At 44.4% G+C, this 71,366-nt stretch overlaps 2 protein-coding genes and 2 non-coding genes across 4 annotated transcripts; all 4 read right to left on the bottom strand.

Moving 5' to 3' along the window:
* Window positions 1-11,975: 11,975 nt before the first annotated feature.
* On the bottom strand, window positions 11,976-27,706 carry Eddm3b (epididymal protein 3B). The gene is made up of 3 exons (XM_048355714.1): window positions 27,650-27,706; window positions 13,537-13,636; window positions 11,976-12,838 (listed from the first exon to the last, which is right to left on the bottom strand). The coding sequence occupies exon 3, from the start codon at window positions 12,818-12,820 to the stop codon at window positions 12,380-12,382; it is 441 nt and encodes a 146-aa protein (XP_048211671.1). The 5' UTR covers window positions 12,821-12,838; window positions 13,537-13,636; window positions 27,650-27,706; the 3' UTR covers window positions 11,976-12,379.
* Window positions 27,707-40,063: 12,357 nt separating this feature from the next.
* On the bottom strand, window positions 40,064-53,110 carry LOC125358534 (ribonuclease 4). Its single transcript, XM_048355716.1, has 2 exons — window positions 52,947-53,110; window positions 40,064-41,317 (listed from the first exon to the last, which is right to left on the bottom strand). The coding sequence occupies exon 2, from the start codon at window positions 41,309-41,311 to the stop codon at window positions 40,868-40,870; it is 444 nt and encodes a 147-aa protein (XP_048211673.1). The 5' UTR covers window positions 41,312-41,317; window positions 52,947-53,110; the 3' UTR covers window positions 40,064-40,867.
* A 387-nt stretch (window positions 53,111-53,497) lies between these two features.
* Window positions 53,498-53,569, bottom strand: Trnap-ugg. The gene has a single exon. It is a non-coding gene; the product is annotated as a tRNA-Pro (tRNA).
* Window positions 53,570-55,685: 2,116 nt separating this feature from the next.
* On the bottom strand, window positions 55,686-55,758 carry Trnat-ugu. Its single transcript has one exon. It is a non-coding gene; the product is annotated as a tRNA-Thr (tRNA).
* Window positions 55,759-71,366: the final 15,608 nt, after the last annotated feature.

The raw sequence follows: 71,366 nt of genomic DNA, 5'->3' as shown, positions 1-71,366 counted from the left end.
TATTTGTAACTTAAGATAGTTAAGAAAGCAGCACTAGTGCACTGTCAAAAAAAAAAGTCTTACTATTACATCACAGTATACACATAAAATTCAGTACATGAATCATTAAACTGATACCTAAAACAATTGTGACAAAAGTACATTCAGCAGTGTACATCAGGACTACAAGCACAAAAATCCAGACTTAGCTTTTCTCTCTTTTTTTTTTAATACATCCAAATTGCAAAATACAAATAAACCTTTTAATCCTCGTCTAAGGTTTTCCAGTATTAATAATCCATCCTAAGGGGCAGTTTCAGAAATTCCAATCAAATCATTCATTTTTACCACCAGGTTTCTAATGTTCACCTGAAAACAAAAGAGACAAAAGAAAGGCCTCCATTGGCCTGTCCAACAGAATGGCCTATCTCCATCCTACTCCTCAGAACTTGATGAACTGTCTTGGTACCGGCTTGTCCTCTTCCACCATGAATGGACGCCCCCTTATGGCTGTCTCATCACGTGGATTCCCTCCAGGGCCTGTGCCACCACGTGGGCTGGCTAAGCTGCACCATTCCAGATCACCCCTCACTCCTGTGGATAGGCATACAGGCCCGTCCTAGGTTTCTAGGTTTTTCCTGTCTTTTCCTATTGGTCTCTGACTGAGAAACCCAAGCAGTTTTTTTTTTTTTAACAGTGATAAACCTTTACATCCAAAGTTCTGACACTTAGCCCTGATTTTTTTTTAATTAAAGAAACATTTTTTAACTATAGTTCCTCTTTAAAACAATGCAATGATCCTTTAAAGCATTTGGTAACGCCCAAACTTGATGACCATTTGGATTTAAACTTAAACTCACTCAATTTTACATCATACTACAGTCTTGAACATGTTCACACTCACACATGCACACACACATATTCAAAAGATCTTAAATCGTGCAAAATAAACATCGGCCGTACATTTTCCAGTGGCAAGAGGTATTTTTGCCAGTTTTACTCTTGCAAAACCCAAATTTTAAGACAAAACTTTTTTTTTTTTTTTTTGCCAGTTGTGGGCCTTGGACTCAGGGCCTGAGCACTGTCCCTGGCTTCTTCCCGCTCAAGGCTAGCACTCTGCCACTTGAGCCACAGCGCCGCTTCTGGCCATTTTCTGTATATGTGGTGCTGGGGAATCGAACCTAGGGCCTCGTGTATCCGAGGCAGGCACTCTTGCCACTAGGCTATATCCGCAGCCCAAGACAAAACTTTTAACAAATGATTTTTGCATTTTCCATCCTCATTTTCCAGGGCTTGATAGTTTTAACAAAACATTTTAGCACACCAAATAATTTTCTGCTGAAGAAGGTTGGGTGGGGGTCCCCCAGAGCTCTTTTTGCGGACACTCACACTCAGATTGTGAGCTGTCGCCTGTACATTTTTCTAATGAGCTAAACATAAATCCACGGGGGATAGAGGGAGTCTGTCCCATTTCGTCCATCACAGTCAGGAGATACAGAAAACAGAGAAGAACAGTCCAGACCAGTCCTGTAACAATACAGGCAATTTTCCCTTTTCTGCAACACAATCTTTTCTAGTATCTGATTGGATTTACTTTTACTTTCTTTCCTAATTCACCACTGGACCTAGTCTCCTCAGTAATTCAATCTTGTCCTAAGCCCTTCTGCTTTTAATTTCACTTTCTCTTTTACATCAAACAATTAACCACATCATTCAGACAACTCAGAGCATTTGACATAGACCAGCCGAACATACAACAGTGGCAAGAGTGAAAACAGTTTGATAGATCTGGAGAAGCAATGCTGCTAAGAAAAGGAAGGGAGGTGCTGGTATTACAGGCATGAGCTACCCTACCTTGCTCCCCTGAACCTTCAATAAAAGCAATGAGGTAATTATGAAAATAGGACACCAGAATATGCTATCCTAAATTGCTTCTTTGTCATAAATATTATTTGAAATCTTTGCTTTGCATTTTTTTGAGAACTTTGCTTTTATTCTTTCTTTATTCTAATACCCTCATAACTCAGTTTTCCAACACATGAACAGGCAGGCTGCTCCCTACTTACCCTTAATGCAGCAAGTCCTGCCCTTCTGCCCAGACTGATTGTGAGCTCAGGCTCACAATCCCTCCGTATTGGCTAGCTTGAGGAAAGTGAAATGTATTTACATTAAGGTGAACATTAAAAGATTTTGAAATAATATTAACATTATATAAGCAATCTCCAAAACATACCTGTTAGCCGGATCTCCTACATCTGAAGAGACACTCCATCTCTAGCCTTGTTATAAGTATGGCCCGTCCCTTGAAGTAGCGGACACAGGGCCATTTGGAGCAGGCAGCTGCAATCCCTACAGGCAGCTTCCCTTAAGACAACGTCCCTATTTGGCTAGCTATAACCATAAAAGGCAACAACTAGCCCCCTTAAAATAATCTCTGCCCTACAGCTACAACCATAAATCTTTGCCCTTACCCGGTCCCAGAATTGCATGTTATCTTTAGTCCCTAGCTGTTACTGCAGAATATAGCCCATCCTTAGTGGAAATCTCCACCCCAATGCCCCCTAAGTCCTATAAAGATAGTCCCTAGTACAAAGATAGGCACTGTCCCTACATGAGAGTTACTGCCTGTCAGCTTGCATCTATTAATGTTTGCTCTATGTGACTTGGTGTCTGGGTGGTCTTCTGGGCTGAGGCTGACATTGGTGCCATGACTTGTGTTGGGGCATCGGCTTGGCAGGTCCTGAGAGACCGCCCCTTTCTCCTGCCCTGGAGCTGTGTGGCTGTTAGCCACTCCTACCCCCTTCCGGGTCCAAACCAGCCCCACCTCTCATCTCAGAGCACGCATGTGTGTGCATCAAAATGGCGCTGGCCAGAGCCCAGGGGGCGGTCCTGTGGGCTGTGATCTCCGCCTCTGGGGGAAGTTCCGTGACATCACTGTGATGGACAGCTCATCAGCCTATCGCTAGTATCCAGTTAGTCCCTCCCCTTCCTGCCGCCATTACTGTCATATAAACCCCTCCCCTGAGTAAAAGGACGGGAGTTCCAGAAGCTTACCCCAAGACACCTGCGTGTTCTGTATCCTTCATTTCAGGGGCAGGAGGGGGGCGTTCTTGCGTCTACACACCACCAAGGTTTGCACATTGGGCCGCACTCCAGCTTTCTGCCCGGCGGGATGGGGCGGAACATGCACGAGGGTGAAAGGGTTTCCAACAACTTGGATCTAGGTTCCCCCAATAGACCTTGCTCTTCCCCTGGGAATTCAAGCTGCCCTGGGGACCTTGTGCTGGTCTCAGGTCCACTCAGAGGACTGTTGAGGTGAGTTCCCCTTAAGTGATCTCTCTCTGCATACACCAGCAGGTGATATGCCCTTCTTCCCAGGTGAATGACCATTCCCTGATGGGGCTTGGAGTTTTCTTTGTGGAGATTCAGTCTCCAACTGGGAAAACTTAAGCGCCAAGCTCCAGGCCCTTCCTCAGGCCTAGGTTGACAGCTGGTCAAAGTAGTCCAAGGGACCTAGCAGTTGTATGGTGATGACCCCTCTTGCTATCTCTCTGTTAGTGTTGGTTGACCAGACACCTGGGGATGCCCATGGATCTCCAGCATCAGTCATGCTGGTCGCTCATCATGGGAGGGTCCCAGTTTCAAATTCCTTAGGATTTCCTCCCAGGTGGCCTCTCAATGGCACTTTTGATCCCAATATTTTACAGGACTTATGTCATTTCTGTGAGCATTCAGGCAAGTGGAAAGAAGACCCCTACATTTAGATTTTCTCTGTTCTTCCCACTAAGCTGGATCTTTGCTCCTCATGTTCACCTGAACAACTTGTGCTAACCACTAAATTTCCAGACTCTTTTTGACCTGACAGACAACCCTCTGCCATATTGTTTGCTGGTGAGAGCACCTCCTCTTCTCCCCTCCTGCTTGGGCAGAAGAGGCTCTTCCTCTTCCCATTTCCTCTTCCTCTTCCCATTTCTGCTCCCATGGCCCCTCCTCTCCTTCCACTCCTGCCCCAGGGGCTCCCCTTAGTCCACCTGCTACTCAATCTGGCACTTTCCAAAGCCAGGGCCCTCCTCCCTTGGCTCCGTCCTTCCCTTTCAGACCCAGGATTCTGCTGCCCCCTACCCCCTCCCATACAAGGTGGCTGGGGTGGAGGGATCATACATGTCCATGTCCTCTTTTCACTTCCTGACCTATCCCAGATTGAGAAATATCTGGGTCTTTTGCTTCTAATCCCTCCACCTATATTAAGGAATTACTGTATGTGATTCAATCTTATGGTGTGACCTGGCATGATGTTTATACAATTTTAACTAATACCCTCTTACCAGAGGAACATCGAGGGGCCTAAGAAAATGCCCAGGTTTATGCAGATGAAGTCCACAGACCATGCTGTCCACTCCCTGGAGGCTGCAGCCCTCCCCCACCAGGAACCTCACTGGGACTGTAACTTTCAGGCAGGCTGGTTCAGTCATGGCCAGTTTATTACCTGTATCCTTATGGGGCTCAGGCGGATGACACGTAAAACTATCAATTATGACAAATTGAAGTAATTCAGGACAAACAAATTTATCTGCCTTTTTGGTATGGCTTAATCGGGCCCTTTTACAGTTTACCAACCTGTATCCTAATCCGCTGATAGAAAAATGTACTAATGACTCATTTTTTCAATCAGGCCACTCATAACATCTGAGCCAAGCTAAATCATTTAGAGAGGAGACCCTTGACCCCACCCCCACCCCCACCCCCACCCCTAGACCCAAGTTTGGAGGTTGCCTTTAAGGCTTATAATGGCAGAGAGGAAAAGGCTAAAAAAGGTAAAGTACCAGATAGTGGCCAAGATCCACCAGCCTCAGGCCTCACAACTAGTCCCTTCCTGATGGGAACCACCCACATCCTGTTATGATTATGGTTGGGAGGGGGCACTGGAGGGGTCTCTAGTCTGTGCTACCAGTGTGGCCAGTATGGCCATGCAGCTACAGCTTGCCGCAACCCTGGAAGCCAACCAGGCCATGCCCCTGGTGCCATGGGTGGGGGCACTGGGCCGTGGACTGTCCATCATCCTCTCAAGGACAGCAACCGTCCAGTACAGCCCCACTGCCCTCCTTTGACCTTCTGGGACTTGCAGCTGAAGACTGAGAAGGCCCTGAACTTCTGACCCAGATCACTCATACCACCACATAGGAGCCCTGAGTAACAGTCACAGTTGCATGTAGGCCTATTTCATCTCTGGTGGTTACAGGTGCCACATATTTGGTGCTTACTGAGTTGTGAAGCCTGACCTGCCTAGCCAAGACCTCCATAGTTGGGGTGGAGGGAAAACTGTATAGGCCCCAACAGCCCCCCTCTGCTATTTGTCTTTTTTCTATGGTGACCTTATCTTTTTATTGTCATCCTCACTGTTCTGTCCTGCTACCTTCTGATCAAATTTGGTGCCTCCATTACTTTGTGCCCTTCCCAGCTGTTGCACTGTGACAATAATTCAGTCTCCCCTGCATTTTCTTTGTTGATGGCTTTGGTGGGTCAACCTGGTGACTCCACAGATTTTCCTTTTCCTCCCTCCAAAGTCGACCCTTCAGTTTGGGGCATCCAGAGCCCTTCTCTTGCTCCCATTCATATTTCCTTAAGGGAGCCCCAGCATTTTCCCTCACAACCCCAGTACCCCCTCTCTCACCACAGCCTTCTGGGATTAGAGCCATTTGTTAAAGATCTGTTGAGGAAGGGGCTATTACACTAAAGGGATATTTCCCCTTATAACATTTCCATTCTGTCAGTGACTAAGCCCAATGGATTGTTTCATTTCGTTCAGGACCTTTGTCTTATAAATGCAGCTGTTGTACTTTCATTTCCTATTGTGCCTAATCCATATATTCACCTTTCCACAATTCCTGCATCAGTTACTTTCTATTCCGGGTTGAACTTAAAATATGCCTTTTTATTATTCCTTTGTCTCCTTCCTCTCAGGACCTCTTTGCCTTCATGTAGACTGACCTCATTACCCAAACCTCAACATAGCTTACGTGGACTGTGTGGTTTCAGGGCTTCAGGGACAGTCCTCATCTGTTTGGCCAAACTTTGGTGTGGGACTTGCAGGACCTAGACTTGTAGCTGTCCACCCTTATGCAGTATGTAGATGACATTCTCCTTTGCAGTTCCATCAAGTCGTTGTGTCACACCCATATGGTGACACTTCCTCATTTCCTTGCCTCTCAGTGGTACTGAGTTTCACCCTACAAGGCACAGGCCATCCAACAGTCTGTGATTTATTTGGCAGTTAAATTTACCTCTACTCACTAAGTGATTACCACCCCATGAAAACATTTAACTGCTAATTACCTTGATCCTTCCACTAAATCTGAGCTTCCTTCCTTTTTGGATCTGGCCAGCTACCTTAGGTCCTGGATCCCACTTACTCACTCCTATCCCTTTCCCTGTATAAGGTGGCTAAAGGGCCATCCGGGGAGACCCTTTTATCTCTTTCCTTATTTCTCCCTTCAAAAGACTTCAACAGGCCCTATTATAGGCCCCCACCCTTAGACTGCCAGACCTTTTACACCCATTGGGAGTCTTATGCCAACAGGATGGACCTTTATTTAATTTGTCAAAACACCTAGACACTGCCAGGAACAGGCCCCTTTCCTTCACGCTCTGGCTGCTTCCTCTGTTTTGATACAGGCATCAAAGAAGCTGACCTTGGGCACAGCCCTCACCATTCTTTCTCACCATCACCTTTCTAAGCTTATAAGAGGCTACACACAATGCCTCCCTCTCAAATTCTTTCCCTTTAGGCATCACTGATAGAGGACCCTACCTTAACCTTCCAACCCTGCCCCCTGCAAAACCCATCCACCCTATTGCCAATTGGACATAGAGCCTCATGTATACATTCATGTGTGGAGACTCTGGAGGATTTGCTTCCCCACCTGGCCCACATTATGGGGGGACCACCTCAAGCTTTCCATTTTAGCTGGTTCACTGATGGCAGCTCTTTTCTTTGGGAAGGTTTGTGAGTGCCTGGATATGCTGTTATATCTATCTCTGGTGTTGAGTCCAGCACCTTGCCCCTCCATACCAGTGACCAACAGGCTGCACTCTTGACCCTAACCCAGGCAATCCACTGAGCTGCAGGTCATTCTCTGTTGGTGTACATGGCCTCTAAGTATGCCTTCCATACAGTCCTTTCTCATGCAGCCATCTGGAAAGAATGAGGCCTTTTCACAACTAAGGGAACTTAGTTATAAATGGCCTCTGTATCACTAAGCTTCTGGAGCCCTCTTTTCTTACCTCGGCTACTGGCATAGTTTGCTGCAAAGCTCACTGGTAGGTCAGATGATTCAGTTATAACTAAGGTAAATAGCCTGGCCATTGCGACTGCCAAACAGACTGCGATATCCTCAAAGGACCACACACTAACACTGCTCATGAGTAGCCCATCCCTCCCCTCCATGCAGGATATTCTTAAGTACTTATATCACCTTTTCCACCTTCATGTAGGTGCTTTCAGATAGTTCCTTAAACAAAGCCTCCCTTTAACCCCAGCCAATATGCAATTCCTTACACAGCTTTCACAGACCTGTGAGGCATGCCAAAAGACCAATCCTCAAACAAGTGTGTGGCCATCTCCCTTTCCAACCCATCAGGCTCAAAGTAACCTCCCCAGTTTGGACTGGGAAATTGATTTTACTCACATGCCAACAGTTTATAAGTACAAGTACCTGCTGGTTCTTGTGGACACCTTTACAAGAAGGGCAGAGGCATTTCCCACCATCAATAAGCAAGCCTCTTCCATGTCCATTTTCTACTATAGGAAATAATTCCCCACTTTGGCCCACCAGCCTCTATTCAAACAGACAGTGGTCCAGAGTTTGTTTCCTCTGTAACCCAGCTCTTAACTAAGTCTCTAATTATATGCTGGGACTTCCACATTCCCTACCACCCTCAGTCATCAGGAAAAGTGGAATATGCCAATAATTCCCTTAAACAAATTCACACTAAATTGCACCTTGAACTACACCTGGACTGGTTAAAACTTTTACCTCTGGCTCTTTTTCACTTGCAGGTTTTACCAAAAAAGCCTTGATGCTTAGCCCTTTGAAGTTATATATTGCTGCCCACCTTTGCCTCCTCTGTTCCAGGCCTTGGCTTCTCCCTTGCCTCCCCCAATGCTGTCTTCCCTTCTTCAGCACCTGAGTGCCTTTCTCTGGAAATATGCTGATCAATACAGCCACATGTCTTCCTTATTATCTCCCACGCACATCATAAAAGCTGGACTTGGTATACATTTCTGAAACTTATCTTCCATGGATGCTGGGCTTCACTAAGTTTTCTGCTAAGTGGGAAGGCTCTTATCAGGTCACTCTCTCTACACCCACAGCTGTGCAGGTTCAGGGTCATCCTCACTGGATTCAGCTCCGCCACACCAAACACCACCTGCCTGATCAACCTTCATACACCTCTGAGCCCAGTGGACTCCTGTCTCTATGTATAAAGAAGCTTGGACCAAGCCTTTTCTAAGTCATTGAGGAACTGGAGGGATAATAACATCTGGATGACAGCCACATCTTGGTTGGTCTCATTAGGGATAGGCCTAGGAGCAGCACCCCCACTAGATTGGCCTCTGGTTCATCAGATACTGCTGAGCCTAGGATACCCTCCACCTTTCCTTCTATCTTTTCCTATGTTTTCTGCAATGATTCCAAGACTCTTCACCCTCTTCCTGCTGGTATCCCCTTTCAAGTCTCCTCTCCAGAATCCTCTGCATATGCCTACTGTTTTTCTACGATTTCTGTTCTATCCAACCAGGTTCTAACATCCACTTGGGGCCTACTGGAGGCTATAACTCTTCAGTCATCCTCAACTTTGGCCTTAAAAAAGGCATGTGTCTCCAACTACCACAACCTAAGGGATCATATGCACACCCCACCTACATCTGCTTGCTTCATAACCAATAAAAAAAAATCCTGTCATGATAATGCGTGGTTTGGCTGCTCTTCCTGGTCCTGTAATTATCATTGGTACAGTCCTGGGCTTCCTCTAAGTGACTTCAGCCTGGGTAATAAAAAACTTAAAAACCTATGGTAACCAATACATGCAAAACAATAATAAGAAGAGGAGCAATAAGGGGCATTAGGATCTCTGTTTTCAGGTGGTATGATGACCCTTTCCCTGTTAATACCAACCTGCTGTCATAATCATCTCTCCCACAGATAAGAAGTGGGAAACAGGGCTAGGAATGTGACTTAGCAGTAGCATACTTGCCTTACATGCACAAAGCCCTGGGTTTGAATCCTCAGCACCACATATATAGAAAAAGCCAGAAGTGGTGCTGTAGCTCAAGTGGTAGAGTGCTAGCCTTGAGCAAAAAGAAGCCAGAAGCAAAAAGTTGTTTCTTCCATCAAAAAGTCAACAAGTCAACTCCAAGATTCTATATCATCCTACCTGCCTTTGACCTGGGCCAGTTTACTTAATCAATTTCTATTGATGTTTCAGGCCCTTAACATTTCCATCAAGAATTGCTTTCTGTGTGCCAACTGGAAATGGTACTTGTTGGCTCTGGTACCTTTAAATATTTCTGCCACCCCCTCCTCAGGTTTCTGTGATCCTAAGATAAAGCTAGAGAAATCTTACTTCACACTCCAGTACACAGGGAGTCAGATACTGTACTTTGCCTCCAAGATGGAAAAGATATCCTTCATTTCCTTGTTATGCTCAACTAAGTTTTTGGTTAAGTAAGCCATCACAGCCTCCAATAGAATGCTGTTTTGGTGTGAATCTTCTTTATCATTATGTGTAGAGCCCAACACACCCTCCCCCTGCCTTTTAGTAACTCCAGTCTCCTAGTACACACTATACACTTTCACTGGACTTCAAGTCCTGGCTGATAAAGACATCTCTAGGATCCCAAGCTGACAAGAGGTGAGCCTTCTTCCTTCCCTTTTTTTATGGGAATAAGCTTGATAACCAAGGTAGCATCCATAGGAATAGCTTCAGGGGGTCAGTATTACTCCATAACTTCCAACAACTAAGTACATGAAGCCTTACAGTCCTCAGCCAAAGAGAGAACAGAGGTCCTTAATTTGCTACAAACTCAGTTAAACTCTCTAGCTGACATGGCTCTCCAAAACATAAGGGCTCTGGATTTACTGAAGGCCGAAAAAGGGGGTACTTGCCTTTTGGGGGGAGAAAGTGTGGCTACTATGTTAACGTGACTGGCAGAGTAGAGCAAAACATCAAAGCTCTAAAAATGTTAGCTGTGAGCTTAGGGCCCAACTGGGACTCTCAGGTTTTTGACAGACTCTTCTGGGGCCCAACTACCACCTAGCTTATACTTTTTCTGGGCCACCAAGAGCATTTTTTTTTGCCTTTTATTGGTTGTGCCTTGCTTTTTAGATATTTACAGAGCATTCTCACAGAGAGAATGAGGACCTTTACCAATCAGACTGTCAATCAGATGCTTCTCAGATGGTACCCAGCCGAACATTGACCCGGGAAGCCCTATCTTGATTATTCTTCCCCCTTTCAGCAGGAAGCAGCTTCAAAAGATAGACCCTTGCCCCTGCTCCCAGCCTGGTACCTGTGCCTATTAAATGAAAAAGGGAGGACTGTTAGCAGGATCTCTTCCATCCCCAGCCTTGTCATAAAGTATGGCCCTTGAAGTTAGCTGACACAGGGCCACTCAAAGTAGGCACCTGCAATCCCCAATGACAGCTTCCCTTAAGACAATGTCTCCATTTGGCCAGCTAAAACCATAAAAGGCAACAACTAGCCCCCTTAAAGTAATCTCCTGCCCTATACTACAACTATAAATCTTTGTACTCACCTGTTGCATGTTTTCTGTAGTCTCTAGCTATGACTGCAGAGTACCCCATCCCTAGTGGGAGTCTCCACTCCCAGAACCCTCCCCAAGTCCTGTATATGACTTGGTGTCCTAGTGGTCTTCTGGGCTGAGGTTTTCAACGCCCAAACCCTCTACTATTTCTTGAAGTATCTGAGTTGTGCCTTAACTCATAGTGTTAAGATAAAACCTTACACTTCAAAAATCCTTCCTTATCTCAAAGCAGTTCCTCTTTCCCTTCTTTACTTGCTGATGTCAACTTAGCAGAATAATCAACAATAGTTAAGCCACTCAGCTGAAGCAAGAACTTTTAAGCAACTTTGATTTTTAAAAAGAAAGAAAGGAAAGTTTTTCTCATAAAAACCAGCTTAGCTGAAAAGTATAAAGTGTCTTATGTAATTAGCCAACTAAAAGCCAGAAGTAGAGGTGTAGCTCAAGTGGTAGAGTGCTAGTTTTGAGGGAAAAAGCTAAGGGATGGTACCTAGGCACTGCATTCAAGCTCTACTACAGGCACACACAAAAAAAACAAAAACTGACTGACAATAGACAGATGAGCAGGAATGTATTTACCTGTAAACATATGGGAGACATAGGGGGCTCAAAGAAGGGAAATAAGTGCTCCCCAAAAGTAACTAAAAGGTGGACCCAAAATATAAACAAGCAGAATAATAAACAAGATCCAGGAACTTAGAAAGTTTAACAATATGAAGAGTAATTGAGAGCAAAGATAAGCTTCTATCTTTTCCTATTTTTAGGTCAGACCCCTCTGCTGTTACCATATGCCAAAGAGCTAAGAGTCTCTCCCCTAGAGCACTCTTTTAGCATGTGTCTTCTCCTTTCTATTTGTCTGCATACCCCCTTGTCTGCTTCTTTGCTTGTTTGCCTACTCCATAAAGCTCTGCTAAGTTTTCTTACCATTGTGACTTGTCCAGAAATTCCTATTTGATAATCAGTCAAGGACCCTAAGTGAAGAGTCCCTACTTTAAAAGAGAAACTTCACAAATCTTTACCTACATCCAGTGACAAAAGCACTTAGCATAACAAAACACTATACTTTAGGGTATTACTTTCATATCAACAAAGCCAGTAGTAGAGGAGTTGTGGCTCAAGTTGTAGAGTACCAGCCTTGGAAAAAATAGCTAAGGGAGAGCACCCATTCCCTGAGCTCAATCCCATGTACTGGAACAACAACAACAACACAGGCAGAAGTGAATTAAATAAATGAGGACAGAGTAGTATTCTATGCAAAGAACACTGTAGAGCAAATTTGTACTTTCAAAAAATCTATGTAATACAAAACAAAATAATTGGAAAACATTGATATACAAATGCAAAGCAAGGAGTGATAGTGACTACATAGGCTGGGGCCACCTCTTGAGAACTACTAAATACTCTCCCAAAATCTGGGACACAGTGGGGTAGTGCATACCTGTAATTGCAGCTACTCAGGGGACATAGATAAGAGGATTTTGATTCAAGGGCAGCTGGAGAAAAAAATGCAAGAACCAATCTGAAAAATAATAAACAAGGAAATCACAACAACAAAGCCCTGGGACTGAGATAGTCTTTCTAGTAGTAGATAGGATCTATAGTCTTCGTGTCTTCTATGCTCTTCACATACCCATCCATATTACAATGGAACTGAACATAGCTGTAGCTCCTGATCTCTCTGTAGCTATTTGTGAAACTGTTCCAGTGGCATTTGAGCACTTTGATGGGAGTCTGGGCCCATATATAGGCATTTCTGTAAAGCTTTTTCCAGTTGACACTATTGCATACTTGCTTGATTTTGTGCCAGGAAGCATAAATGAAGAGGTGAGAGGTCGAGTGTTTCAGAGCTTTCTCCCTCATAAGTACATCACATCTGTACATATGAAATTGTTGGCTTGGGTTTAGATAGTGCTCTGCCATAAACTCCTTCCTGGAAATGTCATGTCCATGAACAGGTAGCCTGAATTGGAGGCAGAGGAGAGCCAGAAGACTGCCCCAGACCTTCAGAGAAGATGCCATGGCAGCCACCAGGGTCACCTGTAGCTGCACAGGGAAGAGAGAAGAAAGTACAATGAAATATTACTGCAGGTGAAGCTCCACTTTATTAATTCATTAACTGATTAATCAACTGATTTAGTACTTGATATGGTGCTTGAATTCAGAGTGGATGCTGTACCTTAGCTTTTCACTCAGGACTGGCACTCTATCACTTGAGCCCAACTCTGCTTCTGGCTCTTTGGTGATTAATTTGAGTTAAGAGTCCAACAGACTTTCTGCCTAGGCTAGCTTTGAACTATGATTCTCAGCTTTCTGAATACCACCCCAGTGCCTGGCTAGAGCTCTACTTTAAAATACCTTGCCCCACCAGTTAAAGTATCTGTGCTTAATTTTACTGAGTGGTTCACAGGCTATATCATGATTACTCTCATAAAATAACAAAGTTTACAGGAAATAAAAAATATCTGGCAGAATATGTGAGCCAAGAATGAAATTGGAGGAAAAAAGTAAGAGAAAAGCATTTTGAAAATGACCTTAATCACCTGTGTACCCTCTCTTTCTATTTAAATTTAGGAACCCAGCTAGCTCTAGTGAGCAACCAAACTCTCAGAAGATTCTGTGTTCAAAGGAACACAAAATGTGTCATTTTTTATTCTTTACCATCTGAAATGTCAGTCTCCACTGAGTGATTTTGGGCCTTGAAATCCAGTATCCCATCATGGACTCCTCTAACTCACCTGGTTCAGATCAAGTATTCACGTTGCTGGCTGCAGTGGTCTTGGTATGGGGATCTGGAGAGCAGAGTCTATATCCTTCTTTCCTTTGTTTCTGAGAAGTCTGCAGCAGTTGAGAAAGAAACAGCACTCATGGTGATGTGGGCGTGGTGAGAGAGCAGAGTCAGAGAGACATTTTTTTGTGTGAGCCTACCCTTTCATGTGGAACACTAAGTTCATTCTGAGACTAGACTCAGGCAAAGGCTACAAACATCAAAGAATGAGTCCTGGCACAAAGGAATTTGCAAAGCATGGCAGATACGTGACCTTAGAGTTAGCTGTAGTTTCAGGAGACAGTCAGAGATCTGGTCCCTAAACTTATTTCAATGAGAATAGAAAGGGTATCTAGCCCAAAGTACAAATTATGTATAAACTGAGATACTAATCCAGACACTGGTGGCTTTTGTTTGCAATCATAGATACTCAGGAGGCTAAGATCTGACAATTGTGGTTCAAAGCTAGTCCAAGCAGAATAGCCTATGAGACTCTTATTTCAAATTAGACACTAAATATATAGAAGTGAAATTGTGGCTCAAGTGGTAGAGTGCTAACTTTGAGCAAAAGTGTTCATGGACAATGCTCAGACCCTGAATTTAAGCCTCAGGATTGGAAAAAGGAAATGAAGGAAAGGAAGGAAGGGAGGAGGGGAAGAAGGAAGGCAGAGTAGAAGTAAGGAAGGAAGGAAAGAAAGAAGAGAAGAAGAAAAAGACAGCGAAAGATCACACACACACACACACACACACACACACACAGAACTGAAATACTAACTCAGAGTCTAACTCAGTGCTCAACCTAGCTTTTTGCTTTTATTTTGCTTTTGAGACACACAGGGTCTCACTAATTTTAGCTTGACTGGCTTCAAACTCATAATTCTCCTGCTTCCATCTCCTGAGTAGCTGGGGATCAGTGTTTCAAGGAGCAAGCTTAAGGGGTTGAGGAAATAGCTCAGTAGTAGAGTACTGACCAAGTATGTACAAGGCTTTGGATTTGATCCTTAGCCTGGAAAAATTGAATAAAATAGCAAGCTAAGAAAGTGAACCATGGTTTCTCAAACATCATATCCTATAATATATTAATTATAGTATAGTGTAGAGCATCAGCAAGTATTTTGGGGAATTATAAGAAGAGTACAAGGGAAAGTAGATCTTAATAAAGTGCTCTGCTAGTATCTTCTTTTTTTATGGATATGGGTGAGTGTGGAGTTTGAACTCAGGGTTAGGTTGCTCTTTTTTAGCTTTTTAGCTCAAGGTTGGTTCTCTGCCATTTAAGCCACACCTCCACTTTTGGATTTTTGTTGGCTAATTGAAGATAAGAATCTAATGGGTCTTTTCTGCCTAGGCTGACTTTGAACCTTAATCCTCAGATCTCAGTTTCCTCGGTGGTTAAGATTATAGTCATGTGGCACTGTGATGCAACTATGATTGTTCTATCACAAACATTTTTACTATCAACACTTACTGTGTCAGATAAGTGATGTTTTACTTTAGATGTGGAAAAACATTTACTATGAATACCAGGAGTATATCCATGAATTTTATGATGATGTAAGGAGGACTGAGGTCATAATTAACCAGGGTGTGTGTGTGTGTGTGTGTGTGTGTGTGTGTGTGTGTGTGTGTGTGTGTAGTTATGCCAGTACTGGGGCTTGAACTTAAAGGGCCTTCTATTCTTGTTTGGCTTTTTTGCTTAGAGCTGCCACTTTACCACTTAGGTCACTTACAGATTTTTGGTGTTTAATTGGAGATAAGAACCTCATGAAGCCAGGTGCCAATGTCTCATGACCGCAATCCTAGCTACTCAGGAGGCTGAGATCTGAGGATCCCAGTTCAAAGCCAGCCTGAGCAGCAGAGTCCCATGAGACTCTTATCTTCAATTAACCACCAGAAAACCAGAAGTGGGGCTGTGGATCAAAGTGGTAGAGCACTAACTGGCCTTGAGTGAAAAAGCTCAAGGAGAGTACCCAGACCCAGAGTTTGTTGTAAGATGAATCCAGTCAGTGACATACAGAGAAGGCACATTATGAGAGGTTGAATTGGGAGTCTTTATTAAAAGGCGGGCATCTGCAAACAGACTATTGTCAAAAAGACCCTGCAGCCCATCAAATACATTTAACACTGTCAGAAAATGGAGCCATGGGAGCAGGAGAAGAAAAAAAGCAGAAAAACAATTCCAACAAACCAGATAAACCCCAATGGAGAGCTGAAATGAGAAGCCATGTTGACCAGAGGAGAGACAGGAGACAGAACACAGCACACGAGGACTAGCATAATAGCATCTGAGCTTGTCTGACCCTAAAATAGGGTCAGGTCAGGGGGCAGGGTCACAGGAAGCTTGAGAGTTCCTGACCCAAGACTGGCAAGTCCAGTAACCTATTGTCCAAGTCCCCACCCCTGCCTCTAGGAATTCAGGAGTGCACATTGTAGTGTGGAAACTGAGTAACAGTAATTGTAACTGGCCAAGTGTTGGGGGATGTTGTTTTCACAGACATCCTGGGGCCTAGCCAGGAGATGGGGGAGCTGCCCACCCAGCTCCAAGGCCTAGAGATGAGACAAGCCATCTCCTGAATTGCCAATGCCTTCCTCAATGGATAGATCCAGGAGGACCCTGCTTTGGGGACCATGTAGATATTCTGTTTAGCCCCAGGAGAGCTCTGCTTCTTGTGCTGTGTTAATGTCGAATGCTTTGCTGAGGCTTGGTCTCACCCCCACATGGACCTTTGTCTTTAAAAGTTTGGTGCAAGCTCTGTTCAGGGCCGCAGGTTTTTGTAATTGGCCTGCTTGCAGAATTCTAGCATCCCAATAAAGACTTCAAAATTCAAGCTTTTAAGATGTGGCTTCTCTATTTTCTTGTGACTGGTTATATATCTGATTTAAGCTATATTTTGCTACATAACACCATCACCTGGAAGGTGGTAGTTCCCCTTCCTCCATCAAGAAGACAGGATGGTGCCAGTTAAACCCAATTCCCTACCCACCACGTGGCCAAGATGGCGCTGGTCCCCATTTCAAGTCCCATAACCACCACCACCAACAACAAAAAGAATCTCATGGATCTTTCTGCCTGGGCTGATCTCAGATCTCCTCAGAGCTCAGCTTCCAGAGTAGCTAGAATTGCAGGCATGAGCCCCCAGCACCAATTAATTAACCACACCATATTTTGATAAGACTGCTTGCTTTTTGCCCCTGTCCAAAATTTGTCTTCTATCTAAACCTAACACTTATGCCTGTACCCTGAAGATGAGCTGAAGTGCTTTCTGTGTCTTTGTTAGCTGTAGGTGCCTGTACAGGAAGGCTAATGAAAGCTTTATCTGACCTTCACCACTGCCTATCTATTGGGCATGTTGGGGCATGTGGCTATGCCTAACACACAAAATCTCTGCAATTGGTCTCATGGCCTAAAACTCTGATTTCTATTTGAAGTAGGGATGCTGACTTTAACTGGTACCATCTTGGCCACATGGTGGATGATAGGATATTGGGTTTAACTGGCGCCATCTTGTCTTCATGGTAGAGGCAGAGAAGTCCCACCTCCCAGGTGATGGGTGTGCCTGAATTCCTAGAGGAAGGGGAAGGGACTTGAACAATAGTTACTGGGCCTGCCAGTCTTGGGTCATGAACTCTCAAGCTCCCTGTGACCCTGCCCCTGACCTAACCTGTTTAAGACAGGACCAGCTCAGGTGTGAGTATGCCATGTGTCTCCTGCCTGCTCATGTTCTGTCTCCTGCCTCTCCTCTGGTCAACATGGTATCCCACTTCAGCTCTCCATTGGAGCTAATCTAGTTTGTTGGTATTGTTCTTCTGCACTTTCTTTCCTCTTCTGCTCTCAAGGCTCAGTTTTCTGACTGTGTTAAGTATATTTTCAGGGCTACAGGTTTTTGTAACAAGAGCCCACCTATGGTTGCTGGGCTTCTAATAAAAATTACCAATTTGACTTCTCAAAATGTGGTTTCTGGCTGGGAATATGGCTTAGCGGTAGAGTGTTTGCCTTACATGCATGAAGCCCTGGGTTCGATTCCTCAGCACCACATACACAGAAAAAGTAGGGAGTTGTGCTGTGTTTCAAGAGGTGAAGTGCTAGCCTTGAGCAAAAAGAAGCCAGGGACAGTGCTCAGGCCCTGAGTCCAAGTCCCAGGACTGGCAAAAAACAAAACAAAATGTGGTTTCTGTTTTCTCACTGTATAACACATTCTACTGGAGTCTTGCCTCTGGGAGCATCAGATATGACAACTTCTTATCTCTATTAGTGCTATAATTCACAGAGGAAGAAAAACTAAGAAATTTGATTTTCAGCTGGCCAACACTGGGAAGGTAGCTACTCCAAAATGCTCTCTTCCCATTTGGATAAGTGTCAGAATTATATCTAGAAGAGACGAAAATAGAGACCCAAAAGATGTGCACACTCCGTTCAGAGTCAGACAGGCTGGGGCCTACAGAAAATAACGCGTGGAGTACAGTAGCCAGGAGTTAAAGGCAAACATTATATTAATGGTTAGCTTGACTAAATGCACATAAGCATTATTTTCTTTGTTTTAGGCTTTATACCCTCATAAGCAGTAACATATAGTAAAAATGAAAAAATAAAGTAAAATGATTGAGCTTTCAGTGCAGAATTATTGGCATGGAATTCAGCTCTATCAATAAGTGGACTGGCCTAAGTGCTAGTATTTTACATCATGTTAATCCTTCCTGTTAGCAAACACAAAACCAGACACCTGTGTAAGAGACTGAATGGGTTGCAGCCTACATGGAAATGAGGGAAGTGGGAAGAATGGAGAACAGTCAGTATATTCCATGGAATTTATTTCTGACTCAAAAATAGTCAAGTGCTCAAAAAAACTGACTTCCAAACCAGGCACTGGTGGGCTCATAGCTGTAATCCTAGCTACACAGGAGGCTTCCAGCCTGGGCAGGAAAGTTCATAAGACTCTTGTCTCTAATTAACCACCAAAAAGCCAACAGTGCAGCTGTGGCTCAAGTGGTACTATGCCAGATTTGAATAAAAAGCTCAGGAACAGTGCCTAAGTCCTGAGTTCCAGCCCCTGTATGGATTTTTTTTTAAAAAGAGTTTAATAGTGGGTGCTGGGAATATGGCCTAGTGGCAAGAGTGCTTGCCTCGTATACATGAAGCCCTAGGTTCGATTCCCCAGTACCACATATATAGAAAACAGCCAGAAGTGGCGCTGTGGCTCAAGTGGCAGAGTGCTGGCCTTGAGCAAAAAGAAGCCAGGGACAGTGTTCAAGCCCTGAGTTCAAGGTCCAGGACTGGCCAAAAAAAAAGGTTTATTAGAAAAGTAAAGTGAAGGCTGGGAATGTGGCTTAGTGGTAGAGTGCTTGCCTAGCATGCATTAAGCCCTGGGTTCGATTCCTCAGCACCATATAAACAGAAAAGCTAGACGGGGTGCTGGGGATCAAGAGTTAGAGTGCTGGCTTTGAGCAAAAATAAAGAAGCCAGGAACAATGTTCAGGCCCTGATTCCAAAGCCTGAGGACTGGCAATAATAATAATGATAATAATAATAATAATAATAATAATACAGAGAAATAGTACACAACCCAGACATGAGCACAAGCACATCTTATAACAGGGGCAAAAAAAATAAAGCTTTAATATCATGTATATTTGGCTGAAATTCACACATGTGAACATAAATGTATATTCATAATACAAACGTGTGTATATTTATATGTGCACACACACATATATATACGTATATATGTGTGTGTGTGTTTGTACTGATGAATGAGTGTGGTGGGCTCTTGTTCTCAGACAGTACAGAAATAATTCTAGAAAGAGAAAGTACAGTTATAGTAAAGTAACAAGTTTATTTAACAAAGGAAAGATTGAAAGGAAATTATCCCAGAAGACCACATGGACAAAGTCATAGAGTAAAAGAATTTATTGCCAGCAGAGCTGACAAGGCCAAGTTCCCATAAAGGAGTAAGGAAAACTGAGTTAGACTGTCTCCCAGGGGGACTTTTATACCCTCATGGGGCTAGGGTTGTAGGTGTTGGGAAAATGGAGTAGAATGGAAAAGGAATAGGCCGGACTCGCTCATCAACAGGCGAGGACTGTTTATTGAGGAACAGCAAGGGGCACAGACCTTCCCACAGGTTTGGAGGTTGTGCCAAGGGGTGAATTTGGGACCAGGCTTACAAGGGGTCTGAGCAAGGAGGCAGGTTAATGAAAACACCACTAGGTCTAGGAAGTTGGTGGCTTTTCCTTGGGCCCACAATGGATTGTTTACAGCTTGGCTTAGGTGAATTGTTTTGCCTGGTGTCTACATGCGCCTGGGGAAATAGGATGGGGGTCACTCCTTCATATTCCATCTTTGAATACATAGAAAGAATGGGCCTGGGGGGTGGGGGAGGCAAGTCCTTCATATAGGATCTTTGGATATACAAAAAGAATGGGCTGAGAGGGGAGCAAGAAGGAGTTATGAGAATAAAGCAGATTCCCTTCATTTGAAACCCTGAAGAAGTATAAGAGGTTGAGGGACACTGTGGTCTTTTCCGGTTACTTCCTGCTGACATGGGGGTGTTGAGGAGTCACTGGGGCCAGGGTCTTCAGGGTGCAGGTCTGTACTGGGCAGGGTAGGGCCATGTTCGGTTGCCTGTGGTACCTTGATGTGCTCCCAGGTAGTGTCCTGAGTGAGGGCTGTTATCCTGTTAAAAAGAAACTTTTGAAAAGGTGAGATCAGGCAAAAGGCTGACAAGGTGGCAGGATTAGTTGGCAAGAATGACATAGGAAAGCAAAGCACATTTGGAGCATAATCCAGTTTGGCCTATTACTGAGGAGGAGGAATTTCCATATAACTGGAGATATAGTATGGATAGGAAACAGAAATTAGCAGGTAACAAAGGCAAGAATGTAAATTTCTGTCCAGTTAGAAGGTAGACAAGCATGGACATTAGATGGGCAAGCCTCTTATTTCCCTTGTTCTCCCAGCTCTGGTTAAGTTTGAAAGGGCGAGTGGCTCCATTTAGGATGTGACACCAGGATGTGACCCTCTTACTCCTCTCCATGGCTCCTGGTTATCTGGACTGGTCTGAAGGTCCAGGTGCTTGTTGCTTGGATAGCTTAGTAGGCATTTCTTCAGTCTCAGGGTTTGAAGTTAAGGCCTGGGCACTGTCCCTGAGCACTTCTGCTCAAGGCTAGCACTCTGCCACTTTGAGCTACAATGCCACTTCCAATGTTTGGTTGGTTAATGTTTTTGAGCCATGCTTCCAGCTTGGCTCTTTGCTGGTTAGTTGGGAGATGGAGCTCTAGAGGGATTTTTCTGCCTGGGCTGGCTTGGAACTGCAGTCTTTGCCACAAAACCCTTTTTATTTCCAATCGAAGCAACAAGGAGATCAAATAGAAATACAGTTACTCTTAACTGCATATGATACTTTAGGATACTAATTGAGGTTAAGACATTGTAGGTGTCACTAAGCCTTTGTGATTACCACAAAGAATGCAGGAGTTGGTGTCCGTTTAGCTCTTTATCCAAGGCAGCTTACATATTAAACAGGGGGAAATGGCATTTGTGTTAAAAGGTGTTTATTTGAAGGACCCTGACATAAACAAACACTAGAGTGCACTTTGGTCTGCACAAATAATTCCATAAGAATTAGTCTGGGGGCTGGGGATATGGCCTAGTGGCAAGAGCACTTGCCTCGTATACATAAGGCCCTGGGTTCGATTCCCCAGCACCACATATACAGAAAATGGTCAGAAGTGTCGCTGTGGCTCAAGTGGCAGAGTGCTAGCCTTGAGCAAGAAGAAGCCAGGGACAGTGCTCAGGCCCTGAGTCCAAGCCCCAGGACTGGCAAAAAAAAAAAAATTAGTCTGGCTACAGTGGAGGCTCTTTTATTGGTGGTAGGTACCTCGACTCACCCTGAAAAAGTGTCTACAAATACAAGAAGGTATTTGTGTCGTTGGACAGAAGGTAGATGAGTAAAGTCCACCTGCCAGTCCATGGCAGGTAGGGAGCCCCTCGTCTGATGTATGGAGAGTTGGGGTGGGCAGAGGTCTGAGTTAGGGTTTGTTTTTTAGGCAAATATCACAGGAGGCAGGGAGTTCTTTTAGGTACTGTTTGTCTTGTGGAGTTAAAGAGTGGGTAGTTAGTAGGAAAGAAAGAAGAGCTAGTTTAGAGTGATGGAAGAGGTGGTGTAGATAATGCAAGGCCTCCTCTGGAAGTTTTGTAGAGGGAGGGGCCTTGAGAAGAAGCAGCTCAGGGGAGGTCTCATCCTGCTGCAGGGCAGTGGCTGCTTCGTGAGTGGGCTAGTAAGTCTACAAGGTTGTTAAGGAGGGGAATGGCAATCTTTCCCTGTTTGGTGTCCACGACAGTGAATGATGGCGCCTTGCTTAGGAAGTATTACAGAATCCAGGAGGACCTGGATAAGGGCACATGTTAGAGGAACCAGCTCTGCCTGCTGTGAGGTGCTATGAGGTGGGGGGGGGGGGGGAAGGCAGATGCCGGGAGCCAAAGAAGCTGCCATGATATAACATAAAGAAATTATAAAACTTAACTGATAAGGACTCTGGTGCTGGCTGTCATATTATAACATATAGAAACCATAAAACTTAACTGATAAGGACATCTGGGTCTGGCTGTCATGTTGTAACATAAAGAAACTATAAAACTTAACTGATAAGAACACTTGATGCTTTTACAACCTTGCCTGTTAAGCCTAACACCTTGTCTAGCTTTAATTAACAACCTTGTGAACTTTCCACCCAGTCCCTGACCTGGGAAAGAGCATCCCATGGTTCTGTAACCTAGCAACCTAATGACCCTGTCTACGTGAGTTACCCTTTGCTGATTACTATATAAGCTGCCGTGCAAAAATAAAATTTGAGACCTTGATCAGAATCCTGTCTTGGTCTCCCTCCTTGTGTCAGGTTTGTCTCTCATTCAGGTCAATTCCCCCTCGGGCTCCAGTTGACAAAACCCGGAGGGCCAGGGCAGGCAGAGATTCTACTTACAGGATGGCTGGGTTCCTCCGGATTACCTTGAATAATGGCATATCCTGCTATATAGGAGGAGCAACTAAGAGAGCAGCCATCAGTAAATTGGCCAGGGCCCCCAGAAATAGGAAGGGTCTGAGATGTGGGAGAATGGATTTAGAGAGAAATCTAGGGTATGGGGAAAGGAATATATGAGAGGTTCTGGTTCTTGGGCTGAGGTGGGCAAGAAGATAGCAGGGTTTAGAGGGGGAGTTTGAAGAATAGGGTAGGGCCAAGGAGAAAGGCATGAACAGTCTAGATTCAGGAGGGAGGCATGCAAGGAGAGAAAAGCTTTGTGGATGAGGAAATCCTTAAGGGAGTGAGAGGTTAGAATGTGGAGTGGGCTGTGGAGGGAAATTTTTTGGGCCTCTGTATGAGTGCAAGGTGCTGGAACCTGGAGACAATGTGGCCACCGCTATGTCACCTTATCCAGTTGTTTGGATGGGTACCCTATGAAAGAATCTGTCCCAGCCACTCCAGGGGACCATGTGGGAGATAGTCAGGAAAAGAAGGTTTATATGGGGTTTATTAGTGGGGCCATATCTCCCACGGCTTGTGCACCTTAATCCAGATGATAGTTTACATAACTCCGGGGCTAGAAGGGAAGTAGGTAGGTCAGAGTGGCAAGTAGGATTGGCCAATTATAGCTCTAGGGCAGGGAGTTTGGGTATGGGGGCTAGTGGGAGGGGCTGAGCACATGAGGTGGGGGAAATACTAACACTCTAGGAGGTAAAATGTGTCTTCTCCCTTTTGACAGAGAATAGAAAAGGGAAACGGGTTTGTTAAGGTCTGGGAAGGAGAGGGTAGAGGCCTTGGACAGAGAGCTTAAGCTGGCAGATAGGAGCTGAAGTTGACAGTTAGGAACTGAGGCTAAGACTGAGGCAAATAGGAGCTGAGAGATTGGGGGAACCAGAGGGGCTCTTTGAGGGGCCCTTTACTGGCAGAGTAGAGAGGTTTGGCTCTAAGAGAAAAGTTGGCGATCCAGATACAAAAGAAGTTAAAAAGGCCGAGGAGGGCCAAGAGGTCTTGCTTGGATTGAGGCAAGAGGGGGGAAGGGGGATAGTTGAGCAGCTCCTGAACCCTTTGGGGAGGTATGGCTTGTCCCTCTTAGGAAATGGTTAGTCCCAAATATATAACTGATCTTTGGTGTATCTGGGCTTTGTCTTTTGAGGCCTTATAACCCCAGGAAGCAAGGGTGTTAAGAAGGAGAGTAGAGTGTTTGAGGTTTAGGTCAGCAGAAGGGCTACAGAGAAGAAGGCCATCTACATATTGAAGGAGGAGGCTGGGGTCAGGGGATAGCTAATGAGGCTAAATCTTTTTGTAGGGCTTGACCAAAATAATGGGGGCTGTCATGGAACCCTTGGGGAAGCATGGTCCAGGTTAGCTGCTAGGCTTGGAGGGTGTCTGGGTCTTCCCAGGTAAAGGCAAAAAGGGGCCTAGAGGTGGGGTGTATGGGGATCGTAGAAGGCATCCTTTAGGTCAAAGACTGAAAAGAATGTGCAATTGGGGGGATATGGGAGAGTAGGGGCTAGGGATTGGACACAATAGAACATGTTGGAACAATTGCCTAGTTAATTTTTCAGAAGTCTTGAACCAAGCTAGGGATCCATTTGGCTTTTTGACTCCCAGGATTGAGGTGTTAAGAGGAGAATGGATAGGAGTTAGGAAAGAGGCTGTGAGAAGGTGGAGAAAAATAGGTTTTGGAGAATAATAGACTTTAGCCCTCAGCAGGTAGTGGGAGAAAGGGGATATTGGGTTTGGGTTACAAAAGTTGTAGGGTCTTTAAGAGAGATGAGGACTGGTTGGTGGTGGGAGGCCACAGCAGGGTGTGAAGTGTCCCAGATTAGGGGGTTTCCTTCTGTGAGGAAGGCAGGGAAGGGAAGGGGAGGATTGGGTTTGGGGAGGGAGCTCACCCAGGTCTGGTTTCATCTGGGGAAGGAAAATAGTGGTGGCTTTTAGGGGAGGTATATATAAGGGGGCATATATACAGGAGTATATATAAGGTATATATAAGTCTAGAAAGCAAATCTCTAAAGGTTGGGGACATTGAGGCATAATTAGAAAGGAATGGCTGGGAGTTAAGTCTTCTGGAATTCCAGCGACAAAATTATTATTTTGACCAATATGATAGAACCACATGGTCAGTTTTAGATAAACCGGCAATACTAAACAAAATACAAGACAAAACTTAAAATTTACTAAAAAACAAACAGAATTTAACAGAATCTCCATCCTTAAACAAACATTGATAACAAGAGTGGAAAACCTTTAAAACAACTTTGATGCTGAGGCACATTAAAACCTTTAAAACAATTTTGATGCTGAGGCACATTCTTATATGAATTGGGATACTTAAACACCTAGAACAGAGAAGAAGAGTAAGCTTGGTGGAAGAGTGAGGGTTGCAGAAACTCCCCCATATGTCCTATGTCCTAGGTGTCAGTCTCCAAGGTCTATAAAGGGGAGAGGGTGGCTAAACAGACTTCTAAGGAGAGGAGGCCGAATAGGGTAGAGTCAGGAGGGAGAGATTTTACTCTGCAGCTTCCTAGGAGTTTACCTTAAGAGAGAAATTAAGAATCCAGATTTTGAAGTGAGTAGGCTTAGGAAAGAGAAAAGGAATGGTTTAGTGTCTGAGTCCCAAAGGCAAAAAGGATAGATTTGCTTTGGGTATACTATGGGATTTTGGAGGTGGAGGAAAAAGGAGAGAAGTAAGAAAGGGCAGAGGTCAACAGAGGAAGCTTGCTTGGAACAGACAGTTTTTACTTAGAGAATCCAGACCAGCTAAAGAGAAGAGTAAAGTAGTTACAGGAACTAGAAAGGAGAAGAGACTTGGGCTATGGAACTGCTGATACAGGATGGCAAGCCTTTCAGAAGAAACCTAGAGGGGGTCCCTGGGACCCTGCCTGCGTCTCACTCTCAAGGGCACAAAGGCTGTTGTAGGAGTGGAGGTAATGTAATGGTAAATGATCTCAGGTCTAGAGATCATCAGAGAGAGGGAGAGAGAGAGACAGACAGAAAGGAGAGGGAAGATGGAGATTGCTACAAGGCAAGAAAAGTTCCCTTTCTAGAGGAGAGTGCTGGGAGGCTTACAGTGGAGAAGGACTTGTTGAGCAAGGCAAGAGAGAGAGCAGAGAGGATGGGCTTTAGTGGCGGTCAGAGAAGGACTTGGTGAGCAAGGCAGGAGAACAGAGGGGACAGACATCAGTGGGGGTCCCCAAGGAGACAGACTTCAGCAGAGATCAGAGAAGGACTTGGTGGATAGGATAGGACAAACGGGGGTGGGGGTCCTCTGGAGTGGAGGCAGAGGAGGGCTTGGGTATAGGGGATCTCGGATTCCTCGCTGTTTTCGTTGGAGAAGTGTTTAAATCAGTAAGAGTAAAATCTGAAGGTTCAGAATTCAGGCCAACAGTCATCATGATTTACTGAGGCCAGATTGTGGTAGGCAAACAAGTCAGTTTTCTTTGACTGTACATCAGTCACCCCAAGAGTCTTAAGTTTAGAACTACAGGCATGCAGGGCTGGGGATATGGGGCAAGAGTGCTTGTCTCGTATACATGAGGCCCTGGGTTAAATTCCCCAGCACCGCATATACAGAAAACGGCCAGAAGTGCTAGCCTTGAGCAGAAAAAGAAGCCAGGGACAGTGCTCAGGCCCTGAGTCCAAGCCCCAGGACTGGCAAAAAAAAAAAAAAAAAAAAAAAAAAAGAACTATAGGCATGCCAATGGGGTGTCTCTGGGAGACAATTTGGAAAATTTGGTCCCACCACTTCAGGTGTCCCGGAGGCTTTGGGAAGGCGAACGGAAGGATCCCAATAACTAGAAGAGGGCCTCCCCAATGGTCCTAAGGGTCAGGAACGGATGAGACTCCTGGAGTCTCTGGGGACCCTACAGACAGGAGGGTGAGGGATTCCTGGAGTCCCCAGGTCCCTGTCCAGGCACCTCTACCATGGACTGAGCTGTTTACCTTGTCTCCTTCCTGCCTGGATATCAGAGTTTGGGGACAGGTAAGGGAGAAAGAACAGGGGGAGATGAGGCCTTTTCTGGGTTTATGCAGGATCCCAATAATACCTCAAGCCATGTGGGGTGGCCGTCCATGAGGCATGCACCCCTTACAGAGGCAAAGGCCACGAGATGGGTTCAGGTGGCTGTTTAGCCCAAAGTAAGCTTGGCGGGCTCTGTGCTCCCAATGGAGAAAGTCCTCTGAAAGAGAAGGAAAAAGGCTTGATGAGAGGTGGCCAGGAGGCAGGTGGAGGGACCCATTTACTCAAGGTGCTTTTTCCTCTCCGGGTTTTCAGGTACCAAAAATGGGGGAGAATGGAAAAGGAATAGGCCAGACTCAATCATTCACAGGTGAGGACTGTTTATTGAGGAACAGCAAGGAGCACAGACCTTCTGGTGGGTTTGGCGGTTGTGCGAGGGGGTGAATCTGGCACTAGGCTTATAAGGGGTCTGAGCAAGAAGGTAGGTTAATGAAAGTGCCACTAGGCCTAGGAAGTTGGTGGCTTTTCCTTGGGTCCACGATGGATTGTTTACAGCTGGGATTAGGTGAATTGCCCTGCCTGCACATCAAAGACGTCAGCTCATACCTGGGGGTTTGCCTGGGGTTTGTATGAGTCTGGGACAATAAGGTGGGGGTCAATGCTTCACTGTCCCAGAGATTTTCTTGCTTAAACATAAATAAGAGTCTCAAGGTATTTCTGGGGGTGGGGGGTGGGGTTGGCCAAGGTTTGGCTAGAACCCTTGACTCTCAGCCTCCTGAGTAGTTAGGATTACAGGTGTGAGCCACTGATGCCCAACTCTCAGGGTTATATGATGAGAAAACAGAAGCCATGTTTTAATAGGTCAAATTGAGAGTCTTTAAGGCCAGCAGTCACAGGTGGACTCTTGTCACAAAGACCTGTATCCCTGCAGATACACTTAACACTGTCAGAAAACTGAGCCTTGAGAGCAGAAGAGGAAAGAAAGTGCAGAAGAACAATACCAACAAACTAGATCAGCTGCAATGGAGAGCTGAAGTGGGATATCATGTTGACCAGAGGAGAGGCAGGAGACAGAACATGAGCAGGCAGGAGACACATGGCATACTCACACCTGAGCTGGTCCTGTCTTAAACAGGTTAGGTCAGGGGCAGGGTCACAGGGAGCTTGAGAGTTCATGACCCAAGACTGGCAGGCCCAGTAACTTATTGTTCAAGTCCCTGCCCCTTCCTCTAGGAATTCAGGCACACCCATCACCTGGGAGGTGGGACTTCTCTGCCTCTACCATGAAGACAAGATGGCGCCAGTTAAACCCAATATCCTATCATCCACCATGTGGCCAAGATGGTACCAGTTAAAGTCAGCATCCCTACTTCTTCGGTAGTTGTTCATATTAGGCTTGAAGTGGACCCTGAGCTACTGTGACTCCATCTTAAACTTAGAGTTTCCACCTTACCTGTTTCCCGCTCAACAAAACACCCAGCCCCACATTCTGATAGAAGCCAGAGGTTCCTGGCATGTAAAGGGCATCTGTCCCCTATCTCCCGGGGGAACCTAAATGCAAACCTTCCTGTTTATAAAGAATAGGCTGACACAGATAAAAGGTCAAGCTGAAGCAGAAAAAGAGTTAGGATATACAATCGTAAATCTCCAAACACGTTCAAGGTTTGCTGAGCTAAGTTCACAAAGGAATGAAGACATATGGTTATCTGGTTCCTGTCACCATAACTGCCCTCGACCCTCACCCTTTCCTGTTTTGCTAAGAGTAGATCTGCAGCTGTCAAATTGTGAAAGCCCAGAAAATAAGTTGCAATTGTTTCTTATCTTGCTTAACCACCTGTGCTGTGGTTTTTTGCTATAAAAGCTAGCCTGTAAGGCTGGGTGGGCCCACAGTATCTACTCCTGAGCCAGTGCTATGGCCCTGACGGGTCAATAAAGTTGTTTTTCTCTCAACTTTGATGCAGTGGGCTCTTTTCACTCTGGGCAAGTAGGTGGGCTTGCCCACTCCGGGGGGTGGGGTTGTGTGTCTTCCCACTAGAGGCTTATTTTAACTGCTAATCTAAAAAATGAACTTGAAGGTAGGAAGCTGAGTTTAAATAACTTCTTGAAGGCATCCTGGTGCCTTGCTAGGTAGAGGAGGGTCTCCACCCAGTGCTGAAAAGGCTAGAGTAGTGAGGGAGGCCATTCTTTGTTTTGTTTTTGTTGCCAGTCCTGGGGCGTGGACTCAGGGCCTGAGCACTGTCCTTGGCTTCTTTTTGTTCAAGGCTAGCACTCTACCTCTTGAACCACAGAGCCACTTCTGGCTTTTTTCTATGCGTGTGGTGCTGAGGAATCGAACCCAGGGCTTCATGCATACAAGGTGATCACTTTACCACTAGGCCATATTCCCAACCCAGGAGGCCATTTTTTAAATGCCGATTCCTAGCTCAAGGTGAGCTACTAGAACCTTGCTTCAGAGAAATGCAGATGTCATAGCCTTAGGAAAGCTTTTTTAACTTAAAATGCTGGCCTTTGTTTTTTTCTAAATGGTCTGATTTGCTTACCTCTGATCATCTCTGTATGTGGAAAGTTTGGAGTATATTCCCTATATGGAAGGTTTAAGCCGGTACCTGAGCTACTGCCCTAATAAGGTCTGTTTCTGTTGGGTTTGGAGCTCCACTCCAAACATGTGGGTTTTGTCTTTAAAAGCTTGGTTCAGGTTTTGTTCTGGGCTACTGGTCTTTGAGACAATAGTCTACCATGCAGGCACTGCTTTCTAATAAAGACTCCCAATTTGATCTCTCCAAATGCGGATTCTCTGTATTTTGTCTGGATTTTCCTTGCAACAAACTCAGAAATCCAGATCCTTAGGACAAAACATTTGTTCTGGCAATTACAAATGAATGCAATTACAAGGCGAGGACAAGCTATGAAGGAAAACTATTGGGTCAAAGAGAAATCAGGTCAAAGAAAAGAAATACAGCTTTGAAATAAAGCTCATTGAGATAGTCAGGCACCACCACTAAGATGAAGCACAACTCTTGGGCTGGGTATATGGCCTAGTGGTAAAGTCCTCACCTCATATACATAAAGCCCTGGGTTCGATTCCTCAGCACCACATATATAGAAGCACAGCTCTTGAACCTTAATTACCTTAAGTCATTGTTCTCATCACCCACCCCCCCCATCAGCAGTCTTTTCCTACCCTTCTACTCTTATCATGAGGATCAGATACATTGTAAAAATTGCAGTGGCGCCTTAATGTTTCTAAGGACAAACTGTCCATTGATCTATATCTCACACAGGGAAGAAATGTCTTTAAAAAATGCAATACTCCCAACCAATGAAAAAATCATCAGATCCTAGTCCACTGTAGCAAACTGATAAAAGTAGTTATGCCAGGGCACCAGTGATTCACGCCCAGGCTATAAAGTCTGTGAGGCTCTTATCTCCAATTAACCACCAAAAAGCCATAAGTGAAGCAGTGGCTCAAATGGTAGAGAGCTATCCTTGAGCAAAGAACCCAAGCAAAGCTGGGTGCTATGGCTCATGCCTGTAATCTCAGCTACTCAGGAGACTGCGATCTGAGAATTGTAGTTCTAAGCCAGCCCAAGCAAGAAAGTCTGTGAGGCTCTTATCTCCACTTAACCACCAGAAAACCGGAAGTGGTACTGTGGCTAAAAGTAGTAGAGCAGTAGCCTTGAGTGAAAAAAAACCTCAGAGATCACACCCACACACTGAGTTCAAGCCTCACAACTCAACAACAACAAAAAAGTCAGGCAAGTGTGTAAGGCCCTAAGTTCTAGCTCCAATACTGATAGATACATAAATGAAAAATGAATGAATGAATAAGTAAACAAATAAATGCCAGTGATGTCCTTAGTGTTCAGGTTCTCAGGAAAGGAAACCCACCACGTGGTTCAGGCAGAAAGGAGTTTATTGGGGGGAGAGCAGACTGCCAGCCCACAACAGATGGAGGTGTGGAGAGACAGAAGGGAAAGACTAAAAGAAAAGGGAAGAGAGAAAGAGAGTAAGAGAGAAAAAGAAAGAGCAGAGACTTGTGTTGAGCCAGCCGGGTTATATAGAAAAAGGTGGGAGATCTGGCCAGGTGGACTGGCTGTAACCTCAGAGAAGGGGTTCTGGACACAGACTTAAACAGGTGGGGGCATCTGCATGGAGCCCTTCCGGGGGTGGACCTTACATTCCGGCCTTTTAATAATTATGAAAAAGGACGCCAACTCTTTCTGATTACTTCCTGTTGGCAAAGGGCGTCGACATTAGGGGTAAAAGGTGGAAATGTGGCCTCTCTGGGAGAAGGCAAGCAGCAACTGTCCCTTGGTGGTAGACGCCAATCCTTGAATGAAGCCTGGAAGAAGTCTCATAAGGCAGGGGCTGTAACTTATTAGGAATTAACCACAAATACTTGTCAGAGGTATTTCTCTAAAACTGCCCGCTTTTTTCCTTTGGCTTGTGGAGCAGATCAAACCCAGAATAGCTAGCCTTTGAGGGGGAACCTAGAGGGGATTCCCTGGAACCCAGCCCATGTCATACTCATAAGGGTACAAGCCATTGAGACTAATTTTCTACCCTATGAGGTGCTTTGATTTTATGGTGTAGTCTGGTGAGAACATAGAGGAGTTCATAAGGACATACATGGGGTCCACAAGGACATAGACAGGGGGTCCACAAGGATGTAGAGTAAAATTCTAGATTCAGGCATCCCTGCAATGAGAACAAACTGGCCAAAACAGAGGATCTGTAGACGGGTGTCACTAACCAGACATAGAAAGGAGATGGTGGATTCATAGCCAGAAATGGTAAAGGTGAGAAGTGTGAGGTGAGTTTCCTCTGCCTTTTGGCAGTTTGGTCCCAGGAGGGGCAGTCAAGGAGGTGGATTAACTCTCAGAAGAGTGGAGGGAGGAGGGGATCCAGGGACTCCTGACTCTGCCCCCTCCTGAGCCACGGCACCAGATGTAAGGTTCACCAGGAAGGAAAGGAAACTGCCACATGGTTCCGGAAGAAAGGCATTTAGTGGGGGGAGAGCAAACTGCCAGCCCACACAAGATGGGTGGGGGAGACAGAGGAGAAGGAAGAAGAGAAAAGGAAAGAGAGTAAGAGAGTAAAAGAAAGAGAGCGGAGACTCGTGTTGAGCCAACCAGGTTATATAGAAAAAGGTGGGAGATCTGGCCAGGTGGATTGGATGTGACCTCAGAGAAGGAGGAGGTAACTGCCTCCAGGTGTGCCAGTTACCTAGGTAACTCAGGTATTGGGTGCAGACTTAAACAGGTGCGGGGCATCTGCATGGAGCCCTCTCAGGGGTGGACCTTACACTTAGTTCAGGAAGCCTGCTTGGGATTTTCTCTTCCCATCTGCTAGATCCTTAATTCTCAAGTAGGAGGATAAAATAGACTTGTATCTGTGTGAAATGCTCTGTCTGATTCTTCTGATAACCCATACCCCACAGTGAGTAAGAGCGTGCTCCATGTCTCACTGCACAAGCTGGCATTAGTTTGTTGGTGGAGATAGCCATTTACTAGACCTCTGCCCCGGCTTATCTGGAATGCTGTAGTCAGAGGAAATTTCTGAAATAAACTGTTACACGAGGTAGCAAGTAGGAAGTGAGAGCTTCTTTGCAGATTGGCTCCTTCCGTTTTGTTTCTGTTTTTGCTTTTATGGATCATGGGATTTGAACTCAGGACTTGGGCACTGTCTCTGAGCTTTGTCTGCTCAAGGCTAGTGCTCTATCAATCTGAGCCACAGCACCACTTCCAGTTTTCTGGTGGTTAATTGGAGACAAGAAGCTCATGAACGCTGTCTCATGGACAGTCACCTGGGATAGCTTTGAACTAGGATCCTCAGATCTCAACCTCCTGAGTAACTAGGATTACAGGAGCGAGTCACCAGTGCCTGGCTCCCTCCATTTTTGTTTTGATCCTTTGGTATAACATTAGCAGTCCTGCCTTTAGCTAGAGAGCAGGCTCAAGTAAGGGCAGGGAGCACCACCTGCTGGGCAGAAGTCCAAGAACCACTACCAATGAGGAATTGTTCTCAGTGTTTAAAATAGCACAGTCTGTGTAATATTTGCCAGTATTGCAGCAGCTAACCATGAGTGATGGGGAAATGCAAAGGGAATTTAAAATTGAGGATGCAATCACAAGGTCTCAAAATATATGATTTCTGATTCACCAGTGGCCTCAGCCCTATAGACATACCAAGGGCAGGAACTCCTCACAGGCTATCTCAATAAGCACTCAAACCCCAGATGCTTATGCTATTGCTCTTACCATAGATATAACTCACTTTCAGTCTATTGGAAGTGTATTTATAACAGGTGCTTAAACTAATTTTGCTGCTGGAAATTAACTAGAAGCAAGAGAAAAGCTTGACATCTCTGCCCCCATGAGTAAGTATATCCCCCTGCACTGTGTGGGGCCCACCAAATTCACACGCCAATTCTAACTAAAATGATAGGTTGGTTCAAACAGTTACTATGAGGCAGATTGTAACTCCATTGCCACCTGTGTATGACCTGACATGCTCAGTAAGTGTTGTAACCTCATTGGCCCCCAGCATGTGGCAGGCTTGACCATGTGGTATTTGCCTTTATAACCCCAACTTGAGCACCACTCGGGGTCACAATGATAGCCCCTGAGTCTATACTGTGTCCCTGGCTGGTCAGCCCGCTTTTTTATGGTCACAGTTTTAGTTCCTGAGTCTGTGCTGCATCTCTGGCCAGTCAGTTCACTTTTTACTTCCCCAATAAATCCATCTTTTTACTTGAGACAGTCTCTGAGTGGTGGACTCTTGGAGGGATGTGAAATCTCCTCCCTTGAACCCTGTAACATTTCTGGTGCATTGGCCCGGAAGAGTCCTAAACCACCTTCTTTTTCGGGGGGAAGATGCCCAGATGAAGAAAAGAAACCTCCGGAGGTGTGTCTGAGGTTGGTCAACCTATCTGCTTCTGTTTCTGTATGGGAAAAGTGCACCGTAAAGTGCACTGTCTGTGGGTCCCTCTGTATCTGAAAAGTGCACTGTCTGTAGGCCTGAGACAGAGAGAAGCTGGATGAAGCAGAGCTCTCTAAGGCCAGGGTGGTCAAGGGACGCCTTGACCCTCTTCTGAAGGTCCTCATAGGGAATGATGTGTATGAATTTTGTCAAAAGGAGAAATTTTGAACTTATTCTTTGTTCTGTGTATAGTCGTGTCTGTCTACGCTATTGTGTGACCGGACTTACTTTACAGGAAGACATGGGACAAGTGGCCTCAGGTGAGAAACTTCCCCTAGACCTAATCATGCAACATTTTAAGGATTCTAAAGAAAGGTAAGTTATCTAATGATTGTGTCTTCCCAGAAGAAGTATCAAGTTCCAAAAAGGCTCTCCAGGCTCCCCAGGATCCAGAGGACCCAGGGGAAGAGAGATCAGCTTCAAGTAACCATTTTCTTCCAACTCAAGGTATTTAAAGTTCAATTGATCTGTAAAATGCGCTAGTCAAAATTAGGCTGAGACAAGAGTCAAGTACCGGGTGGGCTGAGTCTTAGTCCAGGGAACCCCCTTCCAGCCATCTTCAGCAGAAAAATATTTATTGTGCTAAAATGTCTTGCTAAAACTAGCAAGTGCTGGTAAATGAGGCAGGAGAATGTTAAAGTCATTTTTTAAAAGTTTTGTCTTAAATCTTGGTTGGTCATCTGCAAGAGTAAAATTGGCAAAAATACTCTTGTCACTGGAAAATGTATGGCCAATATTTATTTTGTACACTTTAAGATCTTTTGCATGAATGTGTATGTGTGTGCATGTGCGAACATGTTCAAGATTAAAACTGTCAATAAGATGTAAAAATGGGTGAGTTTAAGTTTAAACTCCAAAAAGCTCATCAAGTTTGGGTGTTACCAAATGTTTTAAAATATTATTACATTGTTTAAAAGAGGAACTATAGTTAAAAAGATTTCTTTAATTTGTGGTTAAAAATGTGGGTATCTTAATGAAGAAGGCTGTTTGCACTGTCATCAAGTTATCTGATTTAGCAAAAGGCATTGGGAACTTGAAATTCATTTTCCTCCACTGTTAAAATTTGGGGCTAAATGTTAGAAATTTGGATGTAAAGGTGTGTTTATCACTGTTAAAGAAATGCTTGGGTTTCTCAGTCAAAGATCAAGAGAAAAAGACAGGAAAACTTAAGACAGTCCAGTGTGCCTATCTTGGGGGTGAGAGGTGATCTGGCAACGGTGCAGCTTAACCAGTCCACACATGGTGGGACAGGCCCTAGTGTGCAGCCAGCATGATAGGACAAGCCCTGGGGGGAGTTCATGGTGGGACAGGTCCTGGGGAGAGTCCACACATGGTGGGACAGGCCATATGGGGAGTCCATGCACGGTGGAAGAGGGTAAGCTGCCACCAAGGCAGTTCATCAAGCTCTAAGAAGTTAGATGGGTATAGGCCCATTCTGTAGGACAGGCCAGTGGAGGCCTTTCTGGTCCTGTCTGATCTCTTTTCCTTGCAGATGAGCACACTGGAAACCTGATGGTAAAAAATTAATGATTTGACTGGTATTTCTAAAACTTCCCCTTGGGAGGGATTAAGAATTAGAAAAGTTTTTTTTTTAAAAAGTTAAAAAGTTAATTTACCTGATGCAATTTGATCTCTGTACGATTTTGCAATTTGAATGTATTGAAAAAGCAAAGATGACGGGGCTGGGGATATAGCCTAGTGGCAAGAGTGCCTGCCTCGGATACACGAGGCCCTAGGTTCGATTCCCCAGCACCACATATACAGAAAACGGCCAGAAGCGGCGCTGTGGCTCAAGTGGCAGAGTGCTAACCTTGAGCGGGAAGAAGCCAGGGACAGTGCTTAGGCCCTGAGTCCAAGGCCCAGGACTGGCCAAAAAAAAAAGCAAAGATGCTAAGTCTGGATTCTTGTTTGTAATTCTGGTGCTTGTAATTCTTGCATTAAGGAAAAATTGTCATTTGCAGTAACTAGGACTGAAAAAAGGGCTGTTTTAAAACGAGCAGCCTGAAGCAATGGGCTGCACCTGGTGCCTCTAGGTTTCAGAGTTCTTCAAGTGCAAATGGAAGCTAAAGTAGAAGTGTTAAAGCAGAGCTTAGTAAAAGGCTTTAGAAATCAAGAATGCATTTCTAGATGTGAAATTGTCCTAAGTGATTGTTCCAAAGTGGGAAAAGAAAAAATTACAGCTACTAAAATGATTGTTTAGTTGCTATTCCAGTTTGTCTATAGGTTTTTTTGTAACAGTTTCCAGTAGGCCCACAGAGAAGGACAGACTATTCCTACAAGTTTGTCAGATGTAACTTTGGCCTTTAATAAGTTCCAGGTAAGATCATGCTTAAAAACTACTTCTATGTGGACCATCTTGTTGCTTTTAATTGGAGTAAAGTGACCTTATGTACAGACTCATGATCTGCAGCCAGCACGGGCAGAGAATGGTCCCTGTGAGAGTCTTTGTCTCTAACCAGCCAACAGAGTGCTGGGAACAGAGTTGTGAGTTGTTTTGAGGCTCAAAGTAGCAGAGTGCCATCCTTGAGCTGGAAAGCTGAAGGATAGCACTCAGGTCCTGAGTCCAAGTCCAGCAACAAACCCTGGAAAATTCAAAAGCTGCATCTATCCAAGAATGGAAAAGACCCTACTGGGACAAAAGTGATGGAGCTTCCAGAGGCAGTAAGCCACTGCTTGGATGGCAGAGATGGTGTCAGATCCTAGACTCATGTGTGTTTGGCCCTTCAAAAGTTAATCAGAGGGGCTGGGAATATGACCTAGTGGTAAAGTGTTCGCCTAGTATACATGAAGCCCTGGGTTCAATTCCTCAGCACCACATATATAGAAAAAAAGCCAGAAGTGGAGCTGTGGCTCAAGAGGCAGAGTACTAGCCTTGAGCAAGAAGAAGCCAGGGACAGTGCTCAGGCCCTGAATCCACGCCCCAGGACTGGAAACAAAAACAAAACAAATATAACAAAAGTTAATCAGAGCTGGGAGGTCCTAGAAGAATAGTTTGTAAGCATGTCTCTCTAATGCCCATGTCTGTCTACTTTATAACTGGACAGGAACTTGCCAGTCATCTGTGATAATGAGTAGTAAAGCTAAGTTTTTCAAATGTGGGGATAGTTTAAAATCCTACTCCCCTGCATCTGCTCAAAACCCTAACTGGCAGTGAATTTTGAGCTGACACATCTGTTCAGGAAAGGAAGCTTGTGGACCTGAGATTGTGTCCTTATTGAGACCTATCTAAGGCCTGCAAAGCTAATTTAGGCATTGTTAGGTCATCAGAGATCAGTTTCCCCAGCCAGTCAGAAAAATGCTTTTGCAAACTAGAATGTAAGTCTGTATAGTTGTTAAAAGTTAAACGTAATTTCCGGTTTGGAGTAAAGCTCCTAATGGACATCTGATCCTACAGCCCTTAGTAAAGTAGGCTAAGGGTACAGGTTCCTGGCTAGGAAAGGTCAATGCCCCTGAGTCAGCCTGAAGAAGTGGCAGAAGATGGATGATCTTTGCCCACCAGCTCCCCTTCAAGATCAAGGGACCAGAGTCATTTTTAGAAGATGAGACAGGATAATGTAGGGGTATGGAAAACAGTGCTAACGAGTGTTGGGGGTTTTTAGCCTCCCGCACTCTTCTGTCCTGCAGGAGAGACGGGATAGCACACCCCATGCGGATGGGTCCAGGAAAAGGATATAGGGGGCTGACAGACCACCACCCAGCCCCGCTCTCCACAGAGGACAGACAGGCAGCCTGGGAGCAGGTTGAGCCAACTCGTTGTTTATTCCGGAAAAGATCTATTCTTTTACACAGGTTGGAGGGCTGGAGAAGGGGAGGGATACGTGCACCTATGTAGGGGCTGTGATTTGATGCCTGAGCTGTCCGTCAGGGTGGAGTTCCGAGGGACCTCCCTAAGGGGCGGCCTACATCTTTGTCACGGCCCTCAGGACTGCCTCTTGGTTCCTCCCTTGGCACCATCTTGGCACCATGTGGTCTGAGGCGGGAGGTGTGCCTAGCAGCCACCTGGTTCCAGGGCTGGGAAAAGAGGCGGTGCCAGCTAGAACCGCCTTGTGATGATTCAAGGTGTCCGGGTGTGCCCCACAAACGAGTGCACAAGAGTGGTGACTGCACTTGTGAGAGATGGCTACAGGCTAAGCCTTCTATGTTGGCCTAGAAAATCCTAGCCTTACTGGAAATATCTGATGACTAAAAGTTATTGCCCTGGCAAAATTACCCAGAGGTCATTGATTACATAAAGCTGTCTTGAAATCCAATGAGGTACCAGCCTGCAAAAGCCAGTGTACTTAAAAAGGCAACCAGGAAAATATTAGGAGATTTCACCAAAGTAGGCCTCCAGTTAAGTTTCTTTAGCCAGTCTATGCAGAAAGTTGCAGGCAACCCAGCAGAAGGTGTGACATTCTATTGGAGCCACTGGGAGACACTGCTACCTGCTGCCGCCACGTCCCTGCCCATCCCATTTGGGTTAAGGTCTAGGACGGCCTGATGGTCATCTGCAAGAATCTACATCTTCACCCTGAGCACCTCTACGATGGTAAAAGCAGATGGGACTCCATTCATACCCAGCTGATTCCTGCTATAAGGCTGCTTCTATTTTGGGGGGACATTCTTTCTGTGGTAACCTTCCCACTCCTCTGAGTTGACTGGAGTTGACTAGCTCTATTAAGAAAATTGGAAAGCACGCGTGGAAGGTTAGAGAGTCACTCCCAGGCAATGCGTGGGGTGGGAGTGTTGTGCCAGAATCCAGATACCCCAAAGACCACCGAGACCGAGATCGGTGCAAAAGCAAAGGTGCCATTTATTAGTGAATGTGCATTTGGGCCAATGAGCTCACCAGACACAGCTGAGAGACGAGGGCCCTGAGAAAGGGGATTGCATACTTTTTATACAAGTGAACAAACAACGTCAGGGCTTCCCATGTTAGCAGCTATCCCATTAGTCGCCCTTCAGCAATGCCTGATATGTTGATTAGGGGCCATCTGCACATTTCAAAACAGCAACCATTTATTCTTGGCTAAGTCAGCTTGCCCCCTGTCTATTGTTTGCTTAGCTACTGGATGGGCACATAGTTGTAGCTTTTCCCAGTGACAGCACTCTCAGCTTCTCAGAGTCAGTTTTAACTCTAACATGGCTGCCTCTTTTTCAAAATGGAATTACTTCAGTCTTTCAGGAGGTGTGTCCAAGTGTATTAGAGAATGTCCAAATGGATTAGGGTGAGACCTCAGGGAAGGGAGGGAGGTAACTTCCTCCAGGGGTGCCAGTTACCTAGGTAACTAGATGGAGATTTAAACAGGTGAGAGCACCTGCAGCCCTCCTGAGGGTGAACCTCACAGATAACCTGTTTCTTTCTGGGTGCAAGCTTGGGAGCAGCAGTCCCATCAGACTGGCCCTTGTCTCATCTTTGCTCTCCCCAGCATCCTGTGGGTGGAGTCACTTTAATTAAGTTGGCTATAATATAAATATCTTCATCTGTATCTGTATCTGTGGGGTTAAGGGACTTGTGAAGTCATCTAAATTTAAACCAGAAAGGTCTCCTCATGTAACTAAGGGTCTTGAGGGCCAAATACTATTCCAAATACCATCAGGAAGACCATAAATCAAAGATTTGATTCAGGGACATAAAAGAAGAAGGGGATGTTGAGGGGTGTCAGATTGACTCCATCTCAGATTAGTTAAAGAGAGCAGAAGCTGACTCCATCTTCACTAAGATTTTTCCTGCCCCTGAGCTTCAGGGTTGAGGGCCGTGCCCTGTCTGCTTGGAATCCAGGGAAGGTCCCCCTGGCTGTGATAAGAAACTGCTTGACCACCTGCATTGCGGAACGTTCAAGGTTAACAATAGTACCCCCACCCCCATGAGTAAGTGTGTCCCCCTGCACTGAGTGGGGCCCACCAAATTCACATGCCAATTCTAACTAAAATGTTAGGTTGGTTCAAACAGTTACTATGAGGCAGATTGTAACTCCATTGCCACCTGTGTGTGACCTGACATGCTCTGTAAGTGTTGTGACCTCATTGGCCACCGGCGTGTGGCAGGCTTGACCATGTGGTATTTGCCTTTATAACCCCAACTTGAGCATCACTCGGGGTCACAGTGGTAGCCCCTGAGTCTGCACTGTGTCCCTGGCCGGTCAGTTCACTTTTTACTTCCCCAATAAATCCATCTTTTTACTTGAGATTGTCTCTGAGTGGTGAACTCTTGGGGGGACATGGAGTCTCCTCCCTCAAACTCCATAACATGTTTAAAAAACAGATGTTCTAAGTGATGTTTGTCCTGCTTTTAGTTACTCCCCAGGCATCTTCAGGCCTAATTGAAGAGTCACTGCTTTTTAGCAAAAGTAGCCCCAAAGTCCTGGTTACAAAGAGTCTTTGTGAGGAGGAGCCCCTTCTGGTGGAATGAGACAAACAGTTTTTGTGTTGTGGTCATGGATTTGAAGGCATCAGTCTTTGGATGAGGTATATGAGGATAGTAAGATACATGAACACCTACACAGCAGGGAAGTAAAGGAGGATAGAACAAGAAGACATTATCTCATAGCACTGTCTTTTTAGATTTCTGCTGATAAGTCCTTTATTGTAAGGAAAAACATGAAAAATCTTTCAGTCAGGAAAAGTAAGTGAATTCTTAAGATCTAGTACATTTTTATCACCCTGACTTACTAGGGTGATTCAAAAGTTCAGAAAGCAAAGAAAATTTCTTTTCTTCATCTTATCAGACATAAGTATAACAATAATGTTAGAGCTCTAAGTTTGCCACTCTGCTATTTCCAAATGGTTTCCTTCAATGGCTGGCATTTTTAGCATAACAAAAAAGCAGGTACTTCCAAAGAACTGGTGGTGAGGGGAGAAAGCTCTATAGGATAATTGGCAAACTGGTGGTGAGGAGAGAAAGCTCTTTAGTGTAACCAGTGAACTGGTGGTGAGGGGAGAAAGCTCTACAGGGTAACCGGCGAACTGGGTTTAGTCTCAGGTCTTCTACCATGGCCTTCAGCAAATCTCTTTATATGTAATAGACTCGTCAAAGTGCTGGGATATTAAAATGAAAAAGCTTGGATAAAAGCCCTTAGAAATGGTTCAGATACTTATAAACACATATAGTGACTACATTCCAGAGGACAGGATCTGAGAGTGCTAAGCTGATCAGTATGAGAAGCAGCTTATTGTAGAAAAACCTATTCATTATTGATTTATGTCTCCATCTTTGGGTGTAATATATTTAATAGAATGAGTTATATGGAGAAAGACATAAGAAATGAGCAGAGGAAGCCAAAGCCTGAGACCTCTCAAATGCATTACTCATTACTATCTCAGACTTATTCAAAGGCCAACCACTGGCCGTAATCCCTCCACAATGCCTCTATCCATCAAAGTGCACTGGCATCTCTGGGTTTCCCTCACAGGCTATGACCACTCGCCTTGTGCTCGCCTTGGCTCGGTATCTGCAGTTGGGTGCCCTGGAACTCCCTGTCTCCCTGCAGTCTGTGACCTTCACTACTCCCTCATGACAGTTCATCCTGCCATTCTTGCACTGGATATTGGTGGTGCTGCAGATACTACGAATGTTCCAGATGTCTTCATGGATAAAGGTGTTGAAGCGCTTGCACTGATAGGTGGTCATCTTCCGTCTCTGCATCATCAGGTTGCAGTAGCTATCATTGCCACCTGTCTCCTGAGGGTGCACGTGCTGTCGCAGGAACCGCTGGTACATGCGATCCTGGCCATAGGAGGGCTGTACAATCCCTAGCCCCAGGAGGGTCAGCAGCAAGAACAGAAGCAAAGACTGGCACCTCTGCAAATCCATCACCACCTAGAGAAAAAGCAAAGAGAAGAAAAGACTAAGAACCAACAAGGAGCTGGGGATGGTAGGCTGACATTTCTTCTACTCCGCAGTTCTCTTTCCCTTCCTTATATTTACCATCCACCGATTCCCTTTACCATTTACCATCTACCTTGCTCCCACCTTTTCCCATCATTATTTCTCCCAACAATAGCAGTTTGCCTACATGGACTTCACACACACACACCCGGGTCGGTCATGGATCTTGACCTCAGGATCTGGGTGCTGTACCTGAGCTTTTTTGCTCAAGACCAGCATTCTCCCACTTTGAGCCACAGCGCCATTTCCAGTTTTCTGGAGGTTATTTGGAGATAAGAGTATCACAGATTTTCCTGTCTGGACTGGTGTTGAATCGTGATCCTCAAATCTCAGCCTCTTGAGTAGCTAGGATTACAGGTGTGAGCCACCAATGCCTGGCCCCAACATAGATTTCTAAAAACATGAGTCTTTCTCTTTGCTGGAGAGCAGTTGGTATAGTCAGTTCACTAAGCTAGAACAGAGCTGAAAGGAGTAGTTTATTGTCCAGGTTTGTGTAGCCAGAGTAAATGTATGCAAAAGTACAATAATTGATCTCATAAGGTAATTACCTGGTATGCTCTTTGGGAAGTGTTTGGTTCCCTGAAAACATTTTATTTTATTTACATATGGAGGAGGAGAGTGTGTGTACGCACACACACAGACATGTACATCAGTACTGGAGCTTGAAACTCATGACCTTGTGTTCTTGTTTAGCTTTTGCTTAATGCTCGAGCTCTACCACTTGAGCCATACCTCCACTTTTAACTTTTTGCTGGTTAATTGGAGATAGGAGTCTGTAGGATTTGTTTGCCAAGGTTAACTTTTGAACAATGATCTTCAGATCACAACCTTCTGAGTAGCTAGGTTTACAGGCATGAGCCACTGATGCTGAGCCCCCCTGAAAACTTTTAGCTCCCAGTGTTTTAGATAGACTCATGTCAAGGAAAGTTTATACACTGATTTTAATTCATTTAGAATTGAGGGAAATGGAGAAAAGAAAATAGAATAAAAAGTCTAGTATTAATATTTCCTCTCACATGACTATTCTGCTAATGGAGTAAACAGAATTTTTTTGAAATTATAGTAATCTGATATTTTAAAGATAAAAGAAGAAAGACAAATAGGATAATAAAGACATGCTCAGAGTTGCTTCTGGATCAACTGCAGAAAGGTGGAGGTTTGATCTCTGCCAACAGTGACTAGCCAGATGCTTCCCTCTGGTGGTCAGTCCTGGGACTAACATGGATTTTGACTGCTTCAGTCTTATAAAATTGATTCACCAGCAAAGAAACACCATCCCTGGTTCAAAAGAAGTGGGCAATCCTAACTAGAAATGACAGTATTTTGAGAGTAAAGCAGACCCATCACAATCTGTATAGTCCAAGGACTGGCCCCAGTTAAACTTTTAGCTTTTTTTTTTTTTTGGGGGGGGGGTTGTTTTGGAGTTTGAACTCAGGGCCTGGGTGTTGTCCCTGAGCTCTTTTGCCAAAGGCTAATTAGCACTCTAGTACTTTGAATCATAGCACCACTACTTCTGGTTTTCTGGTGGTTAAGTGGAGATACGAGTCTCAAAGACTGCTTGGACTGGCTTTGAACTGTGATCCTCAGATCTCAGCCTCCTGTGTAGCTGGGATTACAGGTGTGAGCCACTAGTCCAGATTTGAGGCCAACAGGCACACACACACACACACACACACACACACACACACACACTTTCTCTCTCTCACACACATCCACACGTTATCAAGCCTCTATCTCAGTAAGCTAGATGTGGTGGCAAATGCATTTCATTCCAGATATGAAGGTGGCTAGAGTGGGAGGGAAATAACCCTCCCCCACATTCTACCTGAAAAATAACTATAAGAAACAAAGGGCTGGGTAGGGTGTAGCTCAAATGGTAGAGCACTCAAGTAGCAAAACAACCCATCATAGATCTACTCCATAGTATATCAAATATCCAAGGGCATCCCACATCCAACAATAACATTGCAAACTTTTGACTTTTAGAATTTAATTAAGTAAGTAGTGTATAGATACTGAGGGTTGAACTCAAGGCCTAGGTGCTGTCCTTTAGCTTTTTCACTCCAGGCTGCCACTCTACCACTTGAGCCATAGCTTTTTGATGGATAGTTGGAGATAAGAGTTTCACAATGGTTTCTGCCTGGGCTGGCTTCAAACCTCGGTCCTCAAATCTCAGCCTCCTGTGTAGGTAGGCTTACATTGTGAGCCACTGGGGCCAGGCAGAATTTCTATTTTTGTGGGGGTTTTTTGTTTTGCCAGTAGTGGAGCTTGAACTCAGGGCCTGAGCACTGTCCCTGGATTCTTTTTGCTCAAGGCTAGCACTCTACCACTTGAGCCACAGTACCACTTCTGGCTTTTTCCATATATGTGGTGCTGAGGAATCAAACCCAGGGCTTCATGTATACAAGGCAAGCACTCTACCACTAGGCCATATTCCCAACCCCAGAATTTATTTATTTATTTATTTTTGCCAGTCCTGGGGCTTAGACTCAGCTTGAGCACGGTCCCTGGCTTCTTTTTTGGCTCAAGGCTAGCACTCTACCACTTGAGCCACAGTGCCACTTCTGGCCTTTTTATATATGTGTGGTGCTGAGGAATTGAACCCAGGGCTTCCTGTATACAAGGCAAACATTCTTGCCACTAGGCCATATTCCCAGCCCCCAGAATTTCTATTTTTAAGTTGTCTATAACTCATTTAATTTATGGTTGACTATGATTAATTTCCTTATAATTACTCTCTTGATAGTCATTATCAACAGTGAGAAACTCTTACAATGGGAGAAGAATCTGACCTTCAAATTATTCTTAAAAGTAATACTATTTATTTTTAAATTAAATTTATAAAGATCTTATTATTTTATGCTTTCATAGACATTAAAATTATTGATTCTTAATTTTTATTTGGCATGTCTCACATATAAATCAATGAACACTTTCATCTAAAACTTTGTGGTCCTCAAGAAGGTCCTAACATTAGGTCTGTGGTATGGCTAAGCAGTCCAGGAACTGTGGCCACGAATCTAGAAGATCAAGGAAACCTAGGGTATAGATGGGATGGCATGTGGTTGAAAAATAAACTCTCTTTCTCATCAGCATATATAATGCTGATTAGACCAACACCTATTGGTTTACCTTGTCTGCTTCATGATAACCATCAATAAATTGGGTACAATGCTGAAGAATACCAAGTTATATGCTAAGGAAATTCAGTGGTCATTTCACAATACGGAAATAAATTGTAGCTGAAAAAGATTCTACTAAGCATATGGATTCTAATCTATAATAAAATCTAATGCAAGTGTGCTTTGGGGAGTTTATGGAAGGAGTGGTACATGATTCCAGGAGAGACAGCTACCCCTAAAAGAACAGTAAGTGCTTGCACCTAGACACTGCTCCTGCAGAGTCGCTGGTCTGCCACCTACCCACTTGTCAAATTGCACATTTGCCTTCTGCTTTTAAATCTTGTGGGTACTTCTCTGCCTAGTTTGTTTTTTTTTCTTGTAAAAGTTTAATTGACACAGATACACTACCACATCCAGCTTTTGTGTTGAAATGGGGTCTTGCTAGCTTTTGGTTCAGCTGACCTTGAGCTATGATCCTCTCATTTCTACTCCCTGAGTAGCTGAGATTACTGCTGGGAACCACTGCACCCAGTAATGCTGGGGGTTTTCAGGACCTCATGCTTGCTAGGCAGGTGCTCTACCAATGAACTATGCATCCTGCATCCAGCTTTTTTTTTCTTTTTGAAACAGGGTGTTGCTATATAATCCATACTGGCCTTGAACTCATGATCCTCCTGTTTCAGCCTTCCAAGTGCTGGTATAACAGGAATGTATCACAACTGACTTCCTTATTATTAATGTCAACTGCCCATCATAAAGTACAAACATGTTTATGAATATTAAATGTATGTCTGAACATGTTAAAATATATAATTACATGCTGTGTGTATATAATTTATACTTATAATGTGTTACTTGTATAATATTCATCTACTTATAATAAGAACATTATACAACAAATTCAATATTAAAGGAAAGACTGCTTTGCAAACTCAGGTTAAAAATAATATAGTGTTATCTGAGTACTTAAATTTGGATTCTTCATATGATTTTCAGATTTCTAGAATTTGAACAACAAGGAAAAGAAGGTTAGTAATAATATTGTAAGGAGATGAGTCAATCAGTCTAAAATTTATGAGGAAATAAAATAGGCCTGGGGATATGGCCTAGTGGCAAGAGTGCCTGCCTCTTATACATGAGGCCCCGGGTTCGATTCCCCAGCACCACATATACAGAAAACGGCCAGAAGTGGTGCTGTGGCTCAAGTGGCAGAGTGCTAGCCTTGAGCAAAAAGAAGCCAGGGACAGTGCTCAGGCCCTGAGTCCAAGCCCCAGGACTGGCCAAAAAATCAAAAAATCAAAAAATTAAAAAAAAATAAATTTAACATCAAGATCGCTAAGCTAATAAAAACAAATATAAATTCACACCTCTGGAAAGTTTTATTGACTTGTAGTCAATTAAGTATCTTGCTTTGTAGTAGAAAATTACTCACTTCTATATCAAAAGTAATTGTAGAATCTAAGCACTCAAAACTGAAAGGGACCTAAGCGGTCACAGCCAACACCTTTTGCCCGGTGCCAGAATTTCAGCTCAAAAATTAATAGGAGGTAGAACAAGAGCTAGTAGTACATAAAGACATCACTAGGTGTCAGAGATGGATAGGAATGTTGGCAGTGTCGTCCATCTACTTAAAGATAGTTGATCCTTATAAAAAGATCCTCTGAACAAAGCCCTGGGTTCAATTCCTCAGCACCACATAAACAGAAAAGGCCAGAAGTGGTTCTTGTGGCTCAAGAGGTAGAGTGCTAACCTTGAGCAAAAAGATGCCAGGGACAGTCAGTGCTCAGGCCAAGTCCAAGCTCCGGGACCCGCAAAAAAAAAGTTCCACTGTGGGTTCCGTGGTTCATAGAAGAGCATCCTAGCTAGCAGGCCTGGTTAGTCTCTATGTAAACTTGCTATGCTTCAGATGTTGAGACCAAAGATGCCCCACTAGATACAAATGTCACAGCAAAAGCCACAAAGTTTAGTCCTTGAACCTAACCAGCAAAGAACTAGAATTAGAGGTGTGGCTCAATTTCTAACAAAAGAAATAAGTGCTGAAGATTAGAAAGGACCAGTGCTAAACATACTTCTGTTTCTTCCCTAGTTAAAACATATAAAATGCTTCTAAAAGAGATAAGAACAACGTTACTTCAGCAACTGGCTTCCAAGACCTTTGGGGGATTTTACTGCAGTTTGGAAATCCTTCCGAGCTCTCTGCTTGCTTCTAGTCCTATTAATTTTCCTTTACCCACACTCAGGCTATCCCTAATGAAACTGATATTCATTTTAAATCTAGAATGTTATTCATTTTCTTATTAATTCATGAGCTTGGGTGCAGAGGCTTTGCAAGATTTCCTGAAAGTAGATAAACGGCTGAAAACAGTACAGGTATAACAAGCAGAGAAGTAGATTACCCAGGAGGAAGACTCTTGTGCAAGTCTGGCAGCTTCCCTCCAGATGAAGATGGGTGCAGCTGTTTGCTCCTGGATAAAGTGCTCCAGATGTGTGAATTTGAAGGCCACTCTGGTTCTGATTATATAGCTCTCATAGGAAGGGGTGGGGACCACAGATCTAAGAGTTCCTAGTACTGGCAGAGATATGCAAACCAATGACACTGTGCTTGCACGAACAAGGACAGTCATTTGTTCCCCCCCCCACTCGGTCAAATATTAACCCACCTGGGTGGATTAGAAAATTGCTTTGGGAGTGGGTAAACTTTGATAAACATGACCTTTTGTCCTCTATCTTTCTGATATTCATGGGTCTTACTTATGCTGGCTCACAACAGGGTTGAGATTTCTTGGTTCACACACAATAGTTTGCATCCATGAAATATCATCTCTGCCTTGGAAGAAGTCTACAAGGCAGACACAATGTTCCAGGAGGAAGATAGGTGTGTGTACATGTATGTGCATATATATGTATGTGTACATACATGCATGTATATATACATGTGTGCATGTATATATGCAAAAGTGGAGGAACATAGATTTCTTTGGGAATAGTCTATGTGTAGATAAAGGAAAATTAATAGGACTAGTAGCAAAAGGGAGGTTTAGGAAAAATTATCATACTGTATCCCAAAAAGTCTTAGGAGCCAGTTGCTGAAGGGCATTGAGAGTAGCTTTGCTCTTGTCTCATTTATAACTATTATATGTGGTTAATCAGGGAAGAAAGATTATATATATTATATATAAGATATACCCCCCACACACCCCCACTACTGTAGCTTAAACAGTGTGTGGGCACTATTTATTGCTTTTTTACTCAAGGATGGCACTCTATCACTTGAACATAGCTTCTCTTCCAGATTTTTGTTGGCTAATTGGATATGAGTCTTATGTACTTCCCGACGTGGGTTAGCTTCAAATCATAATACTCAAATCCAGCCTCCTGAGTAGCTAGGGTTACCAGTATGAGTCACTAGTGCCCAGCTTATATGTTCTATTTATCCACAATCTTTGGTTTCAAATATAAGGCAAAAACCAGGAAGCCAAATGTGTCCATGCTTCCATGGGTACTGGATCTAGAATAGTGTGTGTGTGTGTGTGTGTGTGTGTGTGTGTGTGTGTGCACATGTACTAGTCCTGGGGCTTGAATTTAGGCCTGGTCGCTGACCTTAAGCTTTCTTGGTCAAGGCTAGTACTCTCCCACTTGAATCAGAGCTCTATTTCCTGCCTTTGTGTGTGTGGTTAACTGGAAATAAGAGTTGCACAGACTTTCCTGCCCAGGGTTGGCTTCGATCTCCTCCTCAGATCACAGCCTCCTGAGTAGGTAGGATTTTAGGTGTGAGCCACTGACACTCTGCTAACTTTTGTTTTTATTTCCTTATTTTCTTGCATAAGCCACCTCACCTGGCTAATGTTTAACTTTTAAAATTTCTTAGCCCTTTGTTGTCATTCACTGACTTCTAAGTATTTAATCTGCCCACATTTGAGAAGGCAACATCTAAGGACAAGCTGTATTCCAATGCAACAAATGCACTTAAAAATCACCCCTATAATGATAATAATCAATGCTATCTTTCCTTTTGTAAAGCTCTTGTGTACATTATTACATTTGACCATCACAGGGACTGTGTGAGGCAGGTATTGTGCCTCTTCTGCTAGCAAAGAAACTTCATGATGAAAGAGTAGATGAAGCCAGTTGCCAGTAGTTCATACTGTCATTGTATTACATGGGAGACTGAGATTGGAAGCTTGTGGTTTGAAGCTCGCCTGGGAGGAAAGTCTCTGAGGCTATTATCTTCAATTAGCCACCAAAAAGCCAGAATAAAAAAAAAGTAAAGCTGTGAGTCAAGTAGTAGAGTGTAGACAGTGCTTAGGACCTGAGTTCAAGCCCCATTAACAGAACATTAAAAAGAAGGGACTGGGAAGATGGCTTAGCGGTAGAGTGCTTGCTTGCCATGCACAAAGCCCTGGGTTTGATTCCTCAGCACCACATAAACAGAAAAAGCTGGAAGTGGTGCTGTGGCTCAAGAGGTAGAGTTCTAGCCTTGAGCAAAAAGAAGCCAAGGTTAGTGCCCAGACGCTGAGTCCAAGTCCCAGGACTAGCAAAAAAACCACCAAACAAACAAATAAATAAAAGGGAGGAGTATATGAATAATAGAGTCAGATTTCAGGCCCTTCAATGACAGAAGAAATATACTTGATTTTCCAGGATCTCCAGACACATCCAGAATCCAGACTCAGCCTCTTCTGTCCCATCCAATCTCCAAAAGAGATGCCCACTTCTTGATTTGTGGGAGCCCTAGACCCACTCCTAATGAAGCAAGCACGAAGTGGCTATCCCACATGGATGGCTCTTAGTTGTATGGACTCAGTTTAGGTATGTGCAGGTGTATGTGAAAAGCTGGGGGACTCTCTACTTGTGTAAAAGCTGCAAGGCCCCTAGAGGAAGATTCAGCCTACTAGAAGGACATGATGAGAGGAAGAGAAATATATATGGAACAGAGTGGAAGGAGTACAGTGAATGCCATTCATATCTTCTCTCATCTCCAATAGCTTTTTGAGGCAGTCTTACTATGTAGCCTAGTTTGGACTAGAACTTACAATCCTCCTGACTCTGCATCTGAGTCCTGGGATGGCAAGCAAGTGCTACGATGCCTAGCTTCACATCACCTTCTGATCCAGCTTCCTGGGTTCTAGAGAGAGGAAACTAACAAAACTTGAATAAAAATGTCATGCACACACCTGTTATCCTAGCTACTCAGGAGGCTGAGATCTGAAGATTAAGGTTTGAAGCCAGTCTGGGAAGAAAATCTATAAGATTCTTATCTCCAATTAAGCACTGAAAAGCTGTAAGAGGAGCCTTGGCTCAAGTAGTTGAGTGCCAGCCTTGAACAAAAAGCTAAAGGACAGTGCCTAGTTCCTGAGTTCATGTCCCAATACTGGCAAAAGTTCTAGGGCTGGAGAGCAAAGGACTAAGCATACTGCTATCAACTGCTTTCCTTCAGCACCTGAGCCATCAGGAATACTAAAGTTTCTAAAAAGGGAGTAGCAGGCACACTTCTGCCAGTTTGCTTTGCTAAATACCATAGTTCAAGGTGTTTCTGGAGCAAAAGAAGTCTTGAGTAATGGGGCCCAAAAAGCAGAGGGAACCCTGGCAGGCATCCAACAGAGTTCCCATTTGCAGTTTCCTTTTGAGGACAACATACCATTTGCAAGTACCCATTTTAAAGTAATCTCGCAGCACTTCTGGAAAACTGTGTTCTAAACAGTCATCAAGCACTCATTTGTTAGCAAGGAATGCTGCCAGGCTTGTTGCAACACGCCTTGCCTCAACAGTCTTCAGGAGAAGCAGCAACCAACCCTCATAGCCTGAGATGACCCATCAACATGGCCCTTTTCTAACCAACAGCCCTAAAGTAGTAGATACCGCTCCCTACCCTGTAGCACGCGCACGCGCGCACACACACACACACACACACACACACACACACACATAGCCCCAAGGCCTGGAATACACCCTTGCCCAAAGAAGGCAGCCTCTGCTGTCAGAGCTATGCCTCACCATTAGAAAGCCATTTCAACAGTAAAGGCCCACATTTTGTCAGGCCCTTAAGTACAGGTGGTTGGAAACCTGCTCATATAGTTGAGAACACAAAAGCCAGATGTTCCGTTCCCCCCCCCCCCCAACTTGGCACAAAGATGTATTTATGTTTAAACATAAAATACCTTTTTAATAGTTTTATTGTCTCATTAAAATGAATCTAAGTACCCACCTGTGTTTCCAAATACAATTAAAAAGTCTTTGATCAACACACATTATAGCTTGCATTATTTTATTTATTTATTTTTATTGGTCACGGGGCTCGAACTCTGGGTCTGGGCACTATCCCTGAGCTCTTCAGCTCAAGGCTAGTGCTCTACCACTTGAGTCACAGTGCCACTTCTAGTTTTCTGATGGTTAATTGGAGATAAGAGTCTCATGGACTTTCCTACTTGGGCTGGCTTTGAACCACAATCCTAATATCTCATCCCCCTGAGTAGCTAGGATTACAGGCGTGAACCACCAGTGCCTGGCTATCTTGCATTACATGTGAAACTCTTGTCAAATCATACAAATAAATTCTGACCAGGAATTGGTGGCTCACACCTGTAGTCATAGCTACTTAGGAGGCCAAGATATGAGGATCAAGATTTGAAGCCAGTTCAGGAAAGAAAAGTCCATGAGACTTGTAGTTAACCAGCAAAAGGCCAGAAATGGAAGTATGGCTCAAGTAGTAGAATGTTGGCCTTGAGAACAAGTGGCCCTGAGTTTAAGCCCTGCTAATGCTAAAAATAATTAATTACTTAGTAGCTAAAACTTCTGACAAACTGGGCACTGGTGGCTCATGCCTGTAATCCTAGCAACTCAGGAGGCTGAGATCTGAGGATGAAATGAAATGTACAGAGAGATTCCTCCAGTCAGCACTGGCCCACATTACTTTAGTTCGAGTCATACTAGCAATGCTTCCAACAAAAGCCTGACAAACATCTTACCCTTGCTGGCAAATGAACTGACATCTGTGCTCTGACTGTAGCCAAAGCTATTGCTCTTTTCCTGGAGTGGTTTCCCTACCCTCCCTGCTAAACTACAGCTTACCTCCACATTCTAGAGTGCCTTCTTTTATGTAAGAGCTATGTGACTGACCCCATTTCCTTTCTTCATACAGTTAGAATGCCCCTGAGACTGTCCGCCCTCATTTTACACACAAGAAAACTGAAGAACAGAGACAGAGACATGAAATGCTCAAAGAACATATGCTGTTCCTGGGACTAGAACCTTTCCAACTCACCATGCAGCTTTTAAATTTCATTGTAATTCCTTGAAAATGAAAACTAATTTTAAATGTACAACTGAAAATAGTTGCTTGAAGGGAACCTACATCAAATGTGTCCAAATTTCCAGAAATATGTAACATATTTTAACTCAGGGCCTGAGCACTGTCCCTGGCTTCTTTTTGCTCAAGGCTGGCACTCTGCCACTTGAGCCACAGCACCATGGCTTTTTCCATATATGTGGTGCTGAGGAATCGAACCCAGGGCTTCATGTATATGAGGCAAGCACTCTACTGCTAGGCCATATTCCCAGCCCCCAAAAGATTTGCTTGAATTGAAGCATTTGCAAAAAAATTATCCCTTTTCACTAACAAGTTAGACAGCTCTGCTTCTGGATGTTAGTCATATGTTGTCCAGATGAACATGCCCTTTGGGTCTCTAAGGATTCCATTTGTAGCTTGATAATAAGATTCTACTGTCACAGAGGTAAGATCTTAGCTCAGGATTTCACAGCTCCAGAAGCCGTGCTGAAACAGAGTTTTTCTGTCCTTCCTGAATGAAGATGTTTTAGTTTCACCCTTATGCTGGCACCATCTGATGTGCTGTTTCAGAGTAAGGAACCAAATCCCAAAGTCCAGGAAGAAAGTTTAGAGAAGAGGCTTTTGGCCGGGTCCCCAAGAGTTTCACAACAGACCGAGGGTGGGTGAAGGGTGGAGAGGCAGAGCAAACCAGACAAAACCACCAGTTCCCAAGTATTAGTTACAGGAGTAAACAAACATTGGACAAGTCCTGGCTGCACAAATCTGATCTGACTCTGAGCCCCGCAGTTTCCTTAGTTTGGGGCAAACTGGCTCCCTGTTCAGATTCTGCAGTCACTCTGAGGATGAGTTCTGGGCAGCCGGGCACCCACGCTGGCATCTCTTCCTGGTTTGGAAAGTACAAGTCTGGGTAGGGAGGGAGTACATTACCACCAGCGAGAAATGGTCTTGTCCCCGCTCCCCAGATTAATTTTTTTATTAAATTAAATTAACGTGTTGGGCGGGGGCTTTATTTTGACTTCTGGGGTCAGTCTCACCCCCTCCGTCACCTTCCATCCGCTGACAACACCTTCCCCACTCCTCGGCCCCCAGGCCCCGAGCTCCCGGGTCCCCCGAGCTCCCGGGTCCCCGGAGCTCCCGGTGAACCGCTCCTTACCCGGGCCCAGGGCGCGAGCCTGCCTTGGCGTGTGGAGCTGGGGTAGCCAAGAGGCTTTGTTTCCCACCACTTGGCTCCTTCCTCGCAGACCGAAGCTGTGCAGACACAAAGCTGTTCTTCGCAGTCTTGCTCTGGATCTGGGTGGGGTCGGAGTGGCGCGCGCCTGGGTGTGCACTCGGACCAAAGTGGGAACCGAGGGGAGGAGGAAGCCAGCGAGCCGGCCCCCGAGTGAGGGGGCCGCCCCCCACTTCTTGGAAGAGGCCCCTACTGCTGAGTCCCCCCCACCCTCAACCTGGGACCCGCACAGAGCCGGGCAGCCGGCCGAGGCCCTCCGAGCCGCTGGCCCTGGAACCCGAGGCACCGCTCGGAGAAGACCTGTGACAGCTTCGCCAGCTTCCGAAGGCCAGGAGCCCCCCGGGTCTGCCCAGCACGGGTCATCAGATCCGTCTTTCACACAGTCATTCGGTGCTGTCCTCCTGTGGGACGGAATCGGAGAACGTTTGTACTTGATATCAAGTTGACAAAGAAAAGGAAAGAAAAAAGTACAAGGAGGGCTCGTCCGGGATTTGAACCCGGGACCTCTCGCACCCAAAGCGAGAATCATACCCCTAGACCAACGAGCCACGGTAGAGGCACTCGGTTGAAACTTCCTCTGAACTACAGATTGCTGCCATCTATTGGCTAATCAACCCCTCGGAGGGCGGTGCGCAGTTCGCTGTCCACCGATGCGGTTTTCCCTTTCTACCTAGCTGTTTTCTTCCATCCCCCAAGCGCCATTCGACTCGCTTATCCTCGTTCCCCTCCACCCACATCCTAGACGTCTCCAGATGCAGCATGGAGTCTGACTACAGTGCGGGGTCGGGACAGAGCTGGTAGAGCTCGAGGCTGCGGCGGAGCTGCGGGTCTGGGGCCAGGTTCCGCCCGCATTCACGGGACGTGTCCTGCACCCCTGGCGCTAACGCAGCTTCCGAGGGGGTGAGACGCAAGCCCCTAGAGCGAGGGCGGGAGGTGAACCGAGTCCGCGTGCACCGGACCCGGGGAGCTCCTCGGGTTTCCCTCCGCACCTGGGATCTAAATGCTTCGGCCTCTCTGCCTCCGGTCCCACCCAAGCTCAGACTCTGCAGAACGGAGCCAAAATGTGTATCTAAAGCAATCCGGAGCGCCTCTTCTTCCGAGAAAAGTTAGAGTCGGGGCAGTCACCGGGCGGAGGCGCAGTCACTGGGAGGACAGAGGTACAGTCACCGGGGCCGGAGGCACTGTCGCCCGGGCCGGGCCGGAGGCACAGTCACCGAGCCGAGGGCGCAGTCACCGAGGCCGAAGGCGCAGTCACCCGGCCCGGAGGCGCAGTTAAGGAAGGTGTTCCGCAAATCCGGGGCTGTGGTCCACGGGGCTCATACACAAACTGTACCCCACGATACGGTCCAGGGGATTCTGGCCACGGCGTTTGGATTTTAGGCAGCACCCTAGGATTAACTTGAAGCCAAAAGAAAGTACATCCTAAGGAAAGTAGCTCAGGATTTCCAACCTGCCGCAAGATCCCTGATTAGGTGTCCCAACGACTGTTAAAAATTGTTATCATAAAGGTGATGTGCAGAGAGATTCCGGTTACACAAGTCAGGTAGAGGACGTTTCTTTTCGGATAACCGCCCCTTCCCCTACTCTCTCCCAGTTTTTCCCTCCCAACCCACCCTCAAGATACATAGTTCATTTTCAACCGTTCCTAGTGTCCCTGCTGCATTTATTCACTCGTTGTCACTCCCAAAGACACGCATAAAGGAACAGACAGAAGAAAAGGAAAACAAAAACAGCAACAAAGGAAAAACCCTTTCGTTTCGATAGATATTCTTCCCTACGGGATGCACTTAGGCATTGCAGGGTGCCATTTGTTCTTGTTTTAAGGAGTGAAGTACTTGGAGAATGTTTACAGAGGACTCCAGAAGAAAGTACAGCCCCACACAGTCACCTTTCCCTCGCGCTGGAGTCGAACTACACATCCAGGAATAAGAGCCCTGCTCCATAGCTGAGCGTTTCTGGAACCCTCTGGGCGGGACACCGGTGGGCACGGGCCACGAGGGAGGCGAGGGTTTGAAGAACTGACGCACAGCAAACACACAAGGAAGTCCTGCTTCTGCAGACGCGAGGACTATCCTCGAGAAGAGGACTCTCCTGCCTCTCTGAGGATCACCTTGGCGGAGCCGCGCGTTGTCGCCCTGGAACCCGAGCCCCTGCCGGCCGGGACCAGCTTTCGCCCGGGGACGTGGCCCTGCGGGTGCGCGCTCACTCCCGGCCCTCTCCCGCGGACCAGGCGCGACGGCCCTGGGGAGGGGAGGGAGGAGAAGACCCGGATCGCAGGTGTTCAGAAGGAAAACCACAATTCATTCGAAACCATACCGGTGACTCCCTGCTTGTGACCCACGCATGTGGAGACCCCAGGGAGCCCTGGAGACAAGTCCACGGCGTCGGTCGGGCTCCCGGACTTTAGGAGTCCTGTTCCTCACGTCCACGCAGAACCGGCCCAGAACCGGGCTCGGTCCCATTCCCGCCCTGGCCGCTGCTGTGTCGGGGCGCGGGCCGCGAGTGGCCACACCGGGCTTTCGCAGTTCGTCGGAGCCCATGTGGCGTTACCCCATGATTCTGGAGCATAAAAGGAGCGCAGAGACTACTACGACCTGGTGATTCAGCCGAGAGAGGAGGAAGCAGTGAAATTCTTTCCTGGAAAGAAAAGAGAAGTTACTCAGCAGGCCCCAGCGAGATTTGAACTCGCGACCCCTGGTTTACAAGACCAGTGCTCTAACCCCTGAGCTATAGGGCCAGACAGCCACTGGCCTTCTTTCTTTTGTAGAAAAGGCAGCTTTCCTGGACCTTCACTAAATCAAGTATAAGAAGCAAATAAAAGTCTTGATTTTATTGTAGCTTCCTTCATCGCTACAGTAATGGAATTCAGTCTGCAGACTCTGGTCTTAATGGGAACAATGCAGAGTAGTGGGGTCTCCCTTAAGTGCCCACGTCGACACGAATACATGTCGGTCGTCCCCACCCCACTTTCAGACCGAAAATTACAGATGCAAGCTGGCATACCAAGGAGCCAACCACCAGCCTCGGAAGAAATGGCAACTTCCACAAGTCGCTTCCTCTCGCCTTGGGACTTCCCACCACCTGCGACGCTGGCCTGGACCGAGGGGACTTCTCTGCATCCCAGCAAATCGCCACCAGTTCTCTATTTAATCCAGGCCTTCAGCCATCAAGCATGGAATTCCAATTCTGTGCTAGGCACTGCACCAGAAAATACAGGTCCAAATGTGAGCAGTAATCTGGAATCACTTATCATGTTTTTGTGGAACCAAATAGTTGCCGTTTTTATGGAAGACAGCCATGAAAGGCAACCGTGCAAGGTGTGAAAGGGGCCCACAGCTTGCAAAGTGAGCCACCCCCGAGGGGCCCTGAGGAAGGGATGAGGTAGAGTCACATACAACCAGGTAGAGATTTAGGCAGACATGAGGGCAGGGCTACCCATGCCAGAGGAAAATTATAAGCAAAGCCCAACAAAGCAGCAATATTTTTTTAAATTTTAATTTTTCACTGTTATTGTAAAAGGCAATGTACAGAGGCAGTTACACAAGTCAGGTAATGAGTTACCCCCCCCTCCTTTATAATGTCACCCTTCCCTCAATATCTCCGAGTTTTTTCCTCCTGTCCCTACCCACAAGTTGTATAGTTTATTTCAACCAAGTGTATAGTGAATACCACTGCTAAATTTGTTCATCTTTTGTCCCTCCATTCAAAGAAGCAAGCAGTATTTAAGGCTTCATAGTAGAACACAATCTGGGGTAGAGGCCACCCCCTCCTTCCTCAAAAAGAGAAGAGTTGAGAAGACGTGTTAGTAGCAGACAAGAGTGAAGTTAAACTTTTTTTTTTTTTTTTTTGGCCGTCCTGGGCCTTGGACTCAGGGCCTGAGCACTGTCCCTGGCTTCTTCCCGCTCAAGGCTAGCACTCTGCCACGTGAGCCACAGCGCCGTTTCTGGCCATTTTTTCTGTATATGTGGAGCTGAGGAATCGAACCTAGGGCCTCGTGTATCCGAGGCAGGCACTCTTGCCACTAGGCTATATCCCCAGCCCCTGAAGTTAAACTTTTTAAATAATAGAAAATGGAAACCCACCAAGCATAGGTTGCAGAATACACTGAAGGGTGGATATGCCGTCAAAGGGAATCAGTCTCAAGGATGACCAAGCACAAAACCAAAGAGGTAAGAATTGAAAGGAAGGAGAGGTAGAGGGAAGGAAAAGCCTGTTGGAGTTGATATGAAATATATAAAGAAGAGAGAGAGTGGGTTCTCACCAGTACCTTGAAGAAGCAAGGTGATACCTGTAAGGGGTTGGGGGGTGGGGAGAAGTCTGCTCTGACAAGGTATGTGGAAAGGAGTGTGCATGGGGCAAGTGCTAGGCTATCTTAGAGGTTAGGCAGGCCCTAGCAGCAGCCCATGGGTATTGTACTAGTTGGAATATGGTTGTCTAGTGTCGGGGTCTCTAGACACTCTTGCTCTCCTGACCTTCAGGAGAGATGGGGAAACACGCCTGGACCAGGTGAGCCAAGAAGAGGAAAGGGTCGACAGACCGCCTGCACCCAGCCCTCCCTCACCAGAGGACAAACAGACAGCCCGGGAGCTAAGTCCAGTGCAAAGTCTCGTTTATTGAGTTAGATCCTTCTATTAAATAAGGCACAGGAGCCAAACAGGTCAAAGATCGGCAGGAAGGGGAGGGGTGTACTGTGCACCTATCTAGGGACTGTGAGGAGGCCTGAGCTGTCCATCAAGGGTGGAGAGCCGAGGGACCAGTCCTAAGAGGCGGCCTAATTCTACATCACAGCCCACAGGACCACCTCTGGGTTCACCACCAGGCGCCATCTTGACCACACGTGGTCCCAAGGCTGGGAGGGGGGCCAGCTAGAACTGCCTTTCCTTCATAATAGCCACGTGGCCCCAGGGCTGGGAAACAGGTGGGGCCAACTGGGACTTCCTCTTAGTGAGGCAAGGCATCCTGGCATGCCCCACAGTCTAGAGATCCATAGATCAAGGTTAAATCAAATCACCTAACTCACCCACTGAGTTCAAGCCAAAGTTAGAAACTCATTAAGGAGAATAAAATGAGAAAACAACAGAAGCCTGGATATGTGTTTTATGAACAGCCCTGTTGTAGCCATATTCATGGCTGTCCCATATCCTTTAAACATTTTTCTTAAGCCCAGTAGTTTACATATTATGAGTAAATCTATTTGAGAAAACTTGTTTCCCCCGCTTAGACAGCAGAGGGAACATGACCTGGGTTCCACTGATCATACATTGAGAAAAGGGCACAAGTTGAAGCAAAAGACTAGTGAATGACACCCCCCCTCCAAAAAAAAAAAACCCTCATATTTTTTCAGATATGAGAGAAGTAGGTATTGATTTTGCTTTCGTTCTGGAAAAATATCATACATTGCATGACCTAAACAACTCATATTTATTTTTGCATAGTTCTGGAGGTCAGAAATCCAAGAACAAGGTATCTCAGCGTAGTTTCTTCTGTGGTCTTTCTTCTTGGCTCATGTCTTTGTATAGGCACCATCCCTGTGTCACTTTCCAACCTGACACTAGTCAATTTGAAAAAAGTAGGTTCATTTTAACTTAATCATTCCTTTAAAGTCCTCATCTCAAATAAGACCTTTTCTGAGGGACTGGCAGTCAGGACTTAAACATGTGAATGAAAGTATCCAGCTATAATAACCACTATCTTCTCATTTATTGATTTTGTTTTCATGTATTGATTTTGTACAACAATTTCAATTCTTGCACCTGGAAAGAGAAGGTTTCAGGAAAAACATAAGCCTTATTCTTCACTACCTGGCAGAAGCCAGGCACCAGAGGCTCCTGCCCATAATTCTAGCTTTTTGGAAGACTGAGATCTGAAGATCATGATTCAAAGCCAGTGTGGGCAGGAAAGTCCATTAGATTCTTACCTCTCATTAAATGGCAAGAAGCCAGGAGTGAAGCTATGGCTCAAATGTTAGATCTCCAGCCTTGAGCAAAAAAGCTAAGGAAAGCACCCAGGCCCTGAGTTCAAGCCCCAGTTCTAGAAAATATCACAAAAGAATATAGTTTATTGAGATAGTAAATATAGACCACAAAGTCTTTGAGAAACTTTGTAAGGAAGACAATGGCTTCTGCCCTAACACATAAAGTTTAGAGACTTTGGACCATGAAGTTGCTCCCTAGCACCAGTTCTTGGGGAGTGGTTGGTGTGAAAGTTGTACAAGAATTACATCTCTCCAGGACCATTTTGTACATGTGATTTCCTATGACCATGTAAGAAAAATCCATGGTGGTGGGAGGTGAATCTTTGTTACATCTATATTAAAATGACATGTTAATGATCCAAGGTAACTCCAACTGGTTTGAAGCTGAAGTCTGAGTACTGGCTCTTGGCAGTTCTTATTTCTCTTCTTTTTTATAAGTGGACAGGATGATATTTGTAAAGCTAATTGTCTTAGATCTCAAGAGCAATACACTGTCAGGCACAAGCCAAACATTTCCTTATGTTTCTGTTCCTTATGTCTACCTGTTACCTAACAAGGACTGGAGACTCTGAAACATTCCTCTATTTTAGGTTCACAAAGCTTATCCTCATGTCTTCTAACTGCTACTTTCATTTTCTTTCTTTTCCCCCTACATTTTCTGTGTCTTCTTGCAACAAAAATTAAACAAGCATTCATGTATCACATCCTGCCTTCCACTACTTTTAACTTCTCTTTTCCATACATTTCTGACTTTTGGTTTCTGTTAAATTTTGGAAACCATGTTTTTGGGGCCATTTTGGTTAAATAATAATTTTCACTTCTTGAAGTTCTAGTTCTTTTTCAAAATTGCTAGCCCAAATTTTGTTTCTGATTTCCTCATAGATATTTTCTAGCTTACCTATTTAAAATACTGATTGTAAAAACAAAAAGAAATAACCCTTTTGTGGTTGGAGTTGTGGCTCAGATGATAGAAAGCTAGCCAGTGAGCAAAAGTTTGAATCCCAGTCTCAGAAAATAAATAAATGTGTTTGTTTTAATATCTGTGACTGATAATCCCAATGCCTGAATTTGATGTTATCAGTTGTTTGGTGAATTCTTTTTTTAAATTAAATTTTATGGACAAGGTGATGTACAGTGGGGGTACAGTTACATAATAAGGTAGTGAGTATATTTCTTGTCATATTTTTTACACTCTCCCTCATTTTTCTTTCCCTTCCCTAGTTCAGATAAGCATATATACAATATCCAGTGTACCAAAATCATATAAAGTAACCACATGGGGTACACCAAAGAAAATTCACCTAGTACATTAAACGTAACAACAACCATAAAAATCCTCCTGTTTCCTTCTCTTGGAGTTCATTTTGCTTAGCCTCCTCTTATATAATCATATGTACATAGCTGTTGAGCTACTGTGAGCCTCTGTTAGGTCTATCCTAGACCTTTTATGTTTGTTTGATAATTGTTTGGTTTTAGATACATAATGTAAAGTCACTAACCCAAACTTGTGGAAATACCATTTGAAAAGAAGTTTGTTATTTTGCAGTCCTGGTCTCTACTGTTCTCCCTCCCCCTGCCACCCCATCAATCATATATCAAGGAGACCATGCATCTTTGTTCTCTGTGTTCTAGGTTTGTCTTCTCAACATTATTTGTTCAAGATCTGACCATTTCCCTGTGAATACCATTATTTTATCATTTCTAGTAACTATTTAGTATTCCATTGTGTACAGGTACACATTTTTTGGATCCATTCATCTGTAGGGGGCATCTGGATTGTTTCCATATTTTGGCCATTGTGAATTGTGCTGTGATAAACATGAATGTGCAGATGTCTTTATGGTATCCTGAGAACTGTTGTTCAGGATAGATGCCTAGGAGTGGTATGGCTGGGTCATAGGGTATATCTATGCTGAGTTTTTGAGGAACCTCCATACTGTTCTCCAAAGTAATTGTATTAGTTTGCACTCCCACCAACAGTGGAGAAGGGTTCCTCTTCCTCCACATTCCCTCCAGCATTTGTTGTTGCCTGAGTTCAGAGTATAGGCCGTTCTAACTAGGGTGAGGTGGTGTCTCAGGGTTGTTTTTATTTGCATTTCCTTTACTGCCGGGGATGTTGAACATTTCCTCATATGTTTCTTTGCTATTTTTATTTCTTCTCCTGTGAAGTCTCTCTTTAGCTCATTTGCCCATTTAATAATTGGTTTACTGGGTTTGGAGGGGGTTAGTTTCTTGAGTTCTCTGTAGGTGACAGATATTAGACCTTTGTTGCTGTGCTGGTGAAGGTCCTTTCCCATATGGTTGGCTGTCTTTCTAGTTTAGTGGCTATGTCTTTAGCTGTATAGAAACTTTTTATTTTGTAGTAGTCCCATTTGTTGAGTCTCTCCCCTATCTGTTGTGCCCCTGGGACTCTGTTCAGGAAGTTCCTTCCTGTGCCTGTAAGTTCTAGTGTCTCTTCTACTCTGTCCTTCAGTAGTTTCAGGTCTGATGTTGAGGTCTTTAATCCATTTTGAGTTGATCTTGGTGCATGGTGATAGGCTACAGTCCACTTTGAGTTTTCTACATGTAGCTTCCCAGTTTTCCCAGCAGCAGTAGTGAAAGAGGCTATGTTTTTTTCCATTATATGCCTTTAGCTCCTTTGTCAAATATCAGCTGACTGAAAGTATTCGGATTTATTTCCGGGTCTTCTATCCTATTCTATTGATCTTCAGGTCTGTTTTTATGCCAGTACCAGGCTGTTTTTATTATGTTGGCTCTATAATACAGCTTGAAGTCTGGTATTGTGATACCTTCTGTGCTGCTTCTTTTGCCTAGAATTGCTTTGGCTATTCTAGGCCTTTTGTTGTTCCATATGAATTTATGGGTTGTTTTCTCTATTTCAGTGAAGAATGTAGCTGGGATTTTGATGAGGATTGCATTGAATTTGTATATCATTTTGGGCAATATGGCCATTTTCACTATATTGATTCTGCTGACCCATGAGCATGGGAGGTCTTTCCATCTCCTGGTGTCCTCTTTGATTTCTCTTTTTAGATTTTTTATAGTTCTCATTAAACAGCTCATTCACCTCTTTGGTTAGGTTGATCCCTAGGTAATTTATTCTATTTTTAGCAATTGCAAATTGTGTTGTTTTAATAATTTCCTTTTCTGCTTGTACATTTCCTGGTGTACAGGAAAGCTGCTGATTTTTGTGGATTGATTTTGTAACCTGCTACTTTGGTTTGGCGAATTCTTACTCATGTGGTTTTTATGTGACAGGTCATTTTGAATGTATTCTGCTCAAAATCTGCAAAATTATGGATGATCTCCCTCTCTCTCCCCCCTCTCTCTTTCTCTCTCTCTCTCTCTCTCTCTCTCTCTCTCTCTCTCTCTGTCTCTTTCTTAGCAGTACTGGAGTTTAAACTTAAGGTCTCTCACCAGACTCTGGTGGCTTATGCCTGTAATCCATAGGAGACTGAGATCTACTGCCATTAAAAAAGTAGAGCTGTGGCTCCAGTGGTAAAGCACTGGCCTTGAGCAAAGCAGCTCAGGGACAGCATCTAGACCCTTAGTTCAAGACCCAAAATTGGCACACACAAAAACCAAACAATACACTAGGTCCTTTCCTGACCTTGTTGGGAAGACATTCTTTACTACTTGAACTCACCCACAATCCCATTTCTGCTTTAATTATTTTTCAGATAGGGTCTCAAGTACTGAAATTCTTCCTCCTCTGGCCTACTTTTGTAGTTAAGAGCACAGGCACATGCTATTGGGGTGTGTGTGTGTGTGTGTGTGTGTGTGTGTGTGTGTGTGTGTGTGTGTGTGTATTCCTGGGGCTTGAACTCAAGTCCTTGGCTCTGTCCTTGACATTTTGCTCAAGGCTAATGCTCTACCTCTTGAGCCACAGCTCTATTTCTGATGTCTTCCTTCCTTCCTTCTTTCCTTCCTTCCTTCCTTCCTTTGTAGTATAGTGGAGATTAGTGTTTCACAGACTTTTCTGCCTGGGCTGGCTTTGACCACAATCCAATCTTCAGATCTCAGCCTCCTGAGTAGCTAGGATTACAGGTATGCCACCAGTGTGGGCAGCTCACTTACTTTTTTGTTTAGGCTAACCTCAAACTTTAATCCTGCCAATCTCTACTTCTCAAGTACCTGGGATTACAAATGTGAGCCACCATACCTGGCACAGACATTGCATGTTTTAGGCCAAGATGAGCTTTGCCTTCCTTTTTTTAAATTTTTATTCTTGTTGTTAAGGAGTTGCACCAAGGGATTACAATTCCATGCCAGGTTCTGAGTACATGGTTCTTCGACAGTGTCATCCCTTTCTTCATTTCCCCCATTGTTCCCCTCTTCACCCTGCCCACAAGTTACAGAGTTCATTTTTTACATACTGTATGTTGTACACAAGGACTGCATTTGCTCACTCTTCCTCCCTCCATTTCTGTGCTCCTCCATTGTCCCCTCAAAAAAACCATATATTTATATTTCCTGGTATTCCTACTGATAAATAGTAATTTAGTTTTTCAGAGGAGTTACATCTTTGGGTTCCTCCCATAAGTATACTATCCTTTAGTCAGTTTGTGTGTAAATGCACTGAGCCCTGTATATGCTATTGTATATAGTTATATTTCAGATATTTCTTCCATGTATTAGAGGAAACATGCACCATTTGTCTCTCGGAGCCTGGAAGTTTGCCTTCCTTAAACAAAAAGTACTTTTTCTTCCCCTAGACACCTGAAACACACTTCTTCCAGACTTCAGCCCAAGATAACACTAAACAAAGTACATAGTCAGGCAGTCCGTGAATCTCTGAGATGTATAAATCTTAGCTAGACATGAGGAATGATGCTGCCCTATGCTCACAGTTGCTTAGGAAAACTCCTCATTCTTTTTATTTTCCTATATAATCCCAGCTGATTTCTACTCAGCTCCAAAATGACTGGAAATAGGAGAAAAAGATATATTTACTCTTGTCTCTAAAGGGAACTGAATATAGGGTGTTTTGCTAGATTGCCTACTTCCAATGATTCCTGAGTCTCAGCATCTCACATTTTTGTTTCTTCCACTCAAACAGGCTGCCAAAACACAGCTCAACTTTATCACAATTATTACATATCTTCAAAGCTGCTTTCTTTATCTCTCAGGATTCTGCCTTTTCTGTTCATTGCTTACCACCACCACTCACACACAAAGAGAGCACTTTGATTCTTTTAAGGAGACTTATTACCAATGTATTCAACTATTTTGACATTTTTCTTCAAGGGAAGTTGCTCCAAATTCACGAGCTTACCCTTTCTAGAAAGGAAATTGGAGTTGGAGGAGATAAAACACCAGTTATATTTTACTATATAGACTGAGAAACAAAGCATTACTATACAGAGAACTACTGATTCAGTTTATTTAATGGTGTGTATGAGACAATTCACATTTTTCACTTTTTTCTTGAATCTCTTATGATATGTAAGACATATGCAGAAAAGTATGTAAAATACAATTGTGCTATACCTAAGGAATAAACACCTAAGAAATAAACTAAATGTATATATAACTGCCATTATAACTGAAATATAGCATTGCCAGTAACCTCAAAGCTGCCTTCTCATTTGTCCTGCTCAGGTATCACAAGTTACCTTTGGAGATTATGACACATTAACCATTTCCTGGCTTCCTTTAAATTTTACCACCTATATATTTATATTAAGGTACATTTTACCTCTTTTTGAGTGCATATAAAAGCAACCATACTTGGTATATTATTTTGTTTCTTCTTTCATTAACTTTATATTTTTAATACTAATCCACACCATTCCATGTAAGTATATTTAATTGGTTTTTATTACTCTATGGTATTTATTATATGAATATGCTACAACAAATTTATTAATTTATGAATGGACATTTGAGGTTTTTTTGAGTGTGGTACCATTAGTATTTGCATTGTAACCTTCAAATGAAGAAACTTTGACCCTATTTTTAAAAACAATATTTTATTGTAAGGAAAGTAATGAGTACATTTTTTTCTTTATTTTTTTTGCCCCCGACCCTATTTTTTTTAAGAAATAATTTTATTTTACTATTACTGTGTTGTACAGAAGGGCTACTTTTTTTTTTTTTTTAACAGTCCTGGGGCTTGAATTTAGGACCTAGGCACTATCCCTGAGCCTCTTGGTGCTCTTTGCATTCTGCCATTTCTGGCTTTTGCTCAGTAGTTTTATTGAGATAAGAGTCTCATTGACTTTCCTGCCCAGGCTGGCTTCGAACCATGCTCCTCAGATCTCAGCCTCCTGAGTAGCTAGGATTACAGGCATGAGCCATCGGTGCCAGGCAGGGCTACCATTTTTTTTTTAAAAATTATTCTTTTGTTGTATCCAGTATTCCCCACACTGCCACTAACAGTTACCACAAAGCCACATTTAATAATGTAGTAATGAGTTGGTTGAGTAGAGGGCAAGTTATTGTTTACTGAAGTAATGACTTTAGACTTGCATTCAAAGGTAATAGAAAGCCATTTAATCAAATGAAAACATTAAGAGATTCTTCTTAAGATATTATTAATGCATTTTTAAATAAGACTACTTTTTAGTGGAAAAGGATAGAAATTCTGATGTAGCCATTGGGCTTAAATCCAGATTCTTCCACTTCCTGTGAAAACAACTATATGTGTGTATACACATATATATGGTTGTTATATATATGCATATGTGTGTATATAATATGTGCAAATAATATATAATATGAACATATACATGTATATATAATATATACATACATATGTGTATGTCTACACACACACACACACACACACACACATATATTATCTAGTTCTTCTGGATGCCTGTGGCTCACACCTATAATCCTAGCTATTTAGAAAGTTGAGATCTGAGAATGGTAGTTTGAAACCAGAACAGGAAGTTTTGTGAGACTTTTATCTCCAATTAGCCACCAAGAAGCTAAAAGTGGTGCTGTGGCTCAAATAGAGTGCCATTCTTGAGTCAAAAAGCTAAGGGATAGTGACCAGGTGCTAAGTTCAAGCCCCAGTATGTGTACAACTCAGGCCCCTGTGTTTTGCCCACTTCTTTTTTTTGGTTTGTTTGTTTGTTTTTTGGCCAGTCCTGGGCCTCGGACTCAGGGCCTGAGCACTGTCCCTGGCTTCTTTTTGCTCAAGGCTAGCACTCTGCCACTTGAGTCACAGCACCACTTCTGGCCATTTTCTGTATATGTGGTGCTGGGGAATTGAACCCAGGGCCTCATGTATACAAGGCAAGCGCTCTTGCCACTAGGCCATATCCCCAGCCCCATTTTTGCCCACTTCTGATGCTCTATCACTTCAGCATACCTCAATTTTATATTCAGCATAAGATCTTTCCCCACCTTCTCCTTTCCCTACTTATATGCCTCAAGTTTTCCTAATCATATCCTTCACATCTTCCTTTCTAAATATCATTTTTAGTTTTTTTTGTTAGTTTTTGTTTTCCCCACCAGTCCTGGGGCTTGGGACTCAGTGCCTGAGCCCTGTCCCTGGTTTGTTTTTACTCAAGGCTAGCACTCTACCTCTTGAGCCACAGTGCCACTTTTGGCTTTTTTTTTGTTTGTTTATGTGGTGCTAAGGAATTGAACCCAGGGCTTCGTGCATGCTAGGCAAGCACTCTACTGCTAAGCCACATTCCCAACCCTAAATATCATTTTAAACAAACTAGACATGGTTCAATAAGAATTGTGCTCATTACCTAATTCATGTAACTGTAACCCCTTTGTATATCAACTCTACAATAACAATAAATAAAAACAAAACAATTCAGTGGAATTACACATTAAAAAGAACTGGTCTCCCATCTGCCCTAGTTTGCATTATACATCAGTCACTCTTTAGATATGAAGAAAAAAATTTAAGTACATAAAAAATATCTCTTGATGTCTAAAAAATTCCTTCCAGATATGTCCTAGCTCACAAGAACTCTTCTTATGTTCTTATGATAGTCATCTCTACTCTTCTTAGTATATGAGGTAACAGCTATGCTTAGAGCCCCTACACTAGTACACTAGTACAGGCTTTTAGAACATTGAATTCACTCTAGTTTACTCTGACTAAGTATCTATTATTGGGTATTCTTTACATATATTTTCTAGGGTGCTAAAGTACTAACCTTGCTGGTAACTAACACAGCAAAAAGCAAATCACCAGAGTATTATAGTGGAAAAGCCATCTCCAGTCCCCTCCCAGTTCTCCAATCAGTTGAATAGAAACCACACTACATATTTGAAATAAAAGCAATTTTAATGAGAAAAAAATTATTATTGTAAGGGTTGCCAAAAGGAAACTCCCACACTGTTCAAGGGAAGAGGGTTTATTGAGAGTGGGAGAGAGCAAACTTCCAGCCACACAAGGTGGAATCAGGTGGAGGAAGGAGAGACCATGGCAGGAGGAGAAAGATTATATAGGGAGAGGGGGTGTGGCCACAGCAGAAGCAGAGGTGACCTCAGAGGATGGGGAAATGATTTCAGAGTCTGGTAGATGGCATGCCAGTTGCCTGGGTTACAGGTGCTGGGCAGAGAGTTCTAGGGTTCATGGGGAGAGAGCCAAGGGAAGGGGCCATTTCTCTTGGGCAAACTTAACATTCCAGCATTTTGATACTTATAAAGGATCACCAACTCTTTCTAGCTACTTTCTGCTAATAAAGGTCATCAACATTGCAGGTAGAAGGCAGAGATGTTGTCCCACCTAGGATAAGGCAGCAGTAACAGTTTCTTTGTGGTGAATACGTCTTTGGATGAAATCCAAATGATGTCTTATGAGGCAGGGGCTGAAGAATAAGAAAAGACAATTATTTTTTTAATTGAGTGACTTGGAGATAACAAAAGGAACGAGGTGGAGAGGGACACAGAAAAGAGCAGTTAGCTTGGCGTTACTCATTCTCATCTTCTTCAGGGATGTGAGACAGCTTTACCTTGGTAGGTCCAAGAGAAGAGCAGGTGTACCTTGGAGTCAGTATATATAAAAGGGGCAAGAGCAGGAGCCTTTTTTACTCTTGACACATGAATCCACTGTGGCTGTTCAGTGAGCTTAACTGTGGTGGAAGTGGTCAGCAGGACCTGGTGAGGGTTTGTTCACTTGGGATGTAAACCAAATGGATTAAGTGTCTTGAGAGAGACTTGATCCCCAGACAATATTAGAGGAGAAGGGCCTTGGTGAGGTGGGGGGGGGAGGGGTGGCGCATTCATCAACATGTTGGCGCAACATATGTCTAAGGAAAGTTAGGATAGGAAGATAATCCATTGGTAGAGTCTTTGGATCATCACTAGGGAAATTTCCCAGGAGGAAAGGTGTTAGCATTTCCCTAGCCTCAGGTCCTCAGCTCCTCTCACTAGCCCCCAAATCCACCCATACCTAATGAGCCACTCCTACTCACTACCTACCTACTTCTCCTTTACCCCCAGAGAGAGAAGCTGCCACCTGGATAAGGTGCAGACACCATGTAGTTCCCTCTCCCATGGGAGCTATGGCCCCACTAATAAACCTCCTTATGAAGCTTCTTCTCCTGTCTGTGATTATCTCCTCATGGTCCTCTGGGATGGCCTGGACATATCCGTTCATTGGTGCCAAACCCGGGATAGGTTCCCCAGTGGATTTGCTCCCCCATTTCTGGGGGGGGGGGGGTCCAAGCTGCTCCCAGGACCTATTCTGCTGTCCTAAGCCCACCCAGAGGACCACCGAGGTAACTTCTTCTGACTGAGCACTCTACTTCCATCCACCACGACAATCTACAAATTTGCCCTCACACCCAGGGTAAGTGATCATCTAACCCGGGGCTCGGATCTGATTTTCCAATTTACCATAGGGCCACAGGGCTGTGGCTTCAGGGCCACACTAAAGGCTTCAGAGCCACACAAAGAGAACAGAAAAATCTTGGTGCCAAGTTCCAAGCCCCACTCCAGGTGACCGTAGCATTCGCGCTCGGTCTGGGATAGAGCAATTGGTGTGACGACCTCATTGCTGATTGTCTCCTACATTTCAGCTGACCAGAATAATACCGAGGATGCTTTGTATTTAACTCTAACTCCTCAGCTCTGCTCATCACTTACCATGGGAGGGGCACAATTATCCACCACAACAATGATAGATTTGAAACTCCAACCAGGGTGAGTGACCATTAGCTGGGAGCTTGGATTTTCCATAAGGCCACTAGGCCACGGTAAATCTTGGCTCCAAATTCCGAGCCCCACTCCCAGGGAAGGCCACTGGGCCGCCGACCTTAAACCACTGGGCTAGGTCAAGGGGATCAGCAATTGTGGGTGTTTGGAAGTCAACTGATCTCTAGTTCAGCTCTGCTGGTCACTCATCAAGTGGGGGACAGTCTATAACACTTCAGGAAAGCTGCTCAAGTTTGAGCCCAATCTTACAAATTTGGAATATTTTACAGGACTTGCATAACTTCTATGAGTGCTCGGGCAGATGGAGTTCTCTCTCTCTCTCTCTCTCTCTGCCTCCCCCAAACTCTGCCTGCCTGCCTGCCTGCCTGCCTGCCTGCCTGCCTGCCTGCCTGCTTGCCTGCCTGCGATATAGGATGGGCTGGTACTAGCTTTCAAAGGTACCAATATTTGTTTAACATCTGCTTTGAAAGACACAAAAAAAGGTTTTCTGTTCTTCTTATTGATATTAAGCTTGGAGATTCGGTTAAATTCTGCTTGTTGTTGGCTAAATCCTAAGTTTTCTCTAGCATTGACCATGTGGTGGGCAATAGGATTGATTTTAGCAAGTTTCCAAAAAAAAAAGGTTCAAAAAAAAACAAAAAACTCTTGGAGGTGGAAGCCCATCCCCAGGTAATGGGCATGCCAAATTCCTCGAGGCTGGGCTGGGATGTGGAGACTCAAGCTCCCTGTAACCCTGCCCCCCCAACTCTGTAACTTTGGCCTTGCAATTCAAATGCTGAAGGTGAAGGTGTCTTGCTTTGAGCCTGCTAAGGCTCTGACCAGCTCCGCCACCATTACGGCATGCCACATGTCTGTGTTCTGTTCATGTCCTGTCTCCCATCTCCTGGACCTTCTCTGGTCATAGCATCCCACTTAAGCTCCCCATTGGAGCTGAACTGGTTTCTCAAAATGTGGCTTCTCCATTTCCTCGCCGGATAATCTGTGAAAATTTTTGTTTGCTGGAAAAGTTTTTGTTTTATAACTGACCACGTGATTCTAAAATATGGGCAAAATAATATCATTTTGCCACTGGAATTCCAGAAAACTTACATGGCCAATTTAAAAGAAAAAAAACATTCTAAGTGTGCCCCAAAGCTTGTGCACAACTGTCTGTCTTTCTGTTGGTAAAACATGTAAAAACTGGCATCATGGTTTCAAAATTACTTGCTTTTGGTTATTTTAACTTACTTTTAAGTCTTGTGTTAAACTGATCTTTGTTGGAGTCACAGTGAACAGCCTGGAGACAATCTTGACTCATCACCAGACTCCAAGGCAAAAGAAAAGAAAAACACCCAGGTTTTAAACCCAAACTGATCATGTTTGGGTGCAAGCAAATGTGTTTAAGAAAAACTCCAAAAGGTTCTAATATGCAGCATGTGGTACAAGTACAATGATGTAAAACCAGTGTGTTGTGTCCATCTATGCTAAAAGTCAAGTATACATTTGATCCTGACAATTCTTTGGTATAGACTAAGATTTCGCTTCTCCGTTTTTCTCTCCTGAGCTCTCACAAGCTCTTTAAGATCAAGGGACCAGAGTCATTTTGGAATGAGTGTGCAAATGTGGCTACTAACCTTGATTTTCCTGACCCAGGATTAATATTTTGCTTTATAGCATGCAGGTCGACATGTGTGCTAGCTGCGTGGACTGTGGCGGTCTGTGGCTACAGGAAGCTGCCTCCACAGTCTGCTCCCAAACTGCCTGGTTTCACTACTAGTGATTCCTTGTTCTCTCTCTCTTGCATGAAAAACTGCTTAGGGAATCTAGGAGTCACTGGCAATCTTCCTGTGAAGATTTTGACAGGCCCAGAGTGCTCCTGCCCTGGCTCTGCCCCTCTCCCCCTTGGTTAGAGTTGGGTTTATAGCAGGCCTATCATGACAGAGTTGCAACCTAGACTTGCTCCAAGGTTAAAAGCATCAGAGTTGTGTTTGGTGGCCACAGGATTGCATTGGGGTGGCATTGGTGTCTTCCCTTTCCATGTCTCAGAAACTGTCATGGCTGCTGGAGAGAGCAGACTTGGTTGGCCTTTGGTCTGTGTGGATTTTGTGACTAGGAAGATGGTTAAAGGCCCAAGCCTTCTAAAATCTTTTTAAAGTTGTTACCCTGCTTAAACAAGTAGGGCACCAGCCTACAAAAGCCATAATACTCAGAGTAAGCAACCAGGGAATACTGGGAGATTTCAAATGTCTTTAACTAGT

Source organism: Perognathus longimembris, chromosome 10, assembly GCF_023159225.1.
Source record: "Perognathus longimembris pacificus isolate PPM17 chromosome 10, ASM2315922v1, whole genome shotgun sequence".
Taxonomy (NCBI): Eukaryota; Metazoa; Chordata; class Mammalia; order Rodentia; family Heteromyidae; genus Perognathus; species Perognathus longimembris.
This window is presented reverse-complemented; position numbering and strand designations above follow the sequence as displayed.

Excerpts from the sequence above, each read along its gene's own strand:
- Eddm3b (XM_048355714.1), bottom strand. The coding sequence starts at position 12,820 with ATGGCATCTTCTCTGAAGGTCTGGGGCAGTCTTCTGGCTCTCCTCTGC.
- LOC125358534 (XM_048355716.1), bottom strand. The coding sequence starts at position 41,311 with ATGGATTTGCAGAGGTGCCAGTCTTTGCTTCTGTTCTTGCTGCTGACC.